This window comes from Octopus bimaculoides, chromosome 12, assembly GCF_046866305.1.
Source record: "Octopus bimaculoides isolate indiv1 chromosome 12, ASM4686630v1, whole genome shotgun sequence".
NCBI lineage: Eukaryota > Metazoa > Mollusca > Cephalopoda > Octopoda > Octopodidae > Octopus > Octopus bimaculoides.
Window position 1 is genome coordinate 8,998,032 of NC_142939.1, and position 59,866 is coordinate 9,057,897.

At 35.4% G+C, this 59,866-nt stretch overlaps 2 protein-coding genes across 3 annotated transcripts; both read left to right on the top strand.

Moving 5' to 3' along the window:
- The first annotated feature begins 5,144 nt into the window (after positions 1-5,144).
- LOC106876756 (phospholipase DDHD1) lies at positions 5,145-30,054 on the top strand. Of its 2 annotated transcripts, XM_089360789.1 has the most exons (15): positions 5,145-8,348; positions 11,114-11,281; positions 13,144-13,272; positions 13,479-13,617; positions 15,939-16,054; positions 16,898-17,004; positions 17,866-17,977; positions 21,144-21,220; positions 22,277-22,297; positions 24,256-24,323; positions 25,386-25,461; positions 26,395-26,550; positions 27,608-27,842; positions 27,949-28,089; positions 29,503-30,054. In XM_089360789.1, the coding sequence occupies exons 1-15, from the start codon at positions 7,721-7,723 to the stop codon at positions 29,652-29,654; spliced, it is 2,325 nt and encodes a 774-aa protein (XP_089216915.1). In that variant the 5' UTR covers positions 5,145-7,720; the 3' UTR covers positions 29,655-30,054. The 2 variants fall into 2 exon arrangements, with proteins under 2 accessions (XP_089216915.1, XP_089216916.1); XM_089360790.1 differs by lacking the exon at positions 22,277-22,297 and having other exon boundaries at positions 7,164-8,348.
- Positions 30,055-41,496: 11,442 nt separating this feature from the next.
- LOC106876778 (uncharacterized) lies at positions 41,497-56,170 on the top strand. The gene is made up of 6 exons (XM_014925485.3): positions 41,497-42,093; positions 44,653-45,798; positions 48,951-49,192; positions 50,527-50,722; positions 52,037-54,595; positions 55,767-56,170. The coding sequence occupies exons 2-6, from the start codon at positions 44,863-44,865 to the stop codon at positions 55,866-55,868; spliced, it is 4,035 nt and encodes a 1,344-aa protein (XP_014780971.2). The 5' UTR covers positions 41,497-42,093; positions 44,653-44,862; the 3' UTR covers positions 55,869-56,170.
- Positions 56,171-59,866: the final 3,696 nt, after the last annotated feature.

The following is a 59,866-nucleotide window of genomic DNA, read 5'->3' on the forward strand; positions in this document are numbered from 1 at the left end:
AAAAATGTCCATCCACCATAATAAATCTTCTTTCAACAAACACACTTCACACACTGGCAGATTGTTGAACAGAATCCTGTCTCTTTCTGCCTCTTCTATGGCTACTACAATAGCCTCGCAGCTCCTCAAACTATTTACTACACAAACAATACCACCATCCTGTTTTTCTTCAACTGAGTTGTACTTCTCCGCACAAAGTCTGTTTCTGTTACTCTTTCCATATACCAGACAAAAGAAGATATAAATTGAATTTGAGACATTGTAATTTCCATCTAATTCTTTGGAGAAGCTGCTTACTGTCCTTCTTCAGAAGATGATTGACTATCTCTGGCAATAATCAGCTTTGTTTTCATCATACATATGCGTATAATAGAGAGATGAAAACATAACTGTGCAAAAAGCATATCACATCTTTTTCTTTTGTTTGTATCTATTGAAGTATCTAAAGATTGGGTCTTGCAGATCAATAACTTCAAGACTGTAGTCACCGTTTTAAATGCAAATGTATCGTTCAATAGAAAGAATATTCTTCATGGCAACATCATAGGTTTAGGAAAAGAGGATTAGAAAAGGTTTTTATGGTACCACCCACAACCACTCACAAAAATATAGAAATATTTAATCCACTTTGAACATTTTGATATATCATTGAATATTCATGTGTAAGTTGTTTCATTTACACCAGAGAGAGAGAGGGGAGAGAGAGAGAGAGAGAGAGAGAGAGAGAAAGAGAGAGAGAGGTAGAAAGAAAGAAAGAAAGAAAGAAAGAAAGAAAGAAAGAAGAGAACATTGTTCATCGAGAGAAGAAAGAAGCATTGTTATCTTCTTACAGCAAGAGATGGAATAGTTTAGGATTAATTTTTGTGAGTCTAATATTTTGAATTCTCCAGAGGCGTTCTGCTTAGACAAAATAAATCAATATTTTTGAATCCACTACAATGGTAAGCATCATGGAACAGCTGTAAGTTATAGGAGAAGCAACACTGTAATATGGCGTTCATTACCTGTTTTTGGATCATGTCAGTTCTATTCACTAATGGTTTCTGGATCTGTATGAATGTCATAAAATTGGGTTTCCACCTCATGTAGACCTAAAATAACATGCTTTTTGTCAGAAATCAATATTTTGAAATTCCCAGCAGAGGGGAGATGTTGCAAACAACAAGAGCAAGAACGAGAGAGAGAGAAAGAGAGAGAGAAAGAGAGAGAGAAAGAGAGAGAGAGAGAGAGAGAGTGGTGGTGATGGTTTAAATTGTTGCTTAGCCCTAGGTCATCCTTGCTTGAGCAGACCTGTGATTGACAAATAGAATTTCAGCCGTAACCATTGCAATTTTTTTTTTTTTGTATATTTAGCACTATATCATTTAATGCCTCCTTTCCTTATTTAAGATGGTAGGGCATGATTCAAGGGAGATTTTGCTGTTATTTCTTGCAGGTCTATCTGGTTCATTAACCAGTTATATGTTGTTGTTATTGTTGTTGTTTAACCACAGTTCAACAGTGGCTGAGTAAGTCTATCCTCAACAGTGTTCCATTGATAGACCATTATCAAGTAACGATTCTCTTGTAGAGTAACGAATCAACATCATAAAACATCCAAATTTACAAGCTTGTGTGGATCAGATGGAATTTTTTGAAGCAGATTTTCAACAGTTAGGGGTCGTTCTTCTTGCCAGTGTCACAATCTGTCGGTTGTTGGTCTTGTTTGTGGTGGTAATTGATTGAATTGATGAATGGAAATATGTTAACCAGTGTGGTATGCTACTGTTCCCATTGAGATCTTGCTGGTACAGATTGATAAAATATGGTCGGTAGAAGGTTAGCTTTCTGTACCAATATCCAACAATCAAGTCTCTTCCAGGTGTTTTTCCATTCTGGAGTTTCTGGATCACAATTGCAAGAGTTTCACCATCAATGTTGTATGTCTTGTAGTGCTTCCATAGGAAATCCAACATTTTATCCAAAATTATAACATTGATTTTTACTATTGCTGTTAGCGCCAATTCAAATCTGATTAAGCAGACCTAAAACCAAAGGTGTTCCAGTTATGATATTCTTGTTGTCTTTATTTTTCATACACAGTGTAACTAGGACTTCAATATTTAACACTATCTTCCCCTTTTTAAGACATATTTTAAAGTAGGGTGTGATTTAAGGCTGATTTTGGCTGCTATTTCTACTAGGTCAATTATGTAGAGATTTAAAAAAAATTATTTATGATTTTTTTTTTTTTTTTTGATACAAATATGATTTCAATAAAATTAGAATTTATGGATGTGCAGTGTCAAAATCCCTTCCAGACCTAACTTGGCCATTCCTGTAAATAAGGCTTTTTTAGTTTTCATTTTCATGCTTTAGGGTTGGTTTTACATAAATGTTTGCTTGTGAAATGTCCCTCAACCCAGTGCAAGAGCCTTTAAATGATTGTTCTACCAGCTAGAAATAGCTATCAAGTACTTCTCAAACCAAACCCTATCAATTTAAAAAGGGAGCACATTGGATAACAGAGTCTAGGATACATTATGTCCAAAAAAGATTAAGATGTTATGGTCATGATTGGAATGTCTTTGATCAAAGCTCTGCTCAATCAGGCCAATTGGGAGTAATCAGCAATATCAAAAACATGACATCTCTTGCAAGCACAGACATGTTAACTGTCTGTGCTAGCTGGTGTCTCTAATGTATAGCTATACTTTCAACACAACTATGATGAGACTTTAATACCAGTTGATGTAGCACTGTTTATCTTGACAGCCTCCACATATTCACATACTGCACAATCCTGCCTACCTCTCCGATTCTATGGGACTTCAAATCAGGTGACTGATAGGTACTCTTACAGCCCTCAGACAGATAGAGGTAGAGAGAGAGAGAACAGGAGTGATTAAAGAATTTAGTGAGTATGGAGACTAACTGTAAGTGCATTGTTACTTTGGAGTAACTGGAGGTACTCATTCACATACAACCTAAGCACCTTACCAAATCTGTACTTATTCTCCAGTGGGACCATGCCAATATTGTCTCTTTGGACAACAAAAATACAATCACTGCTGTTGTTGTTGGCACTCCGTCGCTTACGACGTCGAGGGTTCCAGTTGATCCGATCAACGGAACAGCCTGCTCGTGAAATTAACGTGCAAGTGGCTGAGCACTCCACAGACACGTGTACCCTTAACGTAGTTCTCGGGGATATTCAGCGTGACACAGTGTGACAAGGCTGACCCTTTGAATTACAGGCACAACAGAAACAGGAAGTAAGAGTGAGAGAAAGTTGTGGTGAAAGAGTACAACAGGGTTCGCCACCATCCCCTGCCGGAGCTTCGTGGAGCTTTTAGGTGTTTTCGCTAAATAAACACTCACAACGCTCTGTCTGGGAATCGAAACCGCGATCCCATGACTGCGAGTCCGCTGCCCTAACCACTGGGCCATTGCGCCTCCACACAATCACTGCACTTAACAAAGAAAACACTTCATCCCATTAAAATATGAAACTAGAATTATTGTAACTTCATATTTTTCTTTTACATGTTTCAGTCATTAGACTGCGGCCATGCTGGGGCACCACCTTGAAGAAGTTTTGGTTGCATGAATCAACCCTAGTACTTACCTTTTTTAAAAACCTGCTACTTATTCTATTGCCTCTTTTGCCAAACTGCTAAGTTATGGGGATGTAAACACACCAACACCTGTTGTCAAGTGGTGGCTGGAGACAAACACAGACACAATGACAAACATACAAAGAGTTTCTGTCAGTTCCTGTCTACCAAATCCACTTAGCCTGAGGCTTTAGTAGAAGACACTTGCACAAGGTGCCATGCAGGGGAACTGAACCCAAAAACCATGTGGTTGGGAAGCAAGCATCTTACCACACAGCCACACCTGCACCTACACCCCCTTAAAACATGAAACTAAAGCCATTGTAATTAATTCAAATGATGTTGGTTTTCAGTTTCCTGGCATATACACATCCTTAGTATAGCAAAGCTGACATCCAGAAGGAACATTAACAATATCAATCTCAATGGTGTTGGAGGCCTTTGTGAAGGTTATGGGCACAGTCCCTGCTTTCAGATCAAATTAAGAAAAACGAAAAAAGTCCAGTAAATCTTGCCATAATTCTTATTAAAAATATTTATTATCATTATTATTATTATTAAGAAGGCAGTATGCTGGTAGAATCATTAGCATGCCGGGCAAAATGCTTAGTGGCATTTCATCCATCTGCACGATCTGAGTTCAAATTCCACCGAGGTCGACTTTGCCCTTCATCTTTTGGGGGGTTGCATTGTCCATATGTTTGCATATTTTGTATTCTATGTATACTTCTTATCGCATCTTTTCCCCTTCCTTGTTTTCTTCTCTCCAACAAATTGTAAACTTTCGTTCTAACATACCCGCACTAGATACCGCTCTAGCTAATAAGATAAATCATCATCACCATCATTATTATTATGATTAGGTGAGTAGGCAAAATTGTTAGCCCAGTGGACAAAATGCTATCTTTTGGCCCTTTACGTTCTGAGTTCCAATACCACTGAAGTCAACTTTGTTTTCATCCTTTTGGATCAATAAGATGAAGTACAAGTCAAGTGCTGAGGCTGATGTAATCGACAAATGCCTCTCCCAAAATAAGTAGCCTGGGGTCAAAATTTAAAACCATTTTTATTTGGTGGATAGCTGGCAGAATCGTTAGCACACCGGACAAAATACTAAGCAGTCTTTTTGCCGTTTTTACGTTCTAAGTTCAGATTCTACTGCAGTCGGTCTTCGGATCGATGAAATAAGTACCAGTTGAACACCGGCGTTGATATAATCGACTTACACCCTCTTTTAAGGTTTCAGACTATGTGCCTACAGTAGAAAAGGTTATTTGGCGGCGAGCTGGCAGAATCGTTAGTGTTCAAATGCCGCCGAGGTCAACTTTGTCTTTCATCCCTCAGGGAACACATAAGAGATCTTGTCAGAGTATGAAGAGATATCAATCAACGACAACGCCTTATATATAAATATATATATATATATCTTCTATCAATAGCAGTCGGAATAGCTTTGCAGTATATCATTTATCCAGGGAGGCAACTCTTAGATCGTATCACAAATGATTGTTAATTTTCTTGTTTCTAAAAATAAGTTTCTTTCCCGCTATCAATAAAAAGAAAAATTACGACCCAGACAGCGAATTACCATGTGGTTGCTCGACCTCGCAGAAATAGCAGCAAAAATTCCCTTTAACCACACTAAATCTTTAAAGGAATGATTCGTTGGATATAATGCAATCCTAGATACATCGTTGGGGATTAAAGACGTGACGGTCACGTCTAGAATACTTAATCAAGGTTTATCTAGTGATGAAAAACAGGAAGAAAACGTTATTTTTGTTGCATTTTAATCTACGTTTTATATGTTATTAATAGCTTGCAATTAAAGACAACATTCTCTACAAATTAGATTATTCTTAGTGAATCCATTGTCATCCATCCTCATAGCTTCAATTATTCAGTCTAGTATTGTTAAAAAAGAATTTAGATAACAGCATATTTTGGTTACATTATTTTCATCCAGTCACATGATTTCTAGAATACACGCTTTTATTAATTGCTCATGTTCCGTGAGTAATGTGACATTTAAAAACTAACCGATAATACAGTCGTCTGACAAACGCTAGAAACGTGGTTCGAGTCCCATCAGTGGCCCTAATTTTCTTTTCTGTGTCAAATTGTTGCGTATAATGTTTGACATCGTTGGCACTAACATCTTTGTGTGATCTTTGAATGTAACGCCCAATTTTCATTTGTTATATTGTAGAATATATCAATTTGATTCGTGGACCCGGAAGAAATTAGAAATTTCTTCCGGGGACCCCTAGCTTTTCATATAGGGGCATAGTTGAAAAAGAAGCTGACCCTGGACTGCAACAAGCTTGTTTTTCAGTGAGGATATGTTTGGATGCATTGCATTAAAAATGCTTGTATACTCCCTCAGTTAAACATCGAACCAAATGATACTTTCGTTCTCTTCTGAAAATTTGTGAGGTAACCTCCAACACTTACAATATTGCTGCGAGTAATCGTGAGGCTGAAACAGTCGAGCACCCTCACGGACAGGACCGGAATTAGATGTAGTGGGATCCCTGGGTCAGTAGATTGCTCCTACAATTTTGCTAATTCAAACATAAAGTAATAAAGTGGGCTCAAATTTGTTTGAAGAGGCCCCAAACTTGGAAGAACCTCTGTAAATTTGGAGGGGCTCAGTTAAATTTAATAGTTTTTGTTTTAATCTAAAAGAACTCAATAAATCAAAAAGCAGATATATATATAGACGGTAGAGGATAACTTCTGAATTAATATATTTATACAATTGCACCAAAAACAAAGAGAACTATGTGGAATGTTTAAAGACAAAAGAGAGAAAAGAATATTATTAGCTTATGAGGTAAAGTATTCCGAACCTGAAATACAAAATTAACCAGGACAACATATTTCTGGAGAAAAGTTCCGAGTTGTTTAAATAACTGCTTTTGACCAAACAATATTTAAATACTTAAATGTTGTTGTGTTTGGTCCCCTAGGGAGTGTGTTAAATTTATTTTGAGCCCTAAAAGTCAAGTATATTTAAATTACAAGCTAAGATTATTCTGAGCCCAAAATATCAAATGTATTTAGGCGCAGGAGTGGCTATGTGGTAAGTAGCTTGCTTACCAACTACATGGTTCCGGGTTCAGTCCCACTGCGTGGCACCTTGGGCAAGTGTCTTCTACTATAGCCTTGGGCCGACCAAAGCCTTGTGAGTGGATTTGGTACACGGAAACTGAAAGAAGCCCGTCGTATATATGTATATGTATATATATATGTGTGTGTGTGCTCGTGTGTCTGTGTTTGTCCCCCCAACATCGCTTGACAACCGATGCTGGTGTGTTTATGTCCCCGTAACTTAGCGGTTCGGCAAAAAGAGACCGATAGAATAAGCACTAGGCTTACAAAGAATAAGTCCTGGGGTCGATTTGCTCGACTAAAGGCGGTGCTCCAGCATGGCCGCAGTCAAATGCCTGAAACAAGTAAAAGAGTATAAGTTAAATTATTTTAAAACCAAAAAGCTAAGTCCATTTAATTGACGTTAGCAGACAGCAGTGATCACGTGGTGTTATCTTTTGTCCTATCAGCTTTACCTCCCCTTGCTTTTGTTTCTTCCCTTTTTGCTGTTCTCTCTCCTCAGTAATTTTTCGCCTCCTTTTTATTGTCTCTTGTCATTTTTCTCTCTCCATTGTCTTCTTTCTTCATTCAGCTTTATGCAAATGGCTTTTTAATCTGTCTACTTTCACCTCCATCTCATATATATACATCCTCTTCTCTCCCTCTCTCTTTCACATTAATCCCCTGACTTCTGTAACGACGAGAGAGAATTCGTTCAATGGAAACTAAAACTTAATATCTTCGCTGGTCTCTGTGTTGTTGCGGCCTCCTTCCGTGTTGGCTGTAGTTACGTACCGTTTTTGACACGCCATGCAAACAATATCTCTGCGCATGTCGCTGTAAAAGACGCACTTTTGTTTTTATATTTCACATGGGCTGCTGAGGGCTGATGGCCTGTGTTAACGGCCACACATACCGTTCTTCTGCTCATAATGCTCTAGGTGCTACTGCCGCTACTATTACCACTTGCACACCCAATGCTGTGCATTATTTAGTAGTTTCGCTCAGCTGACTCATTATTACTACCCTGTATGAATCCTATTACGTCCATCATCTCTTATTTTGCCACAGAAAGCGACAAAAACAGCGATGAAGTTGGAAGCGGCGATAAAACAGAAAACGAAGACGAAGATGAAGACGAAGAACGAGACATTGAGAATAGTAGTATTCGCGAACCAACAGCACAGGTGACAGAAGACGAACACTACATGGCTGTAGTTGACTACGAGAAATGTATCGACGATAACAACGATGAAGATGATATCGAAGACAATGACGACGATCCTAAAAATACACTTTTTCCTCCTGTTCAACTTTCCGATCCTAACTGCTCGTCGTTGACAAGTGGGGTTTCTCACTGGACTCCAGTTCGGAAACAGCCAAGACCACCACCCGCTCATCTCAAGAAATACCTCTACCCAGTCTCGGAAATCATCGAAGAACTTCACCCAGAGGAAGTGAGATGGATGTACCGGCATGCTGGAAAGAAAAAATGGACTCCATTTATCGGATACGATTCTCTTAGGATCGAGTTCAGGTACAGAGAGCTGAGTGTATCATCTTTAAGCGAAGATAAACTAAAAGATATGATTGTCGTACGTGGAGGACTTTACGAAGTCGATGTCGTCGCCCGGAAATGTTACCCGTTGTTTTGGACTGGTAAATATAAATTTATTTATTTGGTAAAACCTGTCGATACCCGAATATACCCGAAGAATTTTCTCGACTTTACGTTCGAAATTCAAATCCTGCTTCAGTGAACTTTAACTTTCATACTTCCAGGAGTCGATAAAACGAAGTATTAGTCATATATTAGAGTCTATTTTATATTCTATAAAGTATCGTAATTGTGAATGATATTATAATAAATGACTAATTGACCTGCCTACCCCGACATGTACACTGTTCATTCATTATTATCAATACCTACGCTCTTAACTTATTCGACATGAAATTAATTTTGAAGGAATTAATTATCAACATTTTTTTTTTCAAAGCAAGTAAATTCTAGTAAACAAATAAATAAATTTTATTAAACCTTGCAAATGCAGTGGGAAGATTTCTGTAGACAAAAGGAACAAATAAAGTATCTAGCATTGGCGACAAATGAGTAACTGCTAACTAGTTGCGAGAGAAACTATTCTGTGATCTCGGACCAATAAGTGACAAGAGAACCTCTACGACATGGTCATTCGACCCAAAGAAGGAGCTTCTATGAATTGGTGAATCGAGTCAATGTGGGTAGGATGAGGTCACCGAAACTAACGAGATGGGTAGTATGACATGGACACTCGAGCTAATGCAAGAGTTTAACTTGACCTCAGGAAAGCACCTCTCCGACGAGGTTACTCAAAACGTGGTCACTCAAGACAACAAAGGAGTTTCTATGTGGTCGCTTGAGCGGCTAGAAATAGCAGTCAAATCGTACTTAAATATCGCCTTACTACATTAATAAGATTTGACTGTCATAGTTGGAATGTCTCTTATCGTAGGTCTATTCAGTCAGGGTTGACTTGTGCAGAACAACAACAATCTAATTCTACGTGATTAGTTAATTCTACATCAAATGTGTTTACAGTAACTCTACTCTTTAGACGTACAGGCGGTTGCAGTGTTTGTTTCAAGCCAACTAATTGTATCTGCCCATGGACACGCAGGGAAATGTTATTACTCCAACTTATAGTCTTCTGCTAGTAGACTTATATTTGTATGCAAAAGTTTTTTGATCCTCACTCTCAAAACTCAGGAATTTTTTTTTATAATAGATACAAGGCTACGAATTTGTAGGGAAGAATATAGTCAAATATATTGACTTGAGTATTTTACCGACATGGGAAGGATGATTTGAATTCAGAATGCAAATTCTGAATTCAACACTGCAAGGTCTGACACTCTACCAATTCTTCTGTATTCGAAGAATTGTAGTTAAAGTGACGGGTTTTCTTCTAGATATGAAGCGTGAGATCACATCTGAACACTATTTCCTCTGTTGTTATCTTTGTTCCTACCTATAATATGTTTAACACTTCTGTAGTTCTTTTTCATTTGTGCCAATCATTCTCAGTCAGAAGCAACTTTCTGATACTCTGTTTACTGTGAAATCTATTTATTTTACCTTCTTCAGAATTTCATGCAGTACAGCTCATTTGTTATTGTGCTCCCCCCTGCTTGCTTGTTTTATGCCATATAGCAAGGCTGCTGGACACAGAATTCACTGTGGTTCAAATTTCTTAGGCTATAAGACTAAGTGTTTTCAGCTACAGTCATTTAGCTTACGTCTCTTGTGATATAGGCGCTATATTAATACACAAAAGCTGATGATGATACTATACAGTATTCACTTAGAATACCATAGCATTAGGATTTAACAAGGTATGATTTGGACACTTCTATTAAAATAAAAGTGATGAAATCATGTCCTGTGTTTTGCTAATTTCACTAACCTAATTTATAAATGTAGAATATAACCCTCAATTATTCCCCTTACAATTTCCATGGCAACCATCTAGATACTTTTAAATGTGGTTATCCAAACACACCTTGACATGGAGTCCATTTCTCTCAATTTCTCTATTCTTTCGCTTAAGTGTCGAGTTTGTCTAAACCCTTCTGGGCAAAGTCCCAGCATGGCCTCAGTACAATGGCTGAAAGAAGTAGAAGAGAAGATGAGAGTTCATAAAAGAATCACACATGTTCAATTGCCATGCAGAATGAAGAATCTGACATTTGGTCTCTTGCTAAGCTTTTACTCTCTTCATGGCAACTGAACTTATTGAACTCTTCTACTGATTGACTCTTATTGATGCTGTTGGACAACTCAAGCTATCATGATAGCTTTTCTATACAGAAATAGAGAACTGCTAGGTAGTCATTACTCCTACACCTGAAGACTCTCTTGGATGGAATACCAACTCATTCCAAGGTGCTACTGATACTCACATTCAGTGGAGTTGATTGAAGTTATGTGAATTGAACAAACACACAATGTACCACCAAGGCTAGGGAATTGAACTCACAACGTTATGATTATCAACACAACATCTTGACTACTAGGCTTGTGTTTTTCCAGCTGTAATTTATAAAGGCTATTTATTGTTGCCAGTACCGCCTGACTGGCCTTCGTGCCAGTGGCACGTAAAAGCACCCACTACACTCTCTGAGTGGTTGGTGTTAGGAAGGGCATCCAGCTGTAGAAACTGCCAAATCAGATTGGAGCCTGGTGTAACTATCTGGTTTCACCAGTCCTCAGTCAAATCGTCCAACCCATGCTAGCATGGAAAGCGGACGTTAAACGACGATGATGATGATGATGATGATGATGATGAAGTATGAGTAATGTTTTATAAAAATTCTTTATTCCAACTGCAACCAGTTTTATTCCATCATGTTTATAGAACTCAAGAACAGCAATTTTCTTTTTGTAGGTGATACCGCTGATGTACTTCGAGGGATCTGGTTCTATGATGATACTTGGCAACCTCTAGAGGAAGACACTTCCATTCGTATAGAGTCGGATCATTTGGGAAAGTTTTTGGGAAAGAAGTATCCATGTGATTTTTCTGAGACAGTAAACTTAAAGGTTGCCAGACAAGGTGAGCTCAATGATACTTTGCTTTGTTTTTTATCTTGTGTTGCTGTTGTTGACAAGCTGGTAGTAAACAGTATTTTAATTTAAGGGAACCTAAGAATATGTTTTCTATGATACAAAACAATCAATTTTAAAATTTCCATTAGAATCTTTCATCATTATCCTATGTAAGAAGTTCTTATGAAGTTTTATTGACTATTTTTTAATGTAGGAACCTCTTATTAATTATTAGCAAACTCCTAAAGTGATAAGCTGGTTAAATGGATACCATGGTGGACAAAATGCTTAGCTGCATTTCTTCTGGCTATTTACATTTTAAGTTTAGATACCACCTGGGTCAAATTTACTTTTCATCCTTTCTGGGTTGATAAAATAAGTACCAGTTGAGCACTGGGATGGTGTATTGATTTAACCCTCCCCTCAAAATTGCTAGCTTTGTGCCAAAATTAGGAAGACTTATAAGCAAATACAGGTTAATGCCTTTATAAACTATCAAGGAAGCCTGTACATAGTTGTTGCTTACCATGCTAGAAACATCAGCCAAATTTTCCTCAGATTGCACCCTGACACCTTAAAAGGTATACTACATAGTCTTAGATATACAATACTTAAGAGAAGGATAAGATTATTGTGACTAGAATATCTTTGATCAAAGACATTCGAGTGAGATTATTGCCAGTGCCGCTGGACTGGTTCCTGTGCAGGTGGCACATAAAATACACCATTTTGAGCATGGCCGTTGCCAGTACCGCCTGACTGGCCTTCGTGCTGGTGGCACGTAAAAGCACCCACTACACTCTCGGAGTGGTTGGCGTTAGGAAGGGCATCCAGCTGTAGAAACTCTGCCAGATCAGATTGGAGCCTGGTGTAGCCATCCTCAGTCAAATCGTCCAACCCATGCTAGCATGGAAAGCAGATGTTAAACGATGATGATGATAGGTCTGCTTTGTCAAGGCTGACCTGGGATTTAACATGACTTGATAACTTGTTATCATGTAACATCCAAGTTCCATGCTGTCATGGGTTAGACAGTTTGATAGGATCACTAGGTACAAGTGTCTGCTTTGGCATAGTTACACCAACCACTTTACAGTGTGTAGTGGGTGCTTTTTCATGCCACCAGCAGAAATGTTAAATTGATCATAAAAGTAAGTTTTAAAAATTAGATGTTTGTATTTTGTTAATTTCATTTTATGTAAATGCCAGTACCGTGTGACTGGCCCTCGTGCCGGTGGCACGTAAAAGCACCCTCTACACTCTCGGAGTGGTTGGCGTTAGGAAGGGCATCCAGCTGTAGAAACTCTGCCAAATCAGATTGGAGCCTGGTGTAGCCATCTGGTTCACCAGTCCTCAGTCAAATCGTCCAACCCATGCTAGCATGGAAAGCGGACGTTAAACGATGACGATGATGATGATATATAACTTCTGAACCTTAGCTTTGACCCTTTGAAAGGATACAGTGACCAATCATAATGTCATTATCAGCACTACTTTGCTCTTGCAGTGACAAGCATGGAATATATAGACATAAATACATATTCACATGTACGCATGTGCACATACACACACACACACACACATCAATGCATATTTGCATGTGTGTACACATGTTTTTTACAATATCCTTTGTGCAGTTTTCTTCTACCAAATCTCCTTGTCTGGCATTTCTCAGCCTAGGGCTATGGAATGCACTTCAAGATACTGTGCAGTGGGACTGAACCCAAAACCATATAGTTGCAAATGGAAGTTCTTAACCACATAACCATTCCTGCTCTATGTTCTAAAATATATCTAAATAAATTTACAATAGGTTGTTGTGGTTTTTTTAAAAATTTAATCTAATTTTCTCCCTTTCCTTCGTTACAGTTATCCATCATATAGCATTCTCAGACTGCCATGTTGAATGGAGAAATGCTACGGAAGTTTACATGTTTAGTGATTCTACTCCTTCAAAAATTGTTCGATCTGTAAGTCAGACATTAGGATTTCAGAAGAGTAAGTATTTAAATCTTCTTTTCCTCTTTAGTGGTTTGGTCTTGAATAGATCTAACTGGTTATATTTAGGTCAGGAGATGGATGTGCTATGCTTGGTATAAAATGGACAAAACTTGCTTCCATATTGGAACAGCACTCTTACAATTTCATCGAAATATAATCCAATTTAAAGGCTGCATAGTAATATATTTGTTTTTTTTCTGCAGGTGGAACCAAACTGTGTCGCGGATACTGTAATGAAGCTCGGATGGATGACAAGCCTCCAGACATTACTCATCTGGTGTTTGTTGTTCATGGTATTGGCCAAAAAATGGATACTGGCAATATAATTAAACGATGTAATGAGTACGTTTCTCTTTAACATTTGTTTTTATTTTTCTTATTCATGGGTCAGTTTTTAAACATTACCAGCTAGAAGATGTCTCTCAGTAAAGATGCATGGCTATGTTTTTATTAAAAAGTTCACAATCACATGAGTTTTGGGTTCAATACCACTGCATACAACCTTGGGCATGTTTCCTACCATAGCTTTGGGTCACCCAATGCATTGTGATAAAATTTTGGTTTATGGAAACTTTATGAAAATCCTTCAAATACATATATATATGTACGAGGGGGTGCTAAAAAGTTCCTGGCTTTGGGTAAAAAAAAATACAGGAGGATCAGTTAATTATGATTTTATTCAACATATTCCCCTCTCAGCTTCACACTTATTGTAGCAGCCCTTCAGTTTTTCTAAGCCTCGTAAAAGAACTCAGAAGGTTGGGTCTCCAACCTGGCCTTTCCTGATACTCTTAAAGCCAGGAACTTTCCAGCACCCCCTCGTATGTGTGTAACATTTTGCTGATGGACATATTAGTGTGAAAACCGATAAACTAGCACAGATAGTCTCTTGTCACTTTTGCCATTGGAAATGCAATGAAGTAGTGATTTGCTTGTTAGAAACCTGATACCAACTAGCTATTGCTCACCAAAAGTATGGTATTAAAATAGAAAAGTCAAGCTGATTCAAAAGTTATTGGTTAATACCTTTTCATTGGTGTTGTGCCATAACCAAGGTACTCAAAAGTTGTTGACATCCAACTTTGTTGGCAGGTGAAAAGGTAAACAAAATAAATTAATCAGTGCCAAACTAACTGAAAATAGGTGAGAGGTTTATTGACTTCCAGTACTTCAGTCAGGTTGTTTTTTTGTTGTTGTTGTTGTTTAACCCTAGGTCAGCTCTTATCCAGTTGATCAGAGACATTACAACTGTTATCATACCAGCTCTTATTCATACCTAGTGTTTATACATTATCTGGTTTGTCTTTTTTAAGAAGATAGGATTTGATTTGAAGGAGATTTGACTGTTATTTCTAGCTACTCAAGTAACACTGAGAAAGCACCTTCATTATTTCAATCTTGATCAACTTCTTTCGTATGGTGATGACTGAACGATGATAAAACATCTATTGAAAGAAATCTGTCAAAATTTCTCATCTGAAGATGACTTCTAGCATTAGATTGACTAAAAATTTATGTTGCATTTATATTTCTTATGTTCAGAGGTATCTACAATCAAAGAAGGGTTTTAAATCTAGAAATTCTGCATTGCACCTATTTTAATCCGGTTTTTGAAGCTTGAATAAACAGAGATTAAGACTGATCTTGATGTGAAATTTAGACATGGCAAAGGTTACTTGTTACGTTTCATTTTTTTTCTTCTTTATTTAACTGTTGTGTAAATATTACATCCTCATACATAAACAATAATCATTTAATGAGGGAAGATCTATGTAGTTACCTGACCTGCTGGAAATAGCAACCAAATGTGCCTCAACCCTGCTATTTTAAAGAAAAGATACATTGGTCTTAGTTATAGAAAAATACAAGATAGTCACAGCTGAAATGCCTCTACTGATAAGGTTTAGTCTGCTTAATCAGGGATGATGTGAGGCTAAGTAACATCTTATAGTAGAAGTGTCACAGATGGCAGAGAGATGTAAGAAACTATTGACGGTATTTGATACCTCTTGGTTCTGAGTTCAAATACTGTCTTGTTTGATTTTTCTTTCTTTGATCTCCTTTGTGTAAATGAAATGCATAGCAGTTCCATACTGAGATGCTAGCATGGATCTTTCAGTGTAGCCCATGTTTCACTTGCATATAAGAATAGAAGCAGGATGGTGCTATTGAAGAGGCTGGCATGAAATGAGAATTTGGGAACAGTGTGGAATGAACAACATAACTACAATAATACCCAAAGCACAAGTTTTGCTGAGATGGACAATTCACAAGGTTCACACCAGGTGGACCTGTGCAGATGCCAGTTGGTATCCAAGAGACTGAGAAGACCTCCTTGACAATTTAATTAAATGATTTGGGCCAAGATGGAAGAGAAGGGCATATCAAGAAGGATTCAAGGATACATACTGGGGTCAGGTCAATGTAGTATATCCCTGTTCCCTAATAAAAAGACTTTGAGTTTGATAGAGGTTAATTAATATTTATAAAGTATGTAAGACTTTTCAAACTTCATTTTGTAATGACTTATTAATACATTCAACTTTTACTACTTTTATCATCATCATCATCATCGTTTAACATCCATTTTCCATTAAATGATGATGATGATTTTATTTGATGAAATTCATTTGTTGAAATAACATGGTATTTACTGATTACAGACTGCGGGAATCTATAGAGCGACTGAAAAAGAAAAATTTCCCCAATTTGGACCAAAGTAATCAGAGAGTAGAATTCCTGCCTGTAGAGTGGCGATCTAGTCTGCAACTAGATGGTGGTAAGTATTATCTTGTTTTTAGATTTTTTTTTTTTTTTTTTTTTTACTTTTCCTAAATAGTTGATAACACTCACTGTTATCTGCTTAAAGCCCCCTAAAAGTTTGTAGGGCTTTGCTGCTTCCTTTTATAAGATGGAGATAGCTTTTGTAAGTGAAAAAAAGATATATAAAAAAAACTACTGTTGTTAGACAACACTCCTCTCAGTAATTTGAGAACACTAACAACTCCATTAACAGCATTTGTTTATGGCATATGTGCACCCTTCTACAAAAATGCAAAAGGAATTATTATATAACGTAAACATAAAATTAATGGAAACAGTTTTCCCATATCTGGATTATGTTATCCTCTGAGTATTTTCCCATTATGCACCGTTTTGGCTATTATTGAAGGTACCCCCAAAAAACCACATATCTCATAGTATTTTCCCATTATGCACCAGTTTTGCTGTATTAAATTACAGACACGCACACATGCAGGCAAGACTATCCAGGTGTTCTCACTAAAGGGCAGTAACTCCAGGTTTCTCTGCTTAAATTTGTGGAAACGAATCCCAAAAAAAGAAAAACATATCTCACGAATCTGTGGTCCTATTTATGCGAAACTTGTTTTATTCCGTTTGTATTCACATTTCAGGAGTACCTTACTTTCAGAGTATTTTCCCATTATGCACTGGTTTGGCTGTATTAAATTGCAGTCAAGCACACGTAAGCAATCACAGAGTTTTAGAAGTGTATATAGATTTGTTATATCAGGCCATTGTGTTATCACTAATAACTTTTTACATCAGCTGATGCAAATTAAGTAAATAGTAATTTAATTTCTCCATTGTTCATTATCAGATACTGTTGAGCTCATTACACCCCATAGTGTAAAAGGTCTCCGCACAATTCTAAATAGTAGTGCCATGGATATTCTATACTATACAAGTCCACTCTACCGATCAGAGGTAAGTTCTCTTTCCATTCAATTATTTTATGAGTAGAGTTTGTGGAAAGTTTTGAGGAATGGGACTGTATTTCAAAAACAGAAACCGGTTACTGAGTGAAGATTGTATTAGGCTTACCTACTAAAGCTTTAGTCTTTGCTAAATTCACTTTAAAGCCTCTTGGTTCCAGATTTGGTCTTGTATGTCAGGAATTTCTTTTCTGAGTCTTCTATAATAGCTAGGTTGTCAGCATAAAGAAGTTCCCATGAGCAGATGGTGTTAAACCCTTCTGTTATAGCTTCAAGAACTATAGTGAAAAAAGGGGACTGAAGACTAAACCCTTGTTAACCCTAACCTTCACACTAAATTCATTGCTATACTTTGTCACTAATTCTCACTTCAACTATTCCCTTATACATGGTTTGCACAGCTTTCACAAGCTATATGTTTACTCCAAACTTCTTCAGTGACCACCAGATCACAGAGCAAAGAATCCTATCTTCTTTAGGGTTCCTTGCTCTGGAGAGGTATAGGGGCTTATTCCTGACTAGATTACTCCTATAGAGGTCTCACTAAGAACGTGGCGTCAGTAGGGTTTTGTGTTATAACTCTTTCTGTAAACTTGGTCTAATACTTCTATAGTTTGCCTTTGTCTTTGTAACTTTTGACAGTGATACTGCTATGTCAGCATTGGGTTTGACACTTTCTTGTATTACCTTGTTTATTATGTGGGTGACAAGCACATTTCTTACTCTGCCAGAGAGTCAAAGTATCTCAGTGGTGATTCCTGGTAGACCAGGTGCCTTCCCTGCCTTCATATCCTAAATTGCCCTGTCTACCATTTGATGGCAAATTATTAATAAAAGTGTAACTTTATTTTAGATTACCCATGGTTTGCAATCTGAGATAAACAGATTGTATTCTGTGTTCTGCCTCCGAAATCCTTATTTCATTTCTGCTGGAGGAAAGATATCCATTGCTGCACATTCCTTGGGTAAGTATTTAAACAGAGGCTTCAAATCATTTTGGTTGTTAGTGTTGTTAGTATTGTTGTTTAGCTGTAGGTCATCTTTGATTGAACAAAACTAAGGTCAGTAGAATTCCAACTGTGACCATCCTGTTTATTGTTTCAGATATATACTGATATAGGCGCAGGAGTGGCTCTGTGGTAAGTAGCTTGCTTACCAACCACATGGTTCCGGGTTCAGTCCTACTGCGTGGCACCTTGGGCAAGTGTCTTCTCATATAGCCTCGGGCCAACCAAAGCTTTGTGAGTGGATTTGGTAGACAGAAACTGAAAGAAGCCTGTCGTATATATGTATATATATATATATGTGTGTGTATATGTTTGTGTGTCTGTGTTTGTCCCCCAACATCGCTTGACAACCGATGCTGGTGTGGTTACGTCCCCATAACTTAACGGTTCGGCAAAAGAGACCGATAGAATGAGTACTAGGCTTACAAAGAATAAGTCCTGGGTTCGGTTGCTTCAACTAAAGGCGGTGCTCCAGCTTGGCCACAGTCAAATGACTGAAACGAGTAAAGGAGAGTAAAGAGTATACTATAACAGAATTGGCTGTATGTTAACACATTTGTTTTACTGACTTAGTTGAGCCAAGATAGCCTCTATAAAATCCTTTTGCTTGTTATGCTAGAAATAGCAGTCAGACCTTACACAAATAACACTGCTGTTTAAGCCAAAAATAAAGGAAGACTATATTTCTGTATGTATGTATGTGTGTGTGGTTGGTGTCCGAAAGGGCATCCACCCATAAAGACCCTGCCAAAACAGACAGTAACCAGGTGTAATAACATGTCCTGTACTTTTCCAGGTTTATAATATTTAAGAATATGACTTTTCATGCTCGCATTTTTCCATGTAATGTATGTTTATGTATGATGATATGTATATATGTGTGTCTTTGTGCCCACCACCACTTGAAAACTGTCTGGACAAAAGAAATCAATGGGAAAAGTATCAGATTTTAAAAAAATATTAACTACACTCTCAGAGTGGTTGGCGTTAGGAAGGGCATCCAGCTGTAGAAACTCTGCCAAATCAGATTGGAGCCTGGTGTAGCCATCCGGTTTCACCAGTCCTCAGTCAAATCGTCCAACCCATGCTAGCATGAAAAGCGGATGTTAAACAACGATGATGATGATTAAGGACTGATGTTGATTTGTTTGACTAAACTTTTCCAGGCGATACTCCAGCATGAACACAGTCCAATGACTGAAAATTTTTCAAAGATAAACAATATATATTGTTTTGCAAGTACTTAAGCTAAATAATTTGTTCTTTGAAATGGTTCATACCTCTCACTTACATTGTTGTCTTTATATTTAGTCATTCAAGTTTTTTTTGTTTTTTTTAATATATGAAAAGCAATCCAAAGGCACAGTCTTTAGTAACATGGCAGAGTTAATAATTATCTCATTCAATCTGTTGTATGAAACTTCATCATTTATTCATGATAATGGGGAAAAAAATAGGTATTGAATACTGAACTGTTCAATCCAGAAAAAAATTAGGAAAAAGTTGTATCTGAATGCTTATTGATCCAAATAATCTGATTTATGAAATCATTTCTCCCTCCCCTGCCATTATGTAGTTTCTTTGATCCAAAATTTAGTTTAAATATCAATAAAATATGAATGAATTAATAAAAAAAAAACTAATTAAAAGTGATAAGAAAATATGTAATTTAAAATGGGTTTTAATTTTCAGTGTTATTTATGTGTTTTTAATCCTTATGAAATAAGTCAAAATGGTATTGTTTGATTTTCATACACTATCATTATGATTATGGTAATCCATAATGTCTGAAGGGAGAGTATCTCAGACTTTTGTCATACATTGGACAATGATACTTAATCAATTATTGATAAAGAGAACAATTATACTCTCATTATTGATCTGGTGTTGTTAAGTAGGTTCACTAAGGTTAAGCCCATCTTTACAATAGGGTACCTTGGTTGCTGAAGTGTATGTTCTTTTGAAAGACCTTGTTAATATCATTTTAATGGTTTTCTTTCATAAATATTGAAGTTGGGAATGGCATAGTGAAGAGTAGAATTTGGTTTATGTTGTTGTTGTTGTGAGCCCCAGTTTGGCCCTGAATAAACAACCCTACTGTAAAGGGCTATAAACTTTCCTTGCCCATCCAGAAACAGTATACCATGAACTACATTTTCTGGTGTATCCATTGTTAAAGGTGGCATGGTATGGTAGGTCAAGTGACTACATAGATACATTCTTGTTATTTGATTTCATTCAGGCAGATTAAGTGTCTAATTGTCTGAAATAACTTATTTCAATAAAGATTATAATGACCTCATTATTACTCATTCTTAAAATATGGTTCCCAGTTCAAACTCAATCTGGGACAATGATCATATCCTGGGGCTAAGACATCTGGTGAATACACACACACACACACACACACACATATATATATATGTATGTATGTATATATGTGTGTGTATATATATGTATGTATCTATATATATGTATGTGTATATGTGTGTGTGTATATATATATATATATATATATATATATATATACATATACATGAGCTTATTGAACCTATTTTATACATGACTTTTAGCCTACTCTGTATAAATCTTTGTTTGTTTCATACATACATATATATATCTATATGTATGTATGTATGTATGTATGTAAGATGGTTGGTGTTAGGAAGAGCATCCAGCCATAAAAGCCCTGCCAAAACAGACAGTGAAGACTTGTGCAGTCTTCCACCTAGCTAGCCCCTATCAAACCAGCCAACCCATGCCAGCATGGAAAAGAGACATTAAATGATGATGATGATAATATATATAGTCACTTGGTAAAGTTAGTTGAAATAGCTATTATAATATCATATTATATATATTTACTCTGCTGAGGTCGACTTTGCTTTTCATCATTTCAGGGTTAAGTCAAATACCAGTGGAATACTGGGGGTTGATGCAATCAACTAGTCCCCCTCCCACAAAATTTCAAGCCTTGTGCCTTCAATAGAAAGGATTATTATATGTATTTATATGCAATAAAAATCTTGAAATTTTGTATTTTTTCACATTCATGATATCACAAACATTTTTTAAAATATGAAGAATTATTTCAACTTTCTGTTTGTATATATCTGGCCCCTAGGTGCTGTGATAACGTACGATATCATTACAAGCTGGAACCCAATCAAACTTTATGATCAGTTTGTTGCATCTTTAATCGTAAGTAACCCCTTTTTTCTTTCTCTTGATAATTTGTTCTAATCACAAGCTCATTACTGGTTTTGAAGAATATCTCTTTAACCCTTTTGATGCCAACATGTCTGGGACAACTCCTGGTTCTAAGCTTCAGGCTTCATGTTTTAACATTACCTGAATTAAAGCATATATATATATATATATATATATATTCATATACACACACAAACACAAATATATATATACACATATACTTCTATATATATATATATATATATATATATTATTTAAAAGAGTTCCAACTCTGTCTGCTGGAAGACAGACATTAAATGATCCACAGAGAGGTCTTTAAGTGGTTGTATATTTAGTCTAGTAGATTGCATCTATAGGAAAGTGGTTATATAGCTCAGCGGGCTGCGTGTTTGAATCACGTCGGAGGGTCACCACTTTATAGGAATGCGTTATCAGTTATATAGAAATAGTTGTTATTGTAGCTCAGCGGGCTGCGTGTCTGAATCACGTCGGAGGGTCACCACTTTATAGGAAAGTGGGTTATACATCATTAGATGTACACCTGACTTTCCTATATTAAATTAAGAATTGAACGGAACGCTGAACTCCAAACTATCAACATAACAACATTTATTCAAGGTGGAAAATATACATCTTTTATCTTGTTTGTTGAGACGTCTTCGGTGTGTGAGAACATGTATGTTGTGACGTTGGTATATTGATGTGAGCTGTCTAGCGTGAGTTCGAACGATGGAGAGACAGCTAGACACGTCCTTGCTCAATCGCTGGCCAGCAAGAAAGAAACAGAATGAAGCGGGAAAGCTTGGGTGTTGAATTCCACGCATGCGTGAGACTACGCATGCGCACGGCGTTACTACACATCTAAGAATTGACAGCAAATAAAAGGCTAGGAATAATTTCCACTGAAACACTTAAATATATTTACTTGCTTATACGTTCATTAAAACGTAAAGGAACCATGAACCATTTTCATATATTTTTCATATCTTGCTTTTATTCATTTATTTTTTTTTTTTTCATTCTTCAATTTCATAAATTTTATTTCAGAAACAATATATGGAATTAATAGTAAGTTACAACGTCTCTTATACTAAGTATGTTTGGATGTATCTAACTCTTTCAAATAATTCTTTCTTTTTTCGGTTTTTTTAATACTCTAACACTGTCTCTGTCTGGATGTTTGCCTCTCTTCCATATTTACATACTAGGCCCTGCTTCTGTTTACAACAAAGGTGACAATATATTAGATCAAATGAAATGTATTCATATTCTACATACAATTAGCACAGAATATTTTACTGTGAATTGCCACTGTTAGTATAGTAATATGTATTGAGAAATCATTTACAAATGATGGTCACAGAATATAAAACTACAACCATATTAAGGTCTGTAAAAGGATTGGCATTAGGGAGAGCATCCAACCACAGAAACCATGCCAAAACAGAGATTGGAGCTCAATGCAGTCCTCTAATTCATTGGATTCTGCCAGACCATTCAACCCATACTAGCACAGAAGACAGACATTAAATGATAATTAATGATGAGGAATGTAGTCATTTTTATTATCTAATTAACTTGTTTATATTGAACTTACCTTCCTTTTATAACTTAATGATTTTGAACGTTGGTAATTATGTCTTAACGCTGCTCAGATAAAGAAATATATACAGAACAGAAAAAGTAATAAAATTGAATAATCTACAACAACAAAAAAAAAAAGACAAGCTTCAAGAATGATAACTAAACCTATGAATGAAAGAATAATTAGAATACATGGTGGTGGTAGGCAGAGGGTTAATGCTCAGGTTTATATGTGTGCTTGGTGTGGGTGCACACATACACACATGGATATGTTGTTGTTGCTAATTATCTCTAATCCTCTTGTACTTTCAAAGCTTCTAATATAATATTATTGATTACTAATTTATCTGTTTTGCTTTTCCAATATTTCATATACATTTTTCCCTTATTTGCATGATTGGGATGATATATTTACTGTAACAGTTGCTTTTACAGCTGGATGTCCTTTCTTTATTACTAACCACTCAGTAATGAAACCAAAATAGCTCTTCCTCTCTTCACTTCAATCAGACAAACCGGAGTTAGCAGAATTAGGTGCTACCTCTTGCTAAAGAGAATGTGCCTTAATTTTATGTAATCTTTAATTTCTCATTTTTTTTTTTTAACTTATAGCATTAAAAATATATAGATTAAGTGTGTGTGTGTGTGTGTGTGTGTGTGTGTGTGATGAATAGAAAGGGACAAAGTATCTAGGCAGGTACTGTACGACCACTGTTATAATCCAGGCTCTGGCTAACCACATTGAGTTGTAAGGAGCAACTCAGATTACTTAAAGTGAGCAATGCCACTGTAATTCATCTGAAGGGTAAATCCTGTAATTGTCAACTGACGAAAGGAGGTTTTTGTATTATTGCTTTCACTGTCTTTAGCTTTTCATGTTTCATTAAAGGTAGGATGAGCAACATGTTCTCCATCCAGTGAGAGATGATTATCATTTCATGTACACAGTATTAAAATAAGAGTTTCTAATAGCATCATGTCATGGAAGACACTGTGTACATTAAATGGTTTTATATATGTATATAAACTGAACTGTCCCATGATGGTGAGATCAGTAGAAAAGTACTTCATCTGGTGGAGAGATAGATATTATTTGATATACACAATACATATTTTGATGTACTACTAATAGTTTTATATGTTGGGAAATGCCTCAGACATATCCATCAGGCAGAAACCACATATAACAAACTTGAAATGTTTGGTTTGCTATTTGTTTGTGCTTGATGAATCTGTTTAAGGTATTTCTCAACATGTAAAACTATTAGTAGCACATAAAAACATGTATTGTGTGTCTGTGTTTGTGTGTTAACAAACGCATGCACACAACAGGTATCCATAGCTCACTCATGAATCCAGAAATTAATCTAACCATACTTGGTTCATGTATTTTGTTTCTTCTTTTTTTTTCTTTTTTTTTTTTTTTTTTTTTAAATATTTAGGATGAAAAACGAGAACAGTTGCAAGATAGTACCCATCTGTTATCTGATATGGACAGTGCCAGAGCAAGGTATGGCGCCTACAGTATTTTTTGACATACAAGTCGATGGGGTATATGGTGTAAACATTCAAACGTACTCACTCTCTTTCCAAATTCTACTGTTTTTCACATAGAATTTTTGACCCTCCAAACTACTTATCTTGGTGTATAACTCAGCCTGCCTATTTTGGTTTTGAAAATTTGTCTTGTATGCCAGAAAACACAGTAATACAGTCTTAAGCTGTAATTTCCTTTAAGATTATTTTTGTTTTATTGTTGTTGTTGTCTGTGTCTGCTTCAGTAGAACCTTATCATTTTGCATCAGTTTTGTTTCTCCTATTAACATGGTTGGAATGAGGTGATGACTCTTAATTATTTATTCTCTACATCCTTTCTTTTCTCAATAAATATACAGTATTGTACATTTAATTAGTTATTCATTCATCATTACTTCAACAAGTATGGTAAAAATCTGTTTTGGTGATGAAGTCAAAATTATACTGAAACATATCTTGAATTGCCTCTCATACTTGCAGGAAAAAGACTGAAATAATCGTTTTTCCTTCTCACTGTACATGCACACACATATATATTGAATATGAAAAATAATACTCCATTCATTGCATATGTTAACACTAACTTAACTATTTTTGTCTTTAAATCTCTCTGCTGTTCTTACTGCTAACACATTATCTTACACATACTTCATACATTCTACCTCTTGCTCTGAGGCTGTGTGTTGTGCTTTTGAGCAAGAGACTTTATTTCATGTTGCTCCAGTTTACTCAGCTGTAGAAATGAGTTGTGATGTCAGTGGTGCCAAGCTGAATTGCTTTTCCCTTGAATAACATTTATAGCATGGAGAAGGGAGGCTGGTATGCATGGGTGACCGCTGGTCTTCCATTAACAACCTTGCCTGGACTTGTGCCTCTATGGATAACTTTCTAGGTGCAATCTCATGGTCATGCATGACTGAAGGAGGGCTTTACTTTATACATACATACATACGTACGTGAAAAAGGTATCAAATGAAATAACCATAACCCCTGATAATGCATTAATAATGTATGATTTATTTATTTATGTTTTCAGAGTTTCTGAAATTGAATCCCAACTGTCTTCACTTCAAGAGAAACAACAAAAAGGGTCACAAGCACTCAAATTCCGAGTAATTATCCTTAATTTTGATTATTTGTAATTTGTTATTAAATTCTTATTTGTTCCAAAGATTTTTGGTTTGGTAGAAATTAGTCTTGCAATGCCCTTTCCTGTAGAATTTTCGGATATACTTTGAACAAATGGATGAACCAGTATCATAATGAAAGACCAACAAGAAAGCAATATTTGCAATGAACTGGTTGATCTGGCCTGTTCACTTGATCAATGCAGTATGAACAGGCTTTTTTCTTATCAAAAGTGTGCCTATTTTTGTTTTCTTTACTTACTGTGATCAATTCTCTGCATTGATTATGAAACTAAAATCAATTCAATCAAAATGAAATCTTACTATAAACTTCCATATTTGCTTGAATACATTAACGTCTTGAATATAATATGACCACCACCTCCAATTTTTCTACCTAAAACTCAATGATATATATTTTATCTTCTTGTCTATATATATATATATATATATATTATCCTCATTTTTCACACTCAAGTATTGTGCTATCCCCACCAATATTGACTCAGATGTTTTGTTATCAAATTTCTCAGATTTTTCACTAGTAAATGTGAATTCTGCTTATATTTTTCATGTAAATTCTCTTAGATCCTATAAGCACTAGTTTGAGATAGAAAAGAGCAACAAGCTCACTGACAGCTTGACCCATGTTTATATCACTTACAAAGAGACCTTATCACCAATCACACTACAATGTGCCCAGTAAGTCTTATCAGTGGGTCTGCTGGTCTCTTCTGTGACAAATTGCTGTTAATACAATCTAATGTCATTTAGAAAATCTTTTCTCTGTAATCTATACATCTGTTACATAACGATTTCTCTAATTGTTCTTTCAGAAACTGTTTATATATTTATTGATGTTTTAATTTTTTTTTTTTAATTAAAAAATTTTTTTTTTTCCTGTCATTTCATTTTTAGGTAGAAAACCTTTTTTGTCTTGGTTCTCCTTTGGCTGTGTTTCTAACTCTCCGAGGTGTCCCTCTTCATGGCTGTGATAACAATGGACAACCAAACGTCATTCCATCACATTTGTGTCATAGACTCTTCAACATTTACCATCCAGCCGACCCAATTGTAAGGAAGCTTATTCTGCATAAATTTCTCAGTTGAAATTTTTATTCATTTTGGGTCCACTTTCAAATATTAGTTATAGAATTTGTTCAACAGGGACACAATATGATGACTTCTGTCATTACACAGACCCATTAAAAAGACTTTAAAATTCACACAAGTTAATTAACTATTTATTAATTGTATGGTGACCACACAGAATGAGAGAAAGTTGAATTGCTTGCTTATAGGAAATAGAGTAGTATACATTCTAGATTACAAGCCATAGTGTTGTTAATCTTACATCGTTAACTTGGCTACCTCTACCTTCCTCTTTCACTTCTTCTCCCCCTCCTTTCTGTATTCCCTTCTGTCTGTCTCTCTCTTCCTTTTGTGCCTAAACCATGTTCTGTTCTCTCTCCTTCAACTGAAAACCATTGAAAACCCCATCTTTTCTCCTCTCCCATCACTTCTGAGATAACGATTTAAGGAGATGCAAATATACACATACATCTACAACAGGATTGAACATGGAACACTTAGATTGAAAGTAAACTCCTTAATTACACAGCTGCCCATACTGAATTTGTTAGCAAGTTCTTAAATTTACTAGTTTCTAATAACCAAATTGCTATAGAAAGAAAAGTTACCATTTGTTGTAGAATCCATAATATTAATTGTTAGGGTATGTGAGGATCTACCCATATGAAACTATCTGTTGTAAATCTTAATGTTAAACCCTTTTGCATTCTCATTACTTTGTCAAATGTATTGCTTATTTATTCACATTGTTCTGAACTATTCATGCATTATCTCATAGCTTCAAAATTTCAATGATATGATTGTTTACTTTTACAATGATATTGTAGTGTATGTGTGAGAGGCTGTATCTGGCCAGTTTGAATATAAAACAGGTAAAACATTTGGGCCAGATGTGGCCTGTTTAAATGCTAAAGACTTAAAAGATGTTGCACACAGCTATCAACAGGGAGGATAATTATGACAACCTTCAAATAATCAATTCAAGACATGTGTAAATTAGAGCATAGCATTTTCAATTAAATTATCAATCTATTTTCAGGCCTATCGCATTGAACCATTAATCTACAAACATTATGCATCTATTTTACCTGTGGACATCCAACGGTTTGATGCCCCATTAAAGAGACCCTATTCAGAGTGTTCAGGAAGAGGGAGTACTTCTGATACTCTTGTTGATTCGAGTAGTGAACACAGTATTGCAAGCATTCCTGAGTCTTCCACAGAAACTGAAGTAGAATCCTCATCCTTACCCAAAACCATTGGATATTCTTTGGGTAAGTTGATTTTTAGATTTAAGATTCATCTTTTCTTCAAGTGCTGTCATTTTCTGTTTTTGGAATCTCTAGCTATCATTCACTCTTACACCTTTTCTTGCTGCAGGGAACATGTTCTTAACTTTAATTAAAAAGTCACCTTCAGATTTATTGACTCGTGAGCTTAAAAAAATGGAGACGGAAGCAAGACAGTTAGAAGAAATGAACCCAACTCCAATGCCAAGTTGTTCTGTGCATAATGCCCCAGGTATGTGCTTGAATTTTTTTTTTTTTTTACTTTATATTATTCCTAATAGACATACCATTAATACAGTTGCCTAACCTATTTTTTCTGTATCAAATTAAATTGGTAATCTACTTAATGTTATCCATATGAAACAACAATAAAATAGTGCTGTGTTTACAGAATTCAAAGAAAACAAGTTTCAAATTCATTGTAGATATTGAATATTTCTGCAGAGCATATTGTTATTGACTATGTACTTGCAGAAATATAAAATCAACAAAACTTTTTGCTTAGCTGATAGCTGGATGTGAGCTATGGGGCAGTGCCTGGCTTAGTCGCCTCCCAATGTGTCAGATTGCTATAGAACTGAACAATGGTATCATTTGAGTTGGTGTAGCTCTTCATATGGGCTGGGAAATGCTGCTAACATGTTCTGAGGGCATATTAGTGATCTTGGAACCTACAAGATCAGAGTGTGGTGATAACAAACACCCAGACAAGATGACCTAATTTTCATATGCTTTGCATTGCTCATTGCTCTGAGACAATATCATCACCGATCCATTCAATGACAGATTCATCTCAGAGTCTGCGGTCTACTCATTGACTTTTGTGCTGAGAGGCTGAAGAAGCTTCGTTGATAGAAACAATTATCAAAACAACTAGTGTCAATGATGAATTGATGAAGGTTTTTATCAATACCATCAGAGTATAATTAGAATTTGGAGTGACAAGTGAAGCAGTCACTACTTCATGGCAGTGGTAGTAAATAGGATGATAATTCACTGAGAAAGAAGAATAAACACAAATTATAGGAAAATAATTGAGAAATTCTAATTCTGGCTTCTATGTTAGCTATTGTAATCCATTTGTTGCATGGTTTGAATAATAGAAAGTTTTTTTGTTTTTTTTTTTGAAACATTTGGCTTTTTCTTTCCTTCTGCACTATCATAATATTATGTTTAATTTATCCATCATTTTCTATAGAATTAAATTATAATTTGTGCATACAGGTTTGGCTGTGTGGTAAAGCAGTTTGCTTCCAAAGCACATAGTTCTAGGTTTGGTACCGCTGAATGATGTCTTGGGCAGGTGTCTTCTACTATAGCCATGAAATAATCAAAGCCTTGTGAGTGGATTTAGTAGACAGAAACTGAAAGAAGCCCAAAGAATGTGTTTGTCTTCACGTATCTTTGCCCCCCCCCATCCACCCCTACCCACCCACTGCTCGACAACCAGTGCTGGTTTGTATATGTCCCTGTAACTTAGTGGGTCATCAAAAGAGACCAATAGAATAAAACTTTAAAAATAAGTACTGGGATCAATTCATTTGACTGAAATCTTTCAAGGCACTGCCCAACATGGCCACAGTCCAATGACTGAAGCAAAAACAAAAAAAAATTTTTAATCCTTTTTTTTTCTTTTCCTTTACAGTTCTGGAGTATCGTATGGATTTCCAATTGAAAGAAAGCAGTTTTGAGAATAGTTACATATCTGCACTAACTTCACATACTGCCTATTGGTCAAACCAAGATGTAGCTTTTTTCATTCTAACCCATGTCTTTCCTAACATTCAAACATGTTAGTTTAACAAAAATAATAAACATCAAGAACAATTTTTTTTTGTATTTTTTTTAAAAAATTAATTACAAGAATTGTGAAGATGTACTAATTGTGTCATTGCCATTTTTTTTTTTTTTAATAATTTTTTACTTTGGATATTCTGTTTAATTTTATTGTTTTTGTATGTTTCTATAAAAAAAGTTGTTTTTTTTTTTATACTATTATTATTAGTGCTTGTTCACTGCTGTAAAAAAAAGAAAAGTGACAACTATAATGTTTGCAATAAATAAAAATGATGAACATAAAAATTTATGTAGCCACAAGATAATGTTTTGAAATTTTAAGCTTTGACTATAGTCAATATTTGAGAAGGGTTTTAAACCTTATAAGGCCAGCATTAATAAATGTATGTTTATATTTATATACATGAATATTTTTTTTATTGTCTTGCACATACACATACTACATGTAAACCATTTTGTATTTACAGAGAAAATATTTGTATGTGTGTAGTTACTGTTTGGAAGATATCTAATTCAAAAGACTTCTTCAATTCTGACTACACTTTTCAACAAACATATTGGTTCACAGAAGATATTTAATCTTTGTCATTTATTCATTTATTCAATTTAACATTTTCTTTAAGGAAGAAATTAAGCGTCATTCCTTTTGTGAAGAAAATCAAACATTTTGATTATTTTTGATGTTGTTAGACTTGTTCCTTAAATGTAAGAAACCTCTATTGTTGATGGAGTTATGGCAAACGCTGTGGTAGATTCTCTGCAAACAGTTCACTGGCTGTAATTCCCAGTTGAAACATCTTTATCTGTACTATTAATGTCCTCAGGAAAGCCTTGAACATCACAGGAACTCACTTTACCTGCTCTTAAAATCTATTGTCACCATAACTATGTTAGAAACCATAATTTGTAATAGAGATTGTGAGGGTGCTGTCATTATATTTAAAAAAAAAAAGTTTATTCCAGATATAATTCTTTAATCCAATGATCCTCAATCTTTTTTGCCCCATAGACCCATTTCATGCAAGACAATTTTTCCATGGACCAGGATATCCTGTGCATAATGTAATTTAATTATTGTATATAATGCATATATATATATATATTACGCGCGGGTGGCACATGAGATGCACCATTTTGAGCGTGGCCGTTGCCAGTACCGCCTGACTGGCTCCCGTAGGATTTTCCAGCGAGATCGTTGCCAGTGCCCCTGGACTGGCTTGTGCGGGTGGCACATAAAAGACACCATCTCGAGCGTGGCCGTTTTCGTGCGGGTGACACGTAAAAGCACCCACTACACTCTCTGAGTGGTTGGCGTTAGGAAGGGCATCCAGCTGTAGAAACTCTGCCAAATCAGATTGGAGCCTGGTGTTGCCATCCGGTTTCACCAGTCCTCAGTCAAATCGTCCAACCCATGCTAGCATGGAAAGCGGACGTTAAACGATGATGATGATGATGATGATTACATATACATTGCATATATAATGTATACACTGCATACATATTACATATATAATGCACATATATATATATATATTACATATATATATAGATATATATATATATATATATATTACATATATAATGTAAAAGTGCCCTGCTGTCTTTGATAGTCAGTATAATAAAAATAAAAGATTTATTCTTTCTGTGTAGCCCAGTATCAAATGATCTGCATAGTCGGGGATCCTTGCTTTAATCAATTTCTATGGTGCTTATAATGTCAGTAGCCATAGCTGGTATGATACTGAAAGATATGAGGCTAATTATTTTGATAGATAAGTAGCTCTTATAACGAATGTCTGTCAGCCATAAACATGATCGTAAAGGGAGAAATATCTAGCCTTTTTAGAATTTGTAATAAAAATTTGATATTCTGATAGCAATGCAAATCACATGAAGAACTGAGTGAGTTAACTTCCACATCCAATATCAGTAAATTGAGTAACAATAACACACAGTGGTTAGTTTTATTTAGTTGTACTTCTCTTTCTCTTACTTCAAAATTGGCTTTGTGCCTAGCCCAAAGATTTAAATATAAGGAAATTGGAGTTAGCCAATTGGCAGAGAACCAAAACCATTATTATGAAATGCAAAAACATTATTATTATTATTATTATTATTATTATTATTACTATTATTATTATTATTATTACTATTACTATTATTACTATTACTATTACTATTATTATTATTATTATTATTATTATTATTATTACTATTACTATTACTATTACTATTATTATTATTATTATTATTACTATTATTACTATTACTATTATTACTATTATTACTATTATTATTATTATTATTATTATTTATGTGGCAAGCTGGCAGAATCGTTAGCAAGAGAGACAAAATGCTTATTGGCATTTTTTCCAGCTCTTTACACTTTGTGTCCAAATACTGTCGAAGTCAACTTTGCCTTTCATCTTTTCGGGGTCAATAAAATAAACTATCTGTCAAGTAATGGGAGTTGCTGTAACTGACTATACCCTTCCACTAAAATTGCTGACCTCGTGTCAAAATTTGGAACAATTATTAAGGCAGTGAGCTGGCAGAATCATTAACACAGCTGTTAAAATGCCTAGCAGCATTTCTCATGACCCTTTATGCTTTGAAGTTCAAATCCCACTGAGGTCGACTTTACTTTTCATTTTTTTTTTTGAGGGCAATAAAGTCAGGTACTAGTAGTCAAGTACTGGGGTTGATGTAATCAATCGGCCCCTCCCCTTTAAACTTCTGGCCTTGTGCTAAAATTAGAAACCATCATCATCATCACTATGGTGGACTGACAATATAATCAGTATCAGAAAAAATGTCTTGCAGTATTTAGTTACAGTCCTTTACATGCTGAGTTCACATTCAACTAAAGTCAACTCTGCCTTTCATTCTTCCTGGGTTGATAAAGCACCGAGATTGAGCTAACTGCCCACACTCCTCCTTCAAATACATAACCTTTTGTCTGTTAGAAAATCAGTGTTGTCTTATATAAGCTTCATGACTTTATACAGGGTTGGTCAAAAGTCACCTGACAGTAAATCAAACCCATTTTAGTTCCAAGATTTATTTATGTTTAATAATTGGATGTATTTAATAACAGCGTCTAAATATGAAACATCATGAAAATTGTTCAAACTGAAGTCCTTCTTGAGTGACACATTTTTCCATTTGAGTCAATACAGAATTACAAATAGTATTTATGGAATTTTGAGTGTCATTTGGCCAACCCTGTATGATCTTCAATTCTACGAAGGCTGTTTTCTGCTTGCATATGGTTAGTATTTATAAAATATCAAAATAATAAGATTATGTTGTTCATCAATAGCTTCCAGTTTTATAAACATTTGTGTTGGGTATAGATAAAAAGAATCTTAATTAGTAATTATTGTCATTTTCTCCCTGACTAGCTCAGTTTTTAAAAAGTTTAGTCACAAATATTCAAGCCATAACATTTTTGACTTCACATATAAATATGAACTTCTTTATCTGTGTTATTTAAGGAAATTTGGCTGCTATTTCTAGTATATCAAGTGAGTACATTGACTCCTCATCAGTTTTGAGAGTCCTCATAACATTAATTAGTAATCTTAAAGCCAGTTTTGATTTCTATTTTGTATTGCCTCAGAGAAGCATTAATTGAAACTGAAACAATTAAAAAAAAAAAGGGACATTCTGTGGTATTTTGATAAGCTTTTAGTCACCCTTAGAATAAGAAAATATATGGTTTTATGAAATTCATAAGCAGAGAGATGAACAGCTATCACTGAATAAAAGCAACTTCATGTCCCCTTGTGGAAATGACAAAACAATTGACATAATGCCATTTGATGTTGCTTGACCACACCAAATTAATATAAGGTATGAATACTAGAATTTGTTTTCCTAACTTCTAAGTAGGGATTTATCATATGGTATAAAACATATATAGAGGAGGTAAATTTTTGAAATGTCGTAATTTCTATGTTAAAGGACTTGTCGTTATTTCATACTTACTAATAAATAAAATTTCTTGAATTTTCTCATAGCCATCCATATCAGCAAATTCATAAAATCTCTTTTTCAGAAGTCATCATGCACCTTTCTATTTTTGTCAAATGAATTACTCTTAAAACTACACTTTTTTTTTTTTATGGAAAAAAAACTTATTCTGAGGCTAAAGACCTGATCAGAATGCTTGCAACAGTATGGATTACCCATATATCTATCTGTTTATCTACTAAAGGCACCTATGGACCAAGTGGTTGTGTTAACCTGGACGATGGATTGTGCCTACCACCTTGTAACAATAATGGCCTCTCCAGTAGGCTGCCATAAAGTTTCTGTTTTTCAAATTCTATTCAAGGCTTTGATTGATCTGGCATTATGGCTGAAGACACTAGCTGAGTTGCAACACAGTGGGATTGAACCTGAAACTACATGATTGTGAAACAAACACCTTAACCATACAGCCATATTTGCATCCACACTTTGGTCAGCTCTGGGCTTTAGTAAAATATACTTAACCAAGGTGTCACACAAACTTTTTAATCACTTGTCTATGCCCGTGTCCATAATTCAATAACTAAATCACTATAGCTGTAAAGATTTTCAATTCATATCTACATAACATTATAATCACTTCATAACTGACATAGATTTATTTACACACTACTATCATTTTTGTCGTGTTCTTTCATGTGTGTGTGTGAAAGAGAAAGAGAGCAAGAATTGTCATTGGCAATCTCTGAATGGTCTACAGAAATCTTCACATTATCATTTTGCAGGAATCACAATGTGCCTGGTAGTTACAGTTTTCTCCAAATTACTGTATTTGATGGCATAAAAGATGCATTGGCATATTAGATACACCCCAATTTCAGCAGCACATATTAAGGAAAAAAAATTTTGATGCATTAAAACACCTGATATTTAAGGTGATCTTGCATATAGGACCTGGGACAAATTCGCAAAACACTTTTTGGGGAGATACAGTGTGTCTTATATCCCTTCAAATACAGTATGTATAGAAATATATAATATATATATATATTCCCATAATGGTGGGAAGAGAGAAAAGATGTCTTGGTGACATATAAAACTGAGTTCATAAAAAAATATTTTAGAAAAACACAATTTTCTCATTTGACATACTTTTATTTGGTGTTTTTGATTTCTACTTTAGTTTTCAGAAATCAAAACCTAATTTTTAAATGTTTAATAACTTTTTTAATTAGTTATATAAAATATGCTTTAGGAATCATAATTTACATTGGAAATACAACCAAAACAGTTTGTTTTCTCGTTCCTCTAAAACTCTTGGGTTTATAACTGAATAAAAAAAATAAAAAAAATACACTACTAACATCATACATTAAGAAAAATGCAGTTGATGTATTTCTTAGTCATAATCCATGACATTCCATAATTCCAAGATATTGAAACGCTTCTTTGATAGCGATTTTTCAATATTTAGACTATTTTGCTCAAAAAATTTTCACCAAAATACTCTGTATTTCATCTTTATTCACAAAGAAAATATTTCACATATTTAACCCTTTAGCATTCAGACTATTATGTCAAATGTAATGCTTATTTTTTCACATTGTTTTGAAATTAATCATGCATTATTATCTCATATCTTCAAAATTTTAATGATGTAATTATTGCAGGGTGTTTGTGAAAGGCCAGTTTGAACATAAAACAAGTAGAATTTTTAGGCCAGATGCAGCTGATTTAAATGCTGAAGGGTTAAATACAAAATTTCCTGAAATGTTGAGACAACATTGTTTGAAATGTTTATCAATTAAAATTGACCCTTTAAATGTTTTGTCTTTTTTCTTGTCAAGGGGTTTGTGTTCATCAAAAAAAAAAAAAAACTTACATTTATACAAAATATATTGATTTTCTTAATTCAATCTGTTTTCAGTTTTTTTTATTCGATTAAAGATTTTTGTTTTTAAATGTATGTCAGTAATAAAGTGTATTGTAGCCTTAAATTATTGGGCCGGCATGGAATACTATATTTTCATACAGTAATTTAATTCAGAGTACCCTTGATGGATTTTGCAAATGTTCTCTCCCTACTACTGCAAAGATGAAATAACCCTGCTAGCTAATGTAATACATTTCTCAGGCACTGTGACTCTTGCTGTTTACAGTTAAGGGTGGGAATAACTGTACCTCCCTATCATCCCTTTTTCAAGATACTTGGACCCATCCATTGAATAAGCTAAGCATATTTATCTAGATTACAGTGCAGTATTGTTACTATTCAGGTAAAAAAACAAACTGTTGACCCATCTGACCATTAACAGACATTCTCTCAACCTAACCTGCTGGTCTTATTAACACTAACATGTACTGATCATGTCTAATAATTTTGTGACCTGTCAGCTGACCTTTTATAAGCACTATAATTTTATTTCACAGATGTGGTGCCTCAGCGTGGCCAGTCTTTTGTTTCTGCTCTAAAACTACATAAAAACACCTTTAAAAAGTGCCAAAACTATAAAATCTGTTAACTTCAATTCAGTTGAAGTTAACGGAAATTAATTAGTTCAATAATGATTTCGAAAGTTAATTTAAAAGTTAAATCGTTAACGAAAATGTTAACTTCGTTAAGTAATGATTTCATGCCCAGGTTTGCAGAATACATATATATACATATTCCTGGAATTAAGTGGTGAAATACAAAGTAATTTTATAGCCTTATCAAGTTTTAACATCTCCTTTTCACTTTTATATCTAAAACCATAGTAAAATAAAGAAATAAGCTAGCCACACATAAATAAATTCACTTCGTTTCTGACCACACTTGTGGAAAGACCCTGAAGTAAGGCATAGCAGAATATTGCCAGTTGCATATGTCACTGCACATCCTTTGTGCAGTAGAAACATGTGTCAGTCATTTCAACCATTTATACTGTGTAATTAACTGTCAGTCCTTTTAAGCAATTACATTGTGCAATTAACTGTTAAAATAAAAAGAAAAATTTGAAGATGTACCAGTCTCCATATTCAAAGAATACAGAGACTGGTACACTCTTCTAATTGTTTAAATTATATATATATATATATGCACATATATATATTATTTCAAAGGTGTATATACCATGCAAGTGATAAAACACAGTATCCTTTCAAAAACACACAAAAGATTCTTAACTTCACTTAAACAGTCATTGTTTGTAATATGGTGTCAAAATTTTCATTGCTCACAATTGCAACATGGTCTCTGACAATATTACATTGCATCTAACCTTTCACCTTATTAGGTGATACACACACACACACACATATGTATATATAGTTTGCAAGGTTCTGGGACTATGTTCTCCATTTTTTTTTTTTTTTTTTTTTTTTTTTGCATAGGTCAGTTATTCTGATATATGTGTGGGTCTGTATATAATATATGTATATGTATATACACCTGCACATGGTAGCTTCTGTACAATTTGTGTTCACCATCTGTCAATCTGAAGCTATGATAGAAAACAATTGCCCAAGGTACCAAACACTGATACTAAACTCAGAATTATGTGGTTGTAGAGGGAACTTCTCAACCACACAGCCATGCCTGTGCCCATTATTCGGTAACGCATATTACTGGTATTGTTCAATATGTCCCAATGTGTTATTTTAGAAACAAAACTTCAATCTTTTTTCATCTATTTCTATTTCAGTCTGGTGCATTTATATGATTTAATAATTATGATTATGTCTTTCATTATATACTAAACAAAATAATTTGTCTGGCAATCATGAATGAATGGATACACCTAGCAATACAAATGATGAAACTTCATACAAATCTTCTCATACATTTTGTAACGATGAGCAATTTTGTCCATTTTCTTTTTATTTCAAATAAATATTTAAGTAAATATATCTGTGATGCTTTTGTTGTTGTTCTATAAGTTTAAATGTATTAATACTAATTAATATATTCATCACCCTAATCATTTAACATCCATGGGTTGGACCAGTTTGACTGATTTGTTGGGTCCAAAGACCGTCTTGTGCTTAAGTATCTACTCTGGCATGGTTTCTATGTTTGGATGCCCTTCCTAATGCCAACCACTTCATGATGTGTACTGCATGCTTTTCTCATGCCACCAGCACTAAGGAGGTTGCCATGCAGCTCTCAAGCCTGCAAATCCTAAGTGGAGGGGATTTATGCTTGCAGACAAGGGCTAAGACAGAGCAGGTTCTTGTAAGGGAGCTACATGGCTACTCACACTGATTTCAACTTTGCTGATAGCATCACACTTTTCTCACAATCACAATTGCTCAAACTCTCTTCGGAAATCTCGAGTCAGCTGCTTTTGAAGTTGGTCTCTCAATAAACTGACTGAAAACAAAAACTATAATCATTGGCGAAAATACTGGTGTAAGTAATCTTACACTTTCATTAAGGGCCCATTGAGTCAGTTGCTGATCTCTACCACTCAGACTGTTGTATTTGCTCTACCAGCATAGACATTAACATTCATTAAGTGATAACATGGTCGGCATCTCACAAGTTATAAAAAATTTGGAAAGCACCACATGCATGTTTAATTCAAAGCAATGTGAATAAGCTTCACATTTAACAGAATAATCTGAATGCTAAAGAGTTAAGCAATTTTATGCTACAGTTGAAGAAACTTGGTCCAAGTTATGGCATACTGAGATCTGACACAAAACCCTATAGTTACGAAGCAAACTTCTGAACCACAGAGCCATGCATGAACATGTCAGGCTATAGCAGCTGATATGAAATACAGATATTTGTCACAAACTTTGCAATGAGTTGAAATGAAGCTGTTATCTCTCTTTCTCTTTCCATTCTAAGAACATCACTGTTAATTTTTCATAGCTAAAACTAAAATAAAAAAAAAACTAGTCACCTTCAACCCACTTAAAAGCAGCATCTTAGACATAGAAGAGAAAAAAAAAACCCAAACTTTGTCATGGTGAATAATGATATGGTAAGTGAAGTAGCATTAATGAGAACCTTCTGACCAACTGCTGTGTCTTTTATATTATGACTGACAGAGGAAGAAGGAAGAAAGGAAAAAAAGAAAGAAGGAAAGGAAACTAAGAAAACGTGAGCAAGAGTTGAGATGTGTCACTAACATAACTGAAAAAAGCAGTATGTCTAAAGAATTTGCATTTAGTAATTGAAATAAGTAGTTCCATATTGGCCAGTCACTAATGTTGCTACTCTTGTAATCTTTCATCATAATTGAAGTACTGACCAAGTAAGTGGCTGAGGATGAAATAAGAAATATTTGTTTCAGATATCATCATCATCATCATCATTATTATTAAGGCAATGAGATGGCAAAATTGTTAGCACGTACAATAAGATGCTTGGCAACATTTCTTGCAGTTTTGCATTCTGTGTTCAAATGACACTATGTTCAACTTGGCTTTTTTTTATTCTTTTAAAGTTGATGAAATAAGTGCCATTTGAACACTGGAGTCGATGTAATCAACTGACTCCCTTGCCACAAATTTCAGGTCTTATGTCTATTGTAGAAAGACTCTTTATTATTATTATTATTATTATTATTATTATTATTATCATTATTAAGACAGCAACCTGGCAGAATTGTTAGTACAATGAACAAAGTGCTTAGCAGCATTTCTTCTAGTTTTATGTTCGGAGTTCATATTCTACCAAGGTTGACTTCACCTTTCTTCCTTTCAGTATTAATAAAATAAATACCAGCTGAACACTGAGGTCAATGTGATCCACTAGACCCTCCCCAAAGTATGATCCTTCCTGTCTGTTTGATTCCAGGTTTGTGAAGAAAGCCGATGAAAAGTTACAAAACACAACCCTTAAAATTTGAGATTGTAAGGATTTGAGATATGAAATCTGTAAATGATGTAACTGTAATGGCTGATGCATAAGAGACTGTGAGTAATGACATGGACAAATGGTTAAAGGAGATTGGAATGGAATGTCCTGGAGAGCTTCTACAGAAAGTTTGCCTCTTAGGAATAGGAAAAATCATCAGCAGAAGGGTTTTGAACACTTGATGGTTTATTGGAATAAAGTGGATATTTAAGGTTACAGGGAGAATTTGAACTCAGAATGTAAAAATGGATGAAATGCCGCTAAGCATGGTTTGGGGTTCAGTCTCACTGCATGACACCTAGGGCGAGTGTCTTCTATAGCCTCAAGCCAATCAAAGACTTGTGAGTGGATTTGGCAGGTGGAAGTTAAAAGAAGCATGCGTGTGTGTGTGTGATTATGTTTGTGTTTGTAGGGGACGTATGGCCTGTGGTCCCAGCCTTGGATGAACCTTGAAACTAATGTTCAGGTCGTTTGGGCAATACTGGTGGTATATTTTCCACATCGTACAGATGATGTACCGCTTGCGGTAGCACTGGAGAGAGTAGAGCTTCAAGGCTTTAAGGCGGTCCCAGTAATCAAGATCTGTTATGCCTTCAATTCATTTAGTGAGTGCCCTCTGGGGTGATTCAGTTTTCGAGATGTTTTGTTTTGTATGGAGAGACCACAAGGGGCAGCAGTATTCGAGGTGTGGCCATACAAAGGAGGAGAAAAGCGGAATGATGACACCTTGTTCTCTGGACCGGAAGGTTCTTAAGATCCAGGAGTTCATCCTACGAGCTATATTGACCTTACTGTTGATGTGGGCTCTCCAATTGAGATTGTTGTCAACAATTACACCCAGATCTCTGATATTATTAGATGCTGTGAGCGGTTCCCCTGAAGGAAGAGAGTATGGCTGTTTTAGTATAGACTTTCTTCCAAAATGCATCAGCTCAAATTTTCCCTCATTCAGTTTCATTTTGTTTCTGTCTGTCCATATACACAAACACACACACACACACACACACACACACAGATGTTCAACTATTTATTGTTGGCACTCCGTCGCTTATGATGTCGAGGGTTCCAGTTGATCCGATCAACGGAACAGCCTGCTCGTGAAATTAACGTGCAAGTGGCTGAGCACTCCACAGACACGTGTACCCTTAACGTAGTTCTCGGGGGATATTCAGCGTGACACAGTGTTACAAGGCTGACCCTTTTGCATTACAGGCACAACAGAAACAGGAAGAAAGAGTGAGAGAAAGTTGTGGTGAAAGAGTACAGCAGGGTTCGCCACCATCCCCTGCCGGAGCCTCGTGGAGCTTTAGGTGTTTTCGCTCAATAAACACTCACAACGCCCAGTCTGGGAATCGAAACCGCGATCCTATGACCGCGAGTCCGCTGCCCTAACCACTGGGCCATTGCGCCTCCACGCTCAACTATTATCCCCTTCCAATCTTTTTCTTTCATTTTGTTCTCTTCTCAGAAATCTTATCCCATTGCATTTTTTTGTTTGCTTGTCTTTTTTTTTCTCTCTAACCACCTCCCCTGTCATTATGAGACAATTATTAGCAGGAGAATGCGGCAACCATATCTTACTGCCCGACAGACACACTGACGGACGGACGGACGGACGGACTGAAAGCACAAATACCAAAACTATAGCAACTAGTGACCACTGCCACTTAAACAGCATTAATCACTGACAATAGTAACTTACACAGAAAAAAATTCAGTTGCTTTTTTGGCTTGACAACGCATATCCACGCCCCTTCCACCCCCTTTAACATCATTCACCCTCCTTGCAAATCTCTCGCTTTTTCTCTCTCACTGTCTTTCTCTCTATCGCCATCTATGTCAACCTCTGTCCTCTCTCTTTCACTCAAACTCTCACTTCCATCCCTCCCTTACCACTTGATCTCTTAACCTTCCTCTCTCTCTCTCTCTCTCTCTCTCTCTCTCTCTCTTTCTCCTTCTGTGTATGTGTCTATACACACACATACTCATAGAGAGAGGGAGATAAAGAGAGAGAGAGAAAGAGAGGTTAAGAGATCGTGTGTGTGTGTGTGTGTGTCTATACACACACATACTCATAGAGAGAAGGAGATAAAGAGAGAGAGAGAGAGAGAGGTTAAGAGATCGTGTGTGTGTGTGTGTGTGTGTGTGTGTGTGTGTGTGTGTTCCTTCTACCCTTGTCTCTACTCTTTCTTTCGCCTCTACTTCACATATTCTATCTTTCTTTCCCACACTTGATTTGGCAGAACCCTGTCACTCTCTTTCTTTCTCCCTCTCTTTCCCTTTGCCTTGTCTCATAAATTCTTGCCATGCACATTAATTGAAAGAACTACAATTTTGTTTTTACTTTTTGAATTGTTTTGTATTGTTTCTTCCAAAACAAGCTGAAGTGGTCAGAATTTAATTGTGTTGAAATTATTCAAGATAGATATTTAAGACAAAAATTAGAAGAAGGAGAAAGAATTTTTTTTTTTACCCCCTAATAACATGTTATTCAAAAATAATGATGACACATTTTTGAGTGAACTGGTGGCCAACTTTCAAAAACTTAACGCTTACTACAAACTATCTTTCACGATAATTTCCAAAAACACAGGAACAAACTGGAAATTACTGCATGTAAGTTCTCAAACTTTTAACATAAATCTTAACCAAGTTTGTAAATATTGTTTTTAAGTTTGTTTCATTTTCACACATTCATTATAAACCTTATCTTTGTGGGTGGAGAGGGAGGTGTTGCCTTCTTGCAAATATGAAAACTTTGTGTATGTGTCCAAACTGGTGCATGTGAGAAGGCTAGTGGTTGGATTTTGTCTAGAAATCACAGTCGAGAGGAAGAAGCAACTGCTCGGAATGCAGGATGGTTGGGGATCTTGGTATTACATGATTCTGTTTAGGTGGCATTTCCCACCCTACAGTGGGTATCTCTGTTTTCTTTTGTTATATATTTGTAATGTTTTCCATATTTATATTGTATTTTTGCTCCTTCCATGATTATTGTATATGTAATGTACACTCCAATGCATTTTGATTATATGCGTGAGGGCTTCTGTAACCAAAGAAGGAGGTATTGCCATAATGTTTTTTTTTTTTTTTTTGAGCTGGACGGATCATTAGTGCATCAGATAAAATGGTAAATAGCATCTCTTTGGTTCTGCCGAGGTCAACTTTGCTTCTTATCCTTGAACAAGATAGGTTCTGGGGTTGATTTTATCCAGTGGTTCTCAACCATTTTTTTGCCTATGGACACCTTCAGTTCCTCTTTTACTCTGGTGGACCCCCATAGCCAGTCACTAAATGAAAAAAAAGTCATACTGTATTTTTATAATTAAATATTATTAGGAATTGTGTAAAAGAAGATAATCAGTGCTCTTGAAATAAAGTCCTTTACATTGTTTGTTCTGCACTGAGTTGCATAGACATTCCCTAGCCAATCCTGCTGTCAGTAATGTAGTAGAGCAGAGATTAGCTCATTGAAAACTTCTAATCTTCAAAACCAATGTTCACCAACTGTGATATAAATAAATAAAATGTTAAGGTTCACGAAAATGTAAATATTTGTCTTTCAATAGTTTGTTTGAGGATTCATTGTTAAAAAATCCGTAAGCACATTTGAATTTCCTTCTATTGTATAACTTCTCCTTACTTGAGAGGAATTAACTTTAAAAAATCCGTAAACACATTTAAATTTCCTTCTATTGTATAACTTCTCGCTACTTAAGAGGAATTAACTTTGAATTACATTTAAAGCACTTTCATATTAATATTCCTCTTGGAATTGTAATCTATTCATTCAATCAGGTAACCGTTGCTTAGAAATAGTCTAGGTGTTATTGATACAAGAAGTAACCAAATTTGAAGTATGGTGTTAATCTTGTAGGTATTAGTGTCAGCAATAGAACTGATATGAGTTGATAGTATAGAGATCTTAGGAATTCCATTCACAGGAGCTGGACTGTATAGTTTTCTTTATAGAAAAATTGGTGCTTCAAGCGTACTTGAAGCAGTAGACCAAGAAAGTGCAATTAAAATTATGACTTTAATAACATGAATAGTAAATGTATAAATATCTAACTCTGGTAAAAATAAATAAATAAATAAATAAAATGATAAAATTCTTTTAAAAAAGCAGGTGTGATTAAGAAGCTTGCTTCCCAACCTCATGGTCTTGGGTTCAGTTCCACTGTGTGGCATATTGGGCAAGTGTCTTCTACTATAGTCCTGGGGAAATCAAAGCCTTGTGAGTGGATTTGGTAGATGAAAACTGAAAGAAGCCTGTCATATAAATGTGTGTGTGTGTGTGTGTGTGTGTGTGTGTGTGTGTTTATCCCTCACCACCACCTGACAACCAGTACTGGTTCATTTCCGTCCTTGTAACTTAGCAATTCAGCAAAAGAGGATTGATAGAATAAGTACCAGTCTTAAAAATTAAATACTGGGGTTGATCTGTTTGCCTTAACACCTTAAGACAGTACTCCAGCATGGCCACAGTAAAAGATAAAAGACAAACAAAATAGAATTAAATGAATACGGTGGGAATTGAGAGTTTGCTTCTGATATCCTGAACTAGAAGAATCTAGTTGCTAGAGCTGAGTCAACAAGGGATCATCTTCGGGGCTGTTTAACTTGCTAGAAGTAGCAACCAAATTATCTCCTATGATGCTTAAAAAAAGAAGAGCCTCTAGAACAATGTGTATTAAAAGCTGGCATGGGCATGTTTTGAGTAGCTTTGATCAGAGATTACTTTAATCAGGGCTTACCTGGGACCACATAGCAACAACTTGATAACAAATAGAAAGATTAAGGTAAAAAATGATTGAATCTTTCATGGATATTATACATATAAGAGAAATAGCAAAGTACGTAAAATAAAATAGTCCCTCAGTCATAATAATAATGTTTCAAATTTTGGCACAAAAGAAGACACTTGTCCAAGGTGCCATGCAGTGGGATTGAACCTGGAACCTGGTTAGGAAGCAAACTTCTTACCACATAGCCATGCCTGCACCTATATATCATTGGCTTTTTTTTTTTCTTTCTAAAACTCAAAGTGTATCATATATGCTGGTTTCTTATAATATCATTTACATGAAAATAAAAGAAACATTTCTTTCAAAGGATGGATTATAAATTGGTTGGAAATTATTCTTTTTTTTTTCTTTTTCTGTCTTTTCCTAGCATGGTATACATGAGATATGCAGTGCAAGACTTCCACAGCTTGCTAATGTTAAATGGAATATTCCTGGAATGGATGTCTTATAAATAACTTATGCTGAGCTGATGGTGAATTCTACACTGGATTATTGTATTGGAAATATGTGATAATGAGGAAATCTTACCTTAAAATATCAGTGATGTGACCAATTTTGGTTTGGCTATATTTGTTATATGGAAATGGAAACACACAGAACCAACTTTGCATTCATAACAGTCAACTTCATCTTTTCTTCAATTGGTGCTTTAATGTGTTTTATTTCACTTGTGTACAAACTCTGCAAGGGAATATCTTTACCAAAATTGTGGAAATATTCCATTTGTTTACTTGATACTTCAGCATTATTCTTTGGAATTGGTCTGGTGATGCATCTGTGTATTTTAGTACTCAATGGTACAACTCCCAAATTCCTTGTGTTGGCATCGTCAAGTTTAATGTTGTTTGGATATATGGATGGTTTGTGCTCTTTTATTACATTCCAGACAATTCTATTATTTGTACAGAATCCAAGAAAGATATCCAGTACATCAAGCCACCAGCTTGGTTCCTCAATAATAGTACTCACTGGCATAAAACTTGCCTGTCTGCTCCTTTCTATCTTGCCAGTCATCCCTAAACAAGACCAACTCAAACCTTCCAGGGGCAACCTCTTCCCTCTTTATGACCCACAAGAATCTGGGGGTACATACACTTCTCTGTTGGTAATTTGTTTCTGGATAGTCATCATGACCACGTTTATTTTTAGTATTATTGGATTAGTGAAATCCCAGAAGAAAAACAGCTTGGTACATGATTCCAGTGAAGACGTGCATGTTTCTGTAATATCGCAGGGACAGATGTTACACAAAATACTCCTGGTCGAACAATGCATTTACACAGCTGTTAGCATCATGATAACACGACTACTTTTTCGGCAATCGGTTTCGCAGACGACCAACACCAATCACCACGACACAACAATTATCACAGTTAGCATTTATCTCACACTCCATGGAATTTTCACAAACCTTGGAAATTTTCTGTGGATGAAGAAAGAATGTTGTGGAAAACCAAATGACATTTCACAGGAATCTCGTCATCTAAAACGACTGGAACTCTTACGAACGGAGGTAAAAATGTTACGTTGTTTCTGTTAGAGTTGGTTTTATTTATTTATTTTTTTCTTTAATTATAATTGATGCTCCAATTATTATTGGTGCAGTTTTTTAATTTCATGCCCTAATATCCGACTTATTTCAATTTCACTGTGAATCTGTTAGATTGAATTACAATCTAATTTACAAGGAAACAAAGAAAAAGAAAAGGGGATGAGATTAAGCAGCAGAAGGGATGGGAGGGAATACACCCCCCAGAACAAATGCCATGGTCAGTTGCACCCTGTGGACAAGACTGTGATGCTGTTGCCATGGAGAATAGCCTGCAACACTCATGGCAGCAGCCATTCCATCTCGCATAGCCTGTTTCTCAGACAGGCTGCAGCTATCCCCAATATTTTAGAGGAAATTGGCAGTGCATGGTCCAAAAACACCTGTTGGCTTGATGGTGACCAGCAAAAACTGATAGCAGCCAGTCAGGCCCCCAAATGTGTTTGTGTTTCTCTCCTCTGTGTTATGGGCAACAATATCTGGGTTTGTGGCTGATGCAACAAGGCTGGAGCCAGAGAATATGTTGCTGCACATCATATGGGGAAAGAGTTATTCCATCAGAGTGCTTTCCATACCTGCAGTTGAGACCTACTGGCTCCAGTTGAGATGGAAAGCTAGTAACATCAAGGCCCCTTCTAATTATGTCATTCAGAGCAGCATGTCAAGAGAACCAGTCCACTCTATGTGTTGTTAGCTGCTGTCTCTGTTGGCCATCTCCTACAGTGTCTGTCAATGCTCTCTCTGCTACATCTCAAAGCTCTCTGTCTACTAGTCACAGAGTGTCAAATTTATACTGATTGATAGGCTCAGAAGGAAGCACACCAAAAATGAACTAATTGTTGGAGCCCGTTCCACGCAAAGTTGTGATTGGTCAGATTTTGTTGATCATGTAGGCAATATTGTAGCAAATTGCAACATTGGGTGAATGCTGAATATTCCCACAACATGCTTCTCAAAATATTTCTTTATCCATTTCTGTTTTTGCAATCTTGTTGAATATTGGTCAAGTGGAGTCTTTTTTTGGCAATGTCTTTATTAAACCAAACGTTTTGTAGTCCCATTTTTATTTCAGTTTTTTGTTTTTAATACTTTCTGTAATGATTCACAATTCTCTTTATAGCTGTTATTTCGGATAACAGAATTAGGTTACTTTTTTTCTATCTTTCTTCATATTTTATAACTATTTGCATTAGTTCCCATTTGTTATTTACAATATATATTTGTAATCCAATAGCAGATATTTTATAATAATTTTATAACTGCAGACAACCTCTGCCTCTTTGTATTTATGGGAATATCCATTACTTCTTAGTGAGATTCTGGGTGGTGTCTTCTAAATGCATTCATTGTTTTCCTTGTTTTTCAATTTTGATTTGACAATCCACCTGACTTCCTGTTGAAAATATAACTATAACTTATTACGAGGGTAGTTAAACCATCAATACATAGTATCATAACATTCACTTTCATTTTAAAAGTAATCTACTATGTCCATAACATCCTTTACCAATTGTTTTTTTCCATTTTTTTAAACTCCATCTGCCACATTTTTCAGTATAGAAGTCACTGAAGTATATAGTGTAAACATGTAAACACCTTCACTATCTTATCAAATCCTTCTGAATTTCACATGGAAATATTGGTCCTCCAGATTTTAATTTTTTTTGGTTGTAAATTTTGATCTGAAAAATCCAACTTGTATACCAGAAAATAGAGTAGTTCATTAATTTCTAAGTGTTTGTTAGAATTTAATTATTTTTACTCCATCTAGTTCATTATTTCTTAAGTATTTGTAAGTTTGTATTTGGCCTAAATTTGTTATCTTAATTTCTGAATCTAACGAGGTATTACTAATCATATTAATTCTCCACTTTTTAAAGTAGCTTTCGTTTATTTTCCCAAACTGAATTTCATGCCATTTCCCCTACAAAATTTTCTTCATATGTTTGTCATCTGCAGCACACAACTTGAGGCCATCAAGAGACCATTGATTATCTCTACTCCATAGCATTTTTATCCGCTTCCACTATAGGTGCATGGCTGAGTGGTGTTTGGCTCACAATCATAAGTTTGTGAGTTTGATATCCGGTAGAGCATTGTGTCCTTGAGCAAGACACTTTATTTCACATTGCTCCAGTTCACTCAGCTCGCAAAAATGTAATTCGAAAGGCCAGCTTTGTCATATGCTGTGTTACGCTGAATCTCCCTGAGAACTACACCAAGGGTACACATGTCTGTGGAGCGCCTAGTCATATGCACAATAATTTCATAAGTAGGCAGTGCTTTTTACATGCCACCAGCACAGGAGCCAGTCAGTGGGTACTGGCATCGACCACGTCCAGATTATATATGTATATATATAATTCCTGCAGATTTTGTGGCATGACTACATAACATATTCCTGTACTATCACTAACTTGCACCAAAATGTAATCATACACTGTTTGTTGAGTAGCCTCCTTGACATATTTTCTGATTAAATTTGGATTTTTATGAGGCATCTTTTTTAAGAAAAACCCATCTTTTAACAATTCAATTTCAAGTTAAATATATTGATAATAGATTGCTCATAAAAAATACCACTAGATTGAGCTGCAACAAGAATTCTCATGAAGTTTCCACAGGTAATTCAATGATTTTCGTTATTAATGACAGTAGTAGGTTTAATTCAGAAAAGCAATCAGTATATTTTACTTAATGTGGATATAGTGTAAGAAAGCCACAGCACTACAGTATTCGTCTTGAGAAAGCATCTCATTTAGACATATAGGTACAATGTTTTTAACCATAGGTCTGTTCAGTCAGAACTAGTATATGGACAAATAACAATTCATACAAACTCATGTTGTGTGAGTGTATGTGTGTGTGAGTGTGTGTTTGTGTCTCCTTGGCTTGGCATCTCATGATAGTCGTAAATGGTTGTCACTGTCATACATGCAGTGTCATTCATTTCCAGCAGATTGCAAGAACATGCCTGGCCACAGGGAAATTATTCTGTTATTTGTTATGGATTTCATTAGAACTATTTTTATTCTTGACGTGTGTCTGGAAAAGGTAAGTCCTGATTGATTGAGAGAATAGCTTATATCAGAATATATTTCATTGCTATTTTACAGCACTCTGGTAAACATCACTTCTTAGCTTCTTGGATCGACAACAAGAAATTCCTTCAAACAGGTCTAATGAAAACCTACAGTCAAAATTGGCAGAAACTGTGGGCACAAGAAATCATGGTTCTTGGAATGTTACGAAAGGTGAAACACCCAAATCTATTGCAATGTCTTTGGACAAGCAACACTAACCCTTATTATGAAATTGTTTCTTTACTCAGTCAAGATACAGTTTCTAGTGATTCAAGGTATTACTGTTTTTATCATTCTACCAAATAACCCCATCAAAGATCCAGGCACATCTATAACACACTACTATATACTACATACTTACACCCAGTGCAGTCATGGGTAGACTGCAAGCTGTGGGACTCTCTGAATAGCATGCCAAATGAAACATTACCTTTAATTTATTTAGTTGTGCAGTCCACCTGATGATGAACCATGTCTCATGTGGTCTGCTTCTCAAAAAAGGTTGCCCATGCCTAACCTAGTGCAACAGTTAATAGACTATCATTTACAATACACCACTTCCATTTACAACACTACCAACATAAATACTGCTTTCAAATTTTGGCATAAAGCCAGAAATTTCAGGGAAGGGGTTACGTTGATTACATTGACCCCAGTACTGACAGTGCTCAACTGGTACTTATTTTTATCGACCCTGAAAGGATGAAAGGGAAAGTCGACCTTGGCAGAATTTGAACTCAGAAAGTAAAAATTAACGAAATGCCACTAAGCATTTTTCCCGCCATGCTAACAATTCTGCAAACTCACCACCTTATATCAACATAAATATTACCACGATATACAGCATGCTATCACTATATGAAATGCACAGGCACAACATCAATTTTCTGCAACCTTTGGTTCCAAAGTCATTCTGAACAACTGATTTTCCCAAACCAAATTTAATTTACTTAAATAATTAAATGAAATACAGGTACATTATTATAAATAACACAGTTTTATCAATTCAGTACTGTGTAAGGTACCAATAGACTAGTCTGGCAGCTGCAGGAATCTGAAGTTTCTCTTCATATATTAGTGAAGATTATAAGAGTTTTCAGATTATCAATATCTGGAGAGTCAGTGTTCTATCTGTACTAATATATACAAAATTCTACCATTTACCACAAAATATTACCACCTGATGCAAAACACTACCAGTATGTACAACATTACTATTATGTACGGCACACTAGCACCATATACAACACTTTATTGCTATATATAGATTGCAACCACCACATGCAACATGCTATGTACAACGCCTTACTAACAAATACAATACACAACCATCAAACACAACACACTGTTACCTAACTTAGTGTACTACCACCTAATGCAAGACAGTGCCACTATGAACAAATATTTTTATGTGTTGTACTTTAATGGTAGTGTGTTGTATATTGTGTATGTTGGTAGTGTACAATTATGTGGTAGTAGTGTGTTGTGTACAGTGATAGTGGTTTGTATATCTCTGCCCTTTTCATAATTTATTGATTGTGTCATTATTTAAAAACATTTTTATACAATACTAAACAAAGAATAAAATTTATTCTGTTTTGTTTTTAAGGATTATCTGCATGGAATTTCCTGAATATGGATGTCTACGGGAATATCTTAAGACTATGGAAACTCCACTGTCTGCAGCAACGCAGTGTATGATTATAAGCGATGTATCACAAGGTCTGCAGCAGCTACATCGGCTCGACATTCTACACAAACATCTCTCTTCAATCAGAGTTTACCTTCGAGGCAACAATGGGAATGTAAGATGTTTATTATTTTACAGAATTTTTTGCAAAAAAATGTAAATTTGTTTTATATTTGTCAGACTACCTCAACCTTAATCAAAGAATACATGTTTACATGCAGAAAAAGTTGTAGGTTTAAGAAATTTGCTTTGTAACCACACGGTTCCAGGTTTCATTCCATGGTGTGGCTCTTTGAACAGGTGTCTTCTACCACAACTTTGAGATGATTAAGTACCTGGTGAGCAGAATTTACTTTTAATGTTCACCTTTCATACTGGCATGGACTGGAGTTTGATAGGATCTGAATAAATTATATGATGCTTGTGTGTAAACAGCAATACAACATGGTAGTGACATGGAGACCATGACTGTAGAGAACATGTAAAAACTAGAAAGGAATGAAGCTAGCATGCTCTGCTGGATGTGCAAAGTCAGCATGCATGAACGACAAAGAGCAATTCTGTTGAGCAAAAATTGAGCATAAGAGGAATCAGATGTATTGTGCAAGAGAGATGACTGCAATGTTATGGTCACGTAATGTATAAGGTGAATGAAACTAGTGGACAAAGGATACCCAGAAAGACATGACACAAAGTGGCGAAGGTTGATCTCAGGAGTTTGAGTTTCATGGAGGAGATGATGAAGGGTCAGGGTGTCTGGCTACATGCTGTGCTTGAGAAGATCTGATCATCCTTGGTCAAGTGAAACTGAAGTTCTGGAAGCAACATGTCTCTATACAACTCTCATCTAATTTCTTCATTTAATGTTTCCTTCACCCCTTATTCTCTATCACTGATCTCTCCAACACTTGCCAACTACAGTGTTCTGTTGCTGTGATTAAATACAGGTAGAACTAAATATTCTGTTATGATTTCTGTGACTCTAGTTACCTTTCTCACTACTTGAAACCACTTCAATTGCCTGCCATCCTTCATTCTTACATCATCCTATTCATTCACATTTTACATCGATTACTCCACCTTTTTATGCTATAAAATTTCCTCTCCCTCTACCTTTCCACTGAACCAAATCACTGACTTTAGGAATTTAACTCAAATTTCATTATAATTGCTGAAGTATTTCGGATGAAATGTTAATAGCCCTATCCAAATCTCACCCTTTCCTGGATCCTTTAGCACTAGGATGAGTATACCTTAGAATATCACAAGCTTTACTACTCCTATTCACACATACAAATGAAGAATACAGTCTCATTCTTGTGTTTCATATGTAAGTGTTTTATGTAGAGATAAAGAATTTCTGTGTGTAGACATACCCATAATTATTATATGATGATGATTAAGTGTGAAATTATTTCTTTCATTTCAGAATTCGTTGTTTCGTGCTGCTCTTGGGGATTTTGAATATGTAAGCATATTTGGGTCTCTACTACAAGGAGCAGATAACCCAACATGTAAGAGTCGTCAAACATTCTTCCTTCCAGACATTCGATCTTTCGCTCTGATTACTCTAGAAATGATTCTGTCAGTATGCAACAAATTAGTCCAAATGCCAAAAAAGAATCGATATCAAAATGTAAAGACACAGAAGTCTAATCCACAAAGTATATCTGATGTAATGTTGAACAAAGCAACTCAGTGGCAACCATTAGTTAAACCTGAGAATAAAACTGTTGTAAAGGGTAAATTGGGTTTTTTTCCTACGGCAAGTGAAGAGAGTTTACATAAGAACTGGAGTGAAATGAATCCAAATTCATTGGATAAAAGTAAAATTCCTCAGACACAGCAAAGAATAAAAACAATTTTTGTAGCTCCGGCTAATAATGCAAACATTGTGCCATCAGAGTTTTCTACAGGATATTCAAGGCATTCTTCAGTCTCACCTGAAAATGAAGATTCTCTCAGCAGCAACATTTCTATGCTTGTAGAAGCCGGAAAGGATAGTGACAGTGAAATCAGTCCAACCGAATTCAATGACTTTATTTCACCATACGAAGATAACAAACAAGATGACTTCATCTCAGAAAATAAGTTCATTGATAGGAAAACGTCTGTAGATTCTGATCCTTATAATTATCACTGGAGCTTTTTCACAAATAAACATGATTATAGCCCTCACAGCTTCTTTTTCAATGAACAATGCCCTAAAAGCTTTTCCGAAGAAAATAATTTAAACACACCAGAAAATAGTAAAGATGACACACATATGAGTGGCGAAACAGCAGCTTTTCATGAGAAAATTCAGAGTCACACAAGAAAAGATGTTAACAACATAGCTGACCAAGATTATATTTCAGAAGAAAGTCACTTGAGAAAAGTTCAGAGAAAGAATAAAGCAAGAATGAATTTACAGAAAACTCTGACTTCTCGAGGAATGCCTTTTAATCATGTTTCATCTCAAAAACCAATAAAAGATACCTTTAAAAAAAAGAAACAATTTAATGATACACAGTCCCAAAAACCATCTCTAACTCATATTAGTTCTTCTAATTCAGTATTGCCAGGGAATAAAGCCATTCTTTCTAATCCTAATAACCATTGTAAACCTTTTAATAATAAAGTCAACAATGAGTTCAGGGAAAATACAAACGATTATCAGTTCAGTTGTTCCAGTAGTTATCAAACCAACAACAGCTCTGATTTGGAATCATCTCAGAATTTTTCTTGTGATTACACTACTGATATATCTTGTCTTTCTTCAGCAACTGAAGCTTTAACTCGAAAAATTCTAAGGGAAGAAAAGTCATTATTTCAAAGGAATAATTCAGCTGACGACATACACAGAAAAATCATTGACAGTGGTTTTGAAACAGAATCTAATCCTTCCAACACTTCTAACCAAATAATATGCCATCACAACTCTGAGAAACAGCAATGGCTGGAGAACTGCTTTGACATGAAAACAAAAGAGGCGGAATTCTTACCAAGTTCAGATAATTATTTATATCTTTCCAACAATAATTTCAGTATGCAAAAGAAATCATGTTTAATATCCAACCAAGATAGTCCCATCTATAGTCCTTCTTCAAATAAGAGCAGATTTGTTTATCCAACATCTAGAAATGGTAATAGTTGTTCAAGAAGGGATGAAGTATTTGAGACAAGTTCTTATCGAACCTATGATAATAACAAAGTTAGTAATTCTGAACTTCCGTTAATGAAATCTGAATTACAGAATAGCAACAACGCTTCAAAACGATACAGAGAACTTAAACGTAAAGGTGTACCACTGAAAATATCGATTGTGTCCTCGAATACTTCTTCGAATTTTAACCATTTCTCAAACTGTTCACCCAGTATATCAGCGTGTTCAGAAGTCACAACACCGGACATGGATTCCAAAAACATATTTTTCCCTCCACAAATGTCACCATACCCAACAAAGGAGAATTACGAGAGAACATGTGATGATTACCAAAGAAAAAATAGTGCCAGTTTATTTAAACAATCACTTGAAGACAGCCCAGTATTTACAACTAAAGTAATTGGAAGCCCCTGCCCACCTACACCAACAACTACTATCCCTAACTCCCTATTCATGACATCAGAGAGACCAATCCTTGAATCTCGTATCAGTTGTAGTGACATTCCAGATTTTGGTGGGAACTGGAAATTTGGACCGAAAGGGAACAATGTGCAGAATCAAGACACAATTTCAGTTCCGAGTCGGCAATTAAGTCGACTTAACAGTGGAAGTTTATCTCACTGTTCCTCGTTATCTCACCTCAGTTTGCCAGGGAAAACCATTCAAGGAAAATATAAACTTTTACCTGGAGTAAATGAACATCATCTGGGTTATTGCATTGATCTAGTGGAAAAGCAATCCTTCCTCTCTATAGATGATTTATTACCTGCTTCACAAAGTGCCTTTAACCATCTTAAAGACAAGCTCAGTGCAACAGGTGAACTAACAAATGCAGCTAAACAGGTAAGGAACTTTGTAAATCTTACAACTCTTCTAACATTTATCTTGCTTGTGCAGGGTTCACTTATTCTACTGGTAGATGTTGGTTCAATCAATGCATCATTCAGTCTGATCTGTGAGGCCTGCCACCATCACTTATGCCTTGTAGGACCCATTTCTCACCATAAGGAGGTTACTACTCTGAGACAGATTCTGAACTCGGAATGCAAAGAGCCATTTCAGGAATCACAAGGAATCCTGTTCAATGCTGTAATAATCCCTCCTTCACTGCCTTTGTGTTTTATTTATTAACCCCAAACAGATAAAAAGCAAAGTTGATCTCAGTGGAATTAGAACTCAGAGAGCACAGAAATCTGTAACAAATGACCTCATAGTATTTTGGCTAATGCTGTATGATCTCTGAAAAATCATTACCTTTGATTTATATAAAAATTTAATTTACTTTGATTGTGTCATAAACAGTTGAAGTTGGCAAAGTAATGTTACCGTAGTGACACACAGAGGCTTAGTGAGGACACACAGAGGCTTAGTGAGAACACACAGAGGCTTAGTAAAGCTGATAATCTGGTTATCTTCAGAGACATGAAGGACGAACCCTAATATTCTTGTTTAGCTCCTGATTGATTAGAATATAATGAAAAGCATCCTAGTTATGATGACCATAACTCATCCTTCCCTTTCTTTTTCTTGATATAAACCTACATTGTCTTATATCTTCTCTTTTTCTTTCCTGGTATGATGGGGATATGACTGATATTTTTAGCAGGTTGAGAGACTGCTTAGAGGCTCACTCATTGGCATTGGCATATGGTAGAAATTGATTCCAGTACTACAAGTTAACAATACACTCTCAAGTATAAGCCAATGAGGGAGCATCTCTGCAGTCCCTCAACTTGCTAGAAATGACACTCAAAATATTCTTCAATTCACACCCTACCTTCTTTAATAAAGAAGTATACAGCAGACTATGCAGTTTCTGGAAAACAAAAGAATCGGATAATCACAGCTAGAATGCTTTTGATCATAGTTCTGCTTAACTAGAGCTTTAAAAATTGTTAGTTTTATGTCTGCATTAGAAATATGCATCATAAATATATTAATATATTCTATGATTGTGTCAGTTTATGAAAATGTTGATATATTCTATATATTCTTTCTGTATTTTTTCCTGCAGTTGATGGATATAGTGGTGTCATGCTGGTATGTTGAATCACCTCCATTGGCAGCTAAACTATGTGAACAGCTGAAGGATCCAGTTATGGAAACAACTGTTTGATAATCACATCTGTTTCATTTTGATAATTTTGTCTATTTAATATAATTCATATTGATATTAATATTGATATTTCCTTTCTTGTACTTGTAAAGAAACTCAAGAAATTTCTGGAGCAAATCTACCATAATAAGACTAAACAGTTAAACAAGGCATCGGCAAACTTTCCATGGCAGTAAGTTTTATGAGAAATTGCTCGTCATAATTAGACTACACCACTTTAAAAAAATCTAACAAATATGGCATATAATCCTGGCTATTCTGTATATCATACAAAGCAAATAATACAAAATATGTTAGAATCAGATCTAAAGATTTGTTCATTCATTTCGCCTTTGATTGTCCTTGTTAGCAATGGTTAGATGGGGAGATACTTGAGGCAGGATTTTTATAGCTGGATGCTCTTCCAGCCATCAACACTTACCTATTTTTCAAATATTTCTCTGACTTCAGAAGAATTCAAAAGTGCAGGGACAGAGGACAATTTCTTGAAAGGAAACGTCAATCAACATCATTATTTGTCACCCGGCTACGAATAATGATGTCACCACTTAAAGCCCAGTTATAAATTGTGATGTCACCTCTCATTAGCATAGTTCACTGCAGCTTCTAAATATTCACACAGACACCCATATACATACGTGCGCACACACACATACAATAGGGTTTTTGCAGTTTCTGACTACCAAATTACTCTAGGTTGGCCTGAGGGCTACAATGGAAAACACATGCCAAAGGTGAACACACGTCCTCTTGCCCACTTCTATTAAGCTTGAAATTATTACATTCATATGAGATTAAAAAACAGAAAGTTTTAGTGTGTGAACTATCTGCTCCAAATCCAGGTAAATTTACAAATAGATACCACATCATCATCAACATCATCATCATCGTCATCGTTTTAATGCCCACTTTATCACGCTCACATGGATTGGATGGAATTTGTGGAGATGAATTTTCTACAACTGGATGCTTCTCCTGTTGCCAACCCTGTCTCCAAGTAAATCAAGTATTTCCACACAACCAGGCATGTTTTCACAAAAGACAGGAAATGAAGGATGCCACTTGCATGATGGTGACACTTGTTAACAACAATCATCACATGACGTGGAGCCAGAGGAAATACATAGACAATAGACTTCTTTCAGTTTCTGTCTACCAAATTCACACACTAGGTTTGGTTGGCCCAGAGCTATAGTAGAAGGCCCATGGATTTAAGAATTCTACTGTTCGAAACTAACTGTAAAAAGCTGCCGGAGCCTTGTGGAGCTTAGGTGTTTCGCTCAATAAACACACACAACGCCCGGTCTGGGAATCGAAACTGCGATCCTCCGACCGCGAGTCTGCTGCCCTAACCACTGGGCCATTGCGCCTCCTATGTTTATATATATATATATATATATATATATATATATATGTATGTATGTATGTATGTATGTATGTATGTATGTATGTCTATGTGTGTGTGTGTACTTATACCTATTCCACAAAGTTTACATATGCAGTGTAAAAACTGGAAAACATATACAATATATAAGTGTATAACTGTCTCCACTATACAAAGACAATAAATATAAAACATTATTAAGAACAAATAACCTATGCTTTGGTACAAACACATTCGGTGATATTTGTTCTGCCTGAGTTGCACAGACACTCCCTTATAAATCTTGCGTTCATATACAGTGTGAGCTGACGACACTGTTACTCACAAAATGTAATATAACTGAGTAAAATGTCAAAAGTTTGATATTAAGTTCAATATAATAAAAAATAAGAGAAATCTGTCTGATTCTGTTGTCTTTATGCATTTTATTTAAACTCTGTCTTTTATCACTTGCTTGTTTTGGTCATTAGAGAACAGCCACACTGGAACACAGCCTTGAAGAGTTTTAATCAGAGAAATCAACCTTAGTAGTTTACTTGCATTTCTTTTCTAAATTTGGTTTTTTATCAATCTGTTTTAGCCAAACCACAAAGCTACTAGGACATAAACAAACCGATACTAGCTGCCAAGACATGGATGGGAGGACAAACTCAACCACACACACAGACAGACAGATAGATAGATAGATAGATAGATAGTACTGGCGACGGCCACGCTCGAAATGGTGTATTTTACGTGCCACTTGCACAGGAGCCAGTCCATCGGCACTGGCAACTATATATTTAATACATAGAGCATTAAATAAGCAAACTAGAAATGGCTGAGAGAAAAAAAAGGAAAGCAATTATAAACATTTTAATACTAATTCACCTGAATCTGCTACTATTTCTTATTATACAAAATTTGCTATCTCAAACATTCATATTTAAATTGAAACATCTCATCAAAATTTTACGTAAGAATCTTTTATTAAGTTATGTTGCAAACAACAGTTCAATATACCAAAATAGAAAAAGCTAGTTATTTTGATAAAGCTCTTCAAATTTTTCATTATTTTCAAAATTAATTGAACCAACAGGAAGTCGTCATCATCAGCAGCAGCATCATTACCACTTTAGCATCCACTTCTCCATGGTTGCATAAGTCAGATGGAATTCATTTAGGTAGATTTTCTATGGCTGGATATTGTTCCTGTTACCATCTCTGACAGAGATGGTAACATTTTTTTCACAGCCACGACCAGATATGCTTTCTGTATGGAAGACTGTACACAAGCAACACTACTTTTGTTTATGATGGCACACTATTTACAACTATCACATGATGTCAAGACAATGCTACTCACAGACACATATGTACCCATACATAGATACATACACACACACACATGTATATATATATATATATATATATATATATAGGTCTTTTTAGGTCTTAATAGACACAAAATGTGATCTATTTCTAGCGCATTAATTGTCCACGTTAGTGGTCGATGTTATTTTTTAAAATGTACCTTAATCCCCTGAGATTGCAGATAATATTTCTGAATCTCTTTGATTCTTTAAATGTGCTGGCCCCCTGATAATTAATCGATATTAATTAATATATTAATATATGACTAATTACCAGATCTTATAATATAATTATATATATATATATATATATATAGATAGATAGATAGATAGAAAGATTTAACTCAACTGGTATTTAATTTATCGACCCTGAAAGGAATGAAAGGCGAAGTCAACCTTGGCAGAATTTGAACTCAGATCGTGCAGATGGATGAAATGCCACTAAGCATTTTAATTGCATGCTAACGACTTTGCCAGCTCACCACCTTAATAATAATAATAATGATGATGAGGATAATAATAATTAGAATAATAATAATAATAATAATGATGATAATAATAATAATAATAATAATAATTCTTTCTTATTTCTTTACTGCCCACAAGGGGCAACATACAGAGGGGACAATCATGGACAGACAAACGGATTAAGTCGATTATATCGACCCCAATGCGTAACTGGTACTTATTTAATCGATCCCCCACCCCAAAAGACGAAAGGCAAAGTTGACCTCGGTGGAATTTGAACTCAGAACGTAGCGGCAGACGAAATATCACTAAGCATTTCGTCCGGCAGCTAACGTTTCTGCCAGCTAATAATTCTTTCTACTATAGGCATAAGGCCTGAAATTTAGGGGAGCAGTAAGTTGAATATATCAACCCCGGTACTCAACTGGTCCTTAATTTATCAAGTCCAAAAGGATGAAAGGCAAAGTTGATCTCGGTGGAATTTGAACTCAGAACATAGCGACAGACGAAATACCACAAAGCATTTTGCCTGGTGTACTACCACTCTGCCAGCTCACCAACTTAATGATAATAATAACAATAACAATAATAATATTAATAATAATAATAATAGAAGAGTGCCATTTGCTATCTCATGAACAATATTTCGACATCTTGCGTGTCTTCCACTGGTTCAAAAAATAAATTTGTCAATCTACTTCATTTTCGTTTATATAGAAAGGATTGAGGTAACTCCTCCTGAAGATATAGAGTCAAAATTAAAAGAAGAGTGCCATTTGCTATCTCGTGAACAA

What these genes read in the sequence shown, in the direction of transcription:
- LOC106876756 (XM_089360789.1), top strand. Translation starts at nt 7,721, where the DNA reads ATGAATCCTATTACGTCCATCATCTCTTATTTTGCCACAGAAAGCGAC. An exon ending in TTACCCGTTGTTTTGGACTG is followed by an intron (nt 8,349 to 11,113) that starts GTAAATATAAAT and finishes TTCTTTTTGTAG; the next exon opens with GTGATACCGCTGATGTACTT. An exon ending in AACCATTGGATATTCTTTGG is followed by an intron (nt 27,843 to 27,948) that starts GTAAGTTGATTT and finishes TTCTTGCTGCAG; the next exon opens with GGAACATGTTCTTAACTTTA.
- LOC106876778 (XM_014925485.3), top strand. Translation starts at nt 44,863, where the DNA reads ATGGAAATGGAAACACACAGAACCAACTTTGCATTCATAACAGTCAAC. An exon ending in TGGAACTCTTACGAACGGAG is followed by an intron (nt 45,799 to 48,950) that starts GTAAAAATGTTA and finishes GCTATTTTACAG; the next exon opens with CACTCTGGTAAACATCACTT. An exon ending in TAACAAATGCAGCTAAACAG is followed by an intron (nt 54,596 to 55,766) that starts GTAAGGAACTTT and finishes TTTTTCCTGCAG; the next exon opens with TTGATGGATATAGTGGTGTC.